The sequence below is a fragment of the Salvelinus namaycush genome, chromosome 29, assembly GCF_016432855.1.
Source record: "Salvelinus namaycush isolate Seneca chromosome 29, SaNama_1.0, whole genome shotgun sequence".
Taxonomy (NCBI): Eukaryota; Metazoa; Chordata; class Actinopteri; order Salmoniformes; family Salmonidae; genus Salvelinus; species Salvelinus namaycush.
The window spans coordinates 30,100,820-30,163,395 of record NC_052335.1 but is presented as its reverse complement, the minus strand read 5'-3'; the positions used below and the strand labels follow the sequence as shown (position 1 = coordinate 30,163,395).

Below are 62,576 nucleotides of genomic sequence, written 5' to 3'. Positions count from 1 at the left end.
CGGCCACCCTAACCTGGTGGTCCCAGCGCGCACGACCCACGTGGAGTTCCAGGTCTCCGGCAGCCTCTGGAACTGCCGATCTGCGGCCAACAAGGCAGAGTTCATCTCAGCCTATGCTTCCCTCCAGTCCCTCGACTTCTTGGCACTGACGGAAACATGGATCACCACAGATAACACTGCTACTCCTACTGCTCTCTCCTCGTCTGCTCACGTGTTCTCGCACACCCCGAGAGCTTCTGGTCAGCGGGGTGGTGGCACCGGGATCCTCATCTCTCCCAAGTGGTCTTTCTCCCTTTCTCCCCTTACCCATCTGTCTATCGCCTCCTTTGAATTCCATGCTGTCACAGTTACCAGCCCTTTCAAGCTTAACATCCTTATCATTTATCGCCCTCCAGGTTCCCTTGGAGAGTTCATCAATGAGCTTGATGCCCTGATAAGCTCCTTTCCTGAGGACGGCTCACCTCTCACAGTTCTGGGTGACTTTAACCTCCCCACGTCTACCTTTGACTCATTCCTCTCTGCCTCCTTCTTTCCACTCCTCTCCTCTTTTGACCTCACCCTCTCACCTTCCCCCCCTACTCACAAGGCAGGCAATACGCTTGACCTCATCTTTACTAGATGCTGTTCTTCCACTAACCTCATTGCAACTCCCCTCCAAGTCTCCGACCACTACCTTGTATCCTTTTCCCTCTCGCTCTCATCCAACACTTCCCACACTGCCCCTACTCGGATGGTATCGCGCCGTCCCAACCTTCGCTCTCTCTCCCCCGCTACTCTCTCCTCTTCCATCCTATCATCTCTTCCCTCTGCTCAAACCTTCTCCAACCTATCTCCTGATTCTGCCTCCTCAACCCTCCTCTCCTCCCTTTCTGCATCCTTTGACTCTCTATGTCCCCTATCCTCCAGGCCGGCTCGGTCCTCCCCTCCTGCTCCGTGGCTCGACGACTCATTGCGAGCTCACAGAACAGGGCTCCGGGCAGCCGAGCGGAAATGGAGGAAAACTCGCCTCCCTGCGGACCTGGCATCCTTTCACTCCCTCCTCTCTACATTTTCCTCTTCTGTCTCTGCTGCTAAAGCCACTTTCTACCACTCTAAATTCCAAGCATCTGCCTCTAACCCTAGGAAGCTCTTTGCCACCTTCTCCTCCCTCCTGAATCCTCCTCCCCCTCCCCCCCCCCTCCTCCCTCTCTGCAGATGACTTCGTCAACCATTTTGAAAAGAAGGTCGACGACATCCGATCCTCGTTTGCTAAGTCAAACGACACCGCTGGTTCTGCTCACACTGCCCTACCCTGTGCTCTGACCTCTTTCTCCCCTCTCTCTCCAGATGAAATCTCGCGTCTTGTGACGGCCGGCCGCCCAACAACCTGCCCGCTTGACCCTATCCCCTCCTCTCTTCTCCAGACCATTTCCGGAGACCTTCTCCCTTACCTCACCTCGCTCATCAACTCATCCTTGTCCGCTGGCTACGTCCCTTCCGTCTTCAAGAGAGCGAGAGTTGCACCCCTTCTGAAAAAACCTACACTCGATCCCTCCGATGTCAACAACTACAGACCAGTATCCCTTCTTTCTTTTCTCTCCAAAACTCTCGAACGTGCCGTCCTTGGCCAGCTCTCCCGCTATCTCTCTCAGAATGACCTTCTTGATCCAAATCAGTCAGGTTTCAAGACTAGTCATTCAACTGAGACTGCTCTTCTCTGTATCACGGAGGCGCTCCGCACTGCTAAAGCTAACTCTCTCTCCTCTGCTCTCATCCTCCTAGACCTATCGGCTGCCTTCGATACTGTGAACCATCAGATCCTCCTCTCCACCCTCTCCGAGTTGGGCATCTCCGGCGCGGCCCACGCTTGGATTGCGTCCTACCTGACAGGTCGCTCCTACCAGGTGGCGTGGCGAGAATCTGTCTCCTCACCACATGCTCTCACCACTGGTGTCCCCCAGGGCTCTGTTCTAGGCCCTCTCCTATTCTCGCTATACACCAAGTCACTTGGCTCTGTCATAACCTCACATGGTCTCTCCTATCATTGCTATGCAGACGACACACAATTAATCTTCTCCTTTCCCCCTTCTGATGACCAGGTGGCGAATCGCATCTCTGCATGTCTGGCAGACATATCAGTGTGGATGACGGACCACCACCTCAAGCTGAACCTCGGCAAGACGGAGCTGCTCTTCCTCCCGGGGAAGGACTGCCCGTTCCATGATCTCGCCATCACGGTTGACAACTCCATTGTGTCCTCCTCCCAGAGCGCTAAGAACCTTGGCGTGATCCTGGACAACACCCTGTCGTTCTCAACTAACATCAAGGCGGTGGCCCGTTCCTGTAGGTTCATGCTCTACAACATCCGCAGAGTACGACCCTGCCTCACACAGGAAGCGGCGCAGGTCCTAATCCAGGCACTTGTCATCTCCCGCCTGGATTACTGCAACTCGCTGTTGGCTGGGCTCCCTGCCTGTGCCATTAAACCCCTACAACTCATCCAGAACGCCGCAGCCCGTCTGGTGTTCAACCTTCCCAAGTTCTCTCACGTCACCCCGCTCCTCCGCTCTCTCCACTGGCTTCCAGTTGAAGCTCGCATCCGCTACAAGACCATGGTGCTTGCCTACGGAGCTGTGAGGGGAACGGCACCTCAGTACCTTCAGGCTCTGATCAGGCCCTACACCCAAACAAGGGCACTGCGTTCATCCACCTCTGGCCTGCTCGCCTCCCTACCACTGAGGAAGTACAGTTCCCGCTCAGCCCAGTCAAAACTGTTCGCTGCTCTGGCACCCCAATGGTGGAACAAACTCCCTCACGACGCCAGGACAGCGGAGTCAATCACCACCTTCCGGAGACACCTGAAACCCCACCTCTTTAAGGAATACCTAGGATAGGATAAAGTAATCCTTCTGACACCCCCCCCCCCCCCTTAAAAGATTTAGATGCACTATTGTAAAGTGGTTGTTCCACTGGATGTCATAAGGTGAATGCACCAATTTGTAAGTCGCTCTGGATAAGAGCGTCTGCTAAATGACTTAAATGTAAATGTAATGTAGCAACTGAAACATGAGTTCGAATTTCAAGTGGAAGATGAAGATAGTCCACTTGAAATACGATGTCACTACTTTTTAAGACTACACTCATGGACATCCTTTGATATACAAGACTAGAAATATAAATGGGTAAAAGTTGCATTTCACACACATGCACAAACACAGTCCTCTAGCCATTTGAGCTCAATTAAATGAATTAATGTCATTTCCCTATGGGTGAATTACGGTACATTCATTCAGGATATAAATATTTTTCTACCCAGATATCAAATATTGAACACAAACATATATTATCAGACTAAAGTTATCAGACTAAAGTTTGAAAGGCTGGTCATAGCTCACATCAACACCATTATCCCAGAAACCCTAAACCCACTCCAATTTACATACCTCCCTAAAAGATCCACAGATGATGCAATCTCTATTGCACTCCACACTGCCCTTTCCCACCTGGACAGAAGGAACACCTATGTGAGAATGCTATTCATTGACTACAGCTCAGCGTTCAACACCATAGTGCCCTCAAAGTTCATCAGATAGCTAAGGACCCTGGGACTAAACACCTCCCTCTGCAACTGGATCCTGGAATTCCTGACAGGACACTCCCAGGTGGTAAGGGTAGGTAACAACACATCCGCCACGCTGATCCTCAACACAGGGGCCCCTCAGGGGTGCGTGGTCAGTCCCCTCCTGTATTCCCTGTTCACGCATGATTGCACGGCCAGGCACAACTCTAACACCATCATTAAGTTTGCCGATGACACAACAGCGGTAGGCCTGATCACCGACAACGACGAGGCAGCCTATAGGGAGGTCAGAGATCTGGCCGTGTGGTGCCAGGACAACAACCTCTCCCTCAACGTGATCAAGACAAAGGAGATGATTGTGGACTACAGGAATAAGAGGACCGAGCACTCCCCCATTCTCATCGACGGGGCTACAGTGGAGCAGGTTGAGAGCTTCAAGTTCCTTGGTGTCCACATCACCAACAAACTAACATGGTCCAAGCCCACCAAGACAGTCGTGAAGAGGGCATGACAAAACCTATTCCCCCTCAGGAGACTGAAAAGATTTGGCATGGGTCCTCAGATCCTCAAAAGGTTCTACAGCTGCACCATCGAGAGCATCCTGACTGGTTGCACCACTTCCTGGTATGGCAACTGCTCGGCCTCCAACCGCAAGGCATTACAGAGGGTAGTGCAAACGGCCCAGTACATCACTGAGGCCAAGCTTCCTGCCATCCAGGACCTCTATACCAGGCAGTGTCAGAGGAAGGCCCTAAAACTTGTCAGACTCCAGCCACCCTAGTCAAAGACTGTTCTCTCTGCTACCGCACGGCAAGCGGTACCGGAGCACAAAGTCTAGGTCCAAGAGGCTTCTAAACAGCTTCTACCCCCAAGCCATAAGACTCCTAAACACCTAATCAAATTTCTAACCAGACTATTTGCATTGCCCCCCCCCCCCCTTTTATACCACTGCTATTCTCTGTTGTTATCATCTATGCATAGTCACTTTAATAACTCAACATTCATGTACATATTACCTCAACTAACCACTGTCCCCGCTCATTTACTCTGTATCACAACCCCCCTGTATATAGTCTCGCTATTGTTAATTTACTGCTACTCTTTAATTACTTATTAATTTAATTTCTTATTCTTATCCATATTTTTTTAAACTGAATTGTTGGTTAGGTTAGGGGCTTGTAAGTAAGCATTTCACAGTAAGGTCTACTACACCTGTTATATTCGGCGCATGTGACTAATACAATTTGATTTGATAAAGTTACATGGGTGAAACAAAAATACTTAAGCTTCAGAGTCATTAATTATAAACAACTATATTCATTTAGGCTATATTTTTTCAGCCAACTAATCGAAAGTGTTTATTCAGTAACAAACAGTACAAAATACAGCAGTCACATTTGCCATTCCACAGCACACAGACTACAGCAATGAATCACGTACAACCGTTCAAATTTAAACAATCAAGTCACTCTCACCTTACAGTGAAGTTTCAGAGTATTTTATTCCTGTAATTCTCTGAAATTGAATAGTGCAGGTCAAAAAGCACAGTTACAGTTGAAGTCGGAAGTTTACATACACTTAGGTTGGAGTCATTAAAACTCGTTTTTCAACCACTCCACAAATTTCTTGTTAACAAACTATAGTTTTGGCAAGTCGGTTAGAACATCTACTTTGTGCATGACACAAGTAATTTTTCCAACAATTGTTTACAGATTATTTCACTTATAATTCCCTGTATCACAATTCCAGTGGGTCAGATACACTAAATTGACTATCCTTTAAACAGCGTGGAAAATTCCAGAAAATGATGTCATGGCTTTAGAAGCTTCGGATAGGCTAATTGACATCATTTGAGTCAATTGGAGGTTTACCTGTGGATGTATTTCAAGGCCTACCTTCAAACTCAGTGCCTCTTTGCATGACATCATGGGAAAAATCAAAATAAATCAGCCAAGACCTCAGAAAAAAAATTGTAGACCTCCACAAGTCTGGTTCATCCTTGGGAGCAATTTCCAAATGCCTGAAGCTACCAAAGATTGTACTTTTTGGAGAAATATCCTCTGGTCTGATGAAATAAAAATAGAACTGTTTGGCCATAATGACCATCGTTATGTTTGGAGGAAAAAGGGGGATGCTTGCAAGCCAAAGAACACCATCCCAACCGTGAAGCACGGGGGTGGCAGCATCATGTTGTGGGGGTGCTTCGATGCAGGAGGGACTGGTGCACTTCAGAAAATAGATGGAATCATGAGGAAAGAAAATTATGTGGATATATTGAAGCAACATCCCAAGACATCAGACAGGAAGCTAAAGCTTGGTCGCAAATGGATCTTCCAAATGTACAATGAACCCAAGCATACTTCCAAAGTTGTGGCTTTGGAAGTATAGAGAAGTAGGGCCTCCCGGGTGGCGCAGTGGTCTAGGGCACTGCATCGCAGTGCTAGGTGCGCCACCAGAGTCTCTGGGTTTGCGCCCAGGCTGGGCTGGGTTCGCGCCCAGGCTCTGTCGCAGTCGGCCGCAACCGGGAGGTCCGTGGGGCAACGCACAATTGGCATAGCGTCGTCCGGGTTAGGGAGGGTTTGGCCGGTAGGGATATCCTTGTCTCAGTATGTAAAAAAATGTAATAAAATGTATGCACTCTAATGTAAGTCGCTCTGGATAAGAGCGTCTGCTAAATGACTAAAATGTAAATGTAAAAAATGTGGCAAAATGGCTTAAGGACAACAAAGTCAAGGTATTGGAGTGGCCATCACAAAGCCCTGACCTCAATCCTATAGAAACTTTCTTGAAAAAGCGTGTGCGAGCAAGGAGGCCTACAAACCTGACTCAGTTACACCAGCTCTATCAGGAGGAATGGTCAAAAATTCACCCAACTTATTGTGGGAAGCTTGTGGAAGTCTACCTGAAACGTTTGACCCAAGTTAAACAATTTAAAGGCAATGCTACCAAATACTAATTGAGTGTATGTAAACTTCTGACCCACTGGGAATGTGATGAAAGAAATAAGCTGAAATAAATCATTCTCTCTATTATTCTGACATTTCACATTCTTAAAATAAAGTGGTGATCCTAACTGACCTAAGACATGGCATTTTTACGAGGATTAAATGTCAGGAATTGTGAAAAACTGAGTTTAAATGTATTTGGCTAAGGTGTATGTAAACTTCTGACTTCAACTGTAGTTGTTCAGGAACAAAAGGCTCCATCGCAGGTTGTGACAACAAACATGAGTGTATGATGTCATCCTTAATCCTGATAAAGCTGGGCCCACTGTTCTCTGTTCCCAGGCAGCATGCAAACCCATGGCCTGTGAAACTGAGCTCTGTTATCCTGCATCGAGCAGCTGGAGGGGTGTACAGTAATCAGACTTGCGTTCCGCCTGTGTGTGTGTGATGTAGAATGTTGTTTGTGGTGTCAGCATGAACTTGGCAGAAGAATCGCAACAGCAGTTCACAGAAATGTACTTTTTTTCTCTCTGTATCATCGCAGTCTTTTGCGTCTGTTATGATGCTGCTCTTTGGCGTCCCAAAAGTTGAGTAAATTCCAACATGTTGCCTCCACATGAATGCAGCCGAGTTTTCCATGAATCAGAAGTTCAGTTGAGGCCACAGCTAGCTTCAGAGCTTATTACCTCCTAGACCAGGGGTCTCCAACCTTTTCTAGCACCAGCTACTTTAAAAACAAATCTAAAATGTTGCTTTCAAATAGGCACATTCTTCTCTGCTCCCAGTCCTTACTGTACATGAGATGTGTGTTCTGTCAATATACCTGTTCAAAATAATGGTGAAAAAACACCTCTAAGGGGCACCATTAAATTATTTAGTATTTTTGGGAATTCTGTTTTAATATTTTTTTACTCTTAATATTACAATTATTGATAGAGGACCAACAAAAAAAATATGTTCTGAATCCATGTCAATGCTTTTTTTATTTAACCAGGTAGGCCAGTTGAGAAACAAGTTCTCATTTACAACTGCGACCTGGCCAAGATAAAGAAAAGCAGTGCGACAAAAACACAGAGTTACACATGGGATAAACAAACGTACAGTCAAAACACAATAAAATAATCTGTATACAGTGTGTGAAAATGAAGTAAGGAGGTAAGGCAATAAATAGGCCATAGTGGCAAAGTAATTACAATTTACCAATTAACACTGGAGTGATAAATGTGCAGATGAGGATGTGCAAGTAGAAATACTGGTGTGCAAAAGACCAGAAAAACAAAAACATATGGGATGAGGTAGGTATTTGGTTGGATGGGCCATTTACAGATGGGCTGTGTACAGCTGCAGCGATCGTAAGCTGCTCTGACAGCTGATGCTTAAAGATAGTGAGGGAGATATAAGACTCCAGCTTCAGTGATTTTTGCAATTCATTCCAGTCATTGGCAGCAGAGAACTGGAAGGAAAGGCGGCCAAAGGAAGTGTTGGCTTTGGGGATGACCAGTGAAATATACCTGCTGGAGCGCGTGCTAAGGGTAGGTGCTGCTATGGTGACCAGTGAGCTGAGATAAGGCGGGGCTTTACGTAGCAGAGACTTGTAGATGACCTGGAGCCAGTGGATTTGGTGAAGAGTATGTAGCGAGGGCCGACCAACGACAGGTCGCAGTGGTGGGTAGTATATGGGGCTTTGGTGACAAAACAGATGGCACTGATAGACCGCATCCAATTTGCTGAGTAGAGTGTTGGGGGCTATTTTGTAAATGACATCGCCGAAGTCAAGGATTGGTAGGATAGTCAGTTTTACGAAGGTATGTTTGGCAGCAAAGTGAAGGAGGCTTTGTTGCGAAATAGGAAGCCAATTCTAGATTTAATTTTGGATTGAAGATGCTTAATATGAGTCTGGAAGGAGAGTTTACAGTCTAACCAGACACCTAGGTACTCATAGTTGTCCACATATTCTAAGTCAGAACTGTCCAGAGTAGTGATGCTAGTCGGGCGGGCGGGCGAAGAGCATGCATTTTGTTTTACTAGCATTTAAGAGCAGTTGGAGGCCACGGAAGGAGTGTTGCATGGCATTGAAGCTCGTCTGGCGGTTTGTTAACAGTGTCCAGAGAAGGGCCAGAAGTATACAGAATGGTGTCGTCTGCGTAGAGGTGGATCAAATTATCATCCGCAGCAAGAGCGACATCATTGATGTATACAGAGAAAAAGAGTCAGCCCGAGAATTGAACCCTGTGGCTCCCCCATAGACTGCCAGAGGTCCGTACAACAGGCCCTCCGATTTGACACACTGAACTCTATCTGAGAAGTAGTTAGTGAACCAGGTGAGGCAGTCATTAGAGAAACCAAGGCTGTTGAGTCTGCCGATAAGACTACGGTGATTGAGAGTCGAAAGTCTTGGCCAGATCGATGAAGACTGCTGCACAGTACTGTATTTTATCGATGGCGGTTATGATATCGTTTAATACCTTGAGCGTGGCTGAGATGCACCCGTGACCAGCTCGGACACCAGATTGCATAGCGGAGAAGGTACGGTGGGATTCGAAATGGTCGGTGATCTGTTAGCACACTTAGCTTTCGAAGACTTTAGAAAGGCAGGGCAGGATGGATATAGGTCTGTAACAGTTTGGGTCTAGAGTGTCTCCCCCTTTGAAGAGGGGGATGACCGCGGCCACTTTCCAATCTTTAGGAATCTCAGATGAAACGAAAGAAAGGTTGAACAGACTAGTAACAGGGATTGCAACGATGGAGGTGGATAATTTTAGGAAGAGAAGGTCCAGATTGTCTAGCCCATCTTATTTGTAGGGATCCAGATTTTGCAGCTCTTTCAGAACATCAGCTATCTGGATTTGGGTGATGGAGAAGCAGGGGGGGGGGGGGGGGGCTTGGGCCATTTGCTGCGGGGGGTGCAGAGCTGTTTGCCGGGGTAGCCAGGTGGAAGCATGGCCAGCCATAGAGAAATGCTTATTGAAATTATTGATTATCGTGGAATTATCGGTGGTGACAGTGTTTCCTAGCCTCAGTGCAGTGGGTAGCTGGGAGCAAGTGCTCTTATTTTTCATGGACTTTAGTGTCCCAAAACGTTTTGGAATTAGTGCTGCAGGATGCAAATTTCTGTTTGAAAAAGCTAGCCTTTTTGATAGGGGCATGATTAATTAAGATGGTGAGGAAAGCACTTTTAAAAGAACAGCCAGGCATCCTCTACTGACGGGATGAGGTCAATATCCCTCCAGGAACCCCGGCCAGGTCCATTAGAAAGGCCTGCTCGCTGAAGTGTTTTAGGGAGCGTTTGACAGTGATGAGGGCTCGTCGTTTGACCCATAACGGACGCAGGCAATGAGGCAGTGATCGCTGAGATCCTGGTTGAAAACAGCAGAGGTGTATTTAGAGGGCATGTTGGTCAGGATGATATCTATGAGGGTGCCCATGTTTACAGATTTGGGGTTGTACCTGGTAGGTTCCTTGATAATTTGTGTGAGATTGAGGGCATCTAGCTTAGATTGTAGGACGGCCGGGGTGTTACGCATATCCCAGTTTAGGTCACCTAACAGTACGAACTCTGACGATAGATAGGGGCAATCAATTCACATATGGTGTCCAGGGCACAGCTGGAGCTGAGAGGGGGTCTATAACAAGCAGCAACAGTGAGGGACTCATTTCTGGCGAGACGGATTTTTAAAAGTAGAAGCTCGAACTGTTTGGGCACAGACCTGGATAGTATGACAGAACTCTGCAGGCTCTCTCTACAGTAGATAGCAACGCCGCCCCCTTCAGCAGTTCTATCTTGACGGAAAATGTAATTGGGGAAGGAAATTTCAGAATTTAAAAATCACAAGAGCAATTTTGAGGTCTGAAAAAAAATTATGTGCAACTCCCCTTTAATTGCACATTCAGAAAGTGGGGAATGTGTCAGTGTAGTGATGTTTGTTAGGCTTACTGCTGCAGCACGTTATGGCAGCGTTTGCAAAAGGATGGCCACCCAATTGATAAAAATAATCATATCTTTGTCAGGTAAGCCTACTTTGCAGTTAACATTTAATTGAGTTTTTGCAGAAAGTCCGTCTACCCACAAGATGGTTATCATTACTAGCACGGCTAACTGGCAACATACTGAGTGATAGACAAATGCACATACCAAGCAGACAGACTGAGGCAAAAGGAAATATTGCCAGAAATTAATTGGCAGATTGTGTTAATTTGGGCTTTTTAAGCCAATAGTGGCTAACCAGGGGTAGGATAATGTCAATGTGGTTTTGGTTGAATAGTAGCCAAGAGCTTGTTTATGAAAGTTTGCGATGGGAACACATGAAAAACATGCATGTACTTTCAGAATTGCTTGGTGAGCTACTCATACACGTTGGCTGCGAGCTACCGGTAGCTCGCGATCTACCCGTTGGGAGAACTGTGTACCGTGTCCTAGACCTAATACTGCAGCATACCCAGCCTCCTTTTCCCCTACGAACTAACACAGTGAACACAGCTCTGTTACTGGCTCAGCAGCATTCAGAACAACTCAAAACTTAGCCATCGTGTGAGCTCTCCCTGGTGGACAATCGCAGAACTTGAGAAGTAAAGCAATGCAAGGAGAGTGAGTCAGTCTGGGCTTTGCTTTCCGCATTCTCTTCTGAGCATTAGCCGTCTTGGATTCCTTATCCTTCTTGGACCTTTTAGTCTTCTGCGCCTCGGAAGTAAGTCCTTTTTGGGTGTCCTTACCTACACCACGGTACATGAAGGCATCTGGCAAAAGAGACAAAAATTGATTAAACTACATTAGATGTCATAGGGCTAATTTTCCACTATCAGAACCGGAGGAACAAGACCTAAGGACAGCCAATAATGGTGATTCAAGGAAGTAAACATGTATTCTTAAACTAATTGTATATTTGGCCACATAGTGACAAGGCTGCCAATAAGTGAGGAAGTCTCAATTTCACACAACTGGAAGAAAGTAATACTCCACAACAACAAAAGTGTAACTGTGTAGCTTTACTTACAGCGAGGACAAAAGTGTTACTGTGTAGCTTTACTTACAGCGAGGACAAAAGTGTAACTGTGTAGCTTTACTTACAGCGAGGACAAAAGTGTTACTGTGTAGCTGTACTTACAGCGAGGACAAAAGTGTTACTGTGTAGCTTTACTTACAGCGAGGACAAAAGTGTTACTGTGTAGCTTTACTTACAGCGAGGACAAAAGTGTAACTGTGTAGCTTTACTTACAGCGAGGACAAAAGTGTTACTGTGTAGCTTTACTTACAGCGAGGACAAAAGTGTTACTATGTAGCTTTACTTACAGCGAGGACAAAAGGCTCCAAGCACAAAGCGCTTCACTTCCAGTAGCACCCCATTCACTACCAAGTCTCTCCTGGCCTGGAATGTTGTGAAGTGCATTGCTAGCCACTAGTCCTTTCTGTTCACCAACTCCTCTGCAACAATCTTCAGCCATTGTTTTGTAAAGGAAAATATCAACCAGTGGAATTACAAGTATTGAATAAGAAACAAATTATGCATAATATTACATTTTGTCAATTAGCAATGAGAAGAGATACAAGCAATGTAAGGTGACTAATTTACTTGGAATGAGAGGAACTTCAAAATCATCCTTTTGAGAGAGAAGTATGGATTCATGCAGCCATCCTTACCTGAGCCTCAGCCTCTTGACGATAGTCATCAAATGGTTCCAGACATCCAAGTTTCTCCTCCAACTGGATAAGTCCAGGAGATCCAGAACCACACCTAGAGCCTTCTGAAGATCACCCTCTCTGAAACAAATGGATTCTTCCTTTACTATGAACACCTTCAAGTGACCAACGTCAATGTGAAGTGCGCATCCACCAAACACATTCATCTTAATGTGTAAAAGCCCCTGTTTCATGCACAACATTGAAAGAATGGCCAGACCATCAAGATACACCATAAATTGGCTATTTTTCCACATTTTACACGCTACGGCACAGTGTCCTTACCTCTTAAGGATCAGTTTTTTCAATTTTCACATAAAATGACATACCCAAATCTAACTACATGTAGCTCAGGACCTGAGGCAAGGATATGCATATTCTTGATACCATTTGAAAGGAAACACTTTGAAGAAGTTTGTGGAAATGTGAAATTGATGTAGGAGAATAACACATTAGACCTGGTAAAAGATAAAAAAAAATGTTTGTATTATTTGTTCCATCATCTTTGAAATGCAAGAGAAAGGCAATAATGTATTATCGCAGCGCAGGCACAATTTAGATTTTGGCCAATAGATGGCATCAGTGTGTGCATAAAGTTGCAGATTGTTCCAGCGAAGCATTTCAATACTGGACAATATTTTGTATCAAGTCTGCCCAAATGTGCCCAATTGGTCAATTGATACATTTTCAAGTACATAATAACTATAGAGAACATACAAAAATGATATGGTAATAAACATTAAGTTTACACACTCCCAGGAATGTCATACATGATGGATCATTAGCTTATACACCAACTTTCACACATCTAGATGGCCGGGCGGAGTGGTAAAAAAGGGCCAGAGGGCGGGATGCCTTCTGAGAATTCATAGGCGATCGAATAAACCCCCACTTCCTTCCATTCTGCTAGCAAACGTGCAATCTTTGGAAAAAATCGATGACCTACGCAGAATTTTAAACTACCAACAGGACATTCAAAACTGTAATATTTTATGCTTCACGGAATCGTGGCTGAACGACGACATTATTAACATACAGCTGGCTGGCTATACGCTGTATCTGCAGGATAGAACAGCTGCGTCTGGTAAGTAAAGGGGCTGCGGAAAAAATATTTTGGTAAAAAAAAACAGCTGGTGCACGATATCTAAGGAAGTCTTGAGGTTTTGCTCGCCTGAGGTAGAGTATCTCATGATAAGCTGTAGACCACACCATGTACCTAGAGAGTTTTCAGCTGTATTTCTCAGAGCTGTCTAAATACCACCACAGACCGATGCTGGCACTAAGACCACAGTGAATGAACTACTCCGCAATAAGAAAAGAGGAAAAGCCTCACCCAGAGCATGTTAAATGTGCAACCAGAGGAGAAAAAAATGGCTCTAGACCACCTTTACTCCACACAGAGACGCATGCAAAGTTCTCCCTCCATTTGTCAAATCTGACCATAATTCTATTCTCCAGATTCCTGCTTACAAACAAATTAAAAATCAGGAAGCACCAATGACTCGATCAATAAAAAAAATGTGGTCAAATGAAACAGATGCTAAGCTACAGGACTGTTTTGCTAGCACAGACTGGAATATGTTCCCGGGATTCTTCCTATGGCATTGAGGAGTACACCACATCAGTCATTGGCTTCATCAATAAGTGCGTCAATGACGTCGTCCCCACAGTGACCGTACCTCCATACCCCAACCAGAAGCCATGGATTACAGGCAACATCCGCACTGAGCTAAAGGCTAGAGCTGCCGCTTTCAAGGAGCGGGACTCTAACAAGGAAACTTAAAGAAATCCCGCTATGCCCTCCGACGAACCATCAAACAGGCAAAGAATCAATACAGGACTAAGATGAAATTGTACTACACCGGCTCTGACGCTCGGCGGATGTGGCAGGGCATGCAAACCATTACAGACTACAAAGGGAAGAACAGTCAAGAGCTGCCCAGTGAAACGAGCCTACCAGATGAGCTAAACTACTTCTATGCTAGCTTTGAGGAAAATAACACTGAAACATGCATGAGAGCACCAGCTGTTCCGGAAGACTGTGTGATCACGCTCTCCGCAGAAGATGTGAGTAACACCTTTAAAACAGGTCAACATTCACAAGGCCACAGGGCCAGACGGATTACCAGGACGTGTACTACGAGCATGCGCTGACCAACTGGCAAGTGTCTTCCCTGACATTTTCAACCTCTCCCTGTACGAGTCTGTAATACAAACATGTTTTAAGCAGACCACCATAGTCCCTGTGCCCAACACCACAAAAGGTAACCTGCCTAAATGACTACCGACCCGTAGCACTCTTGTCTGTAGCCATGAAGTGCTTTGAAAGGCTGGTCATGGCTCACCAACACCATTATCCCAGAAACCCTAGACCCACTCCAATTTGCATACAGCACCAACAGATCCAGAGACAATGCAATCTCTATTGCACTCTACACTACCCTTTCCCACCTGGACAAAAGGAACACCTATGTGAGAATGCTATTCATTGACTACAGCTCAGCGTTCAACACCATAGTGCCCTCAAAGCACATCACTAAGCTAAGGATCCTGGGACTAAAACACATCACTCTGCAACTGGTTCCTGGACTTCATGACGGGCCACCCCCAGGTGGTAAGGGTAGGTAACAACATCCACCATGCTGATCCTCAACACGGGGACCCCTCAGGGGTGCGTGCTCAGTCCCCTCCTGTACTCCCTGTTCACTCATGACCGCACGGCCAGGCACAACTCCAACACCATGATTAAGTTTGCCGATGACAACAGTGGTAGGCCTGATCACCACCAACAACGAGACAGCATATAGGGAGGAGGTTAAAGACCTGGCCGTGTGGTGCCAGGACAACAACCTCTCCCTCAACGTGATCAAGACAAAGGAGATGATTGTGGACTACAGGAAAAAGAGGACTGAGCACTCCACCATTCTCATCAACGGGGCTGTAGTGGAGCAGGTTGAGAGCGTCAAGTTCCTTGGCGTCCACATCGCCAACAAACTAACATGGTCCAAGCACACCAAGATAGTCGTGAAGAGGGCACAACAAAACCTATTCCCCCTCAGGAGACTGAAAAGATTTGGCATGGGTCCTCAGATCTTCAAAGGTTCTACAGCTGCACCGTCGAGAGCATCCTGACTGGTTGCATCACTGCCTGGTATGGCAACTGCTTGGCCTCTGACCGCATGGCACTAGAGGGGAGTGCGAAAGGCCCAGTACATCACTGGGGCAAAGCTTCTTGCCATCCAGGACCTCTATACCAGGCAGTGTCAGTGGAAGGCCCAAAAATGGTCAAAGACTCCAGCCACCCTAGTCATAGACTGTTCTCTCTGCTTCCGCACAGCAAGCGGTACCGGAGCACCAAGTCTAGGTCCAAGAGGCTTCTAAACAGCTTCTAACCCAAAGCCATAAGACTCCTGAACACCTAATCAAATGGCCACCGAGACTATTTGCATTGCCTTGAATTGTTTTGAACAGGACAATGACCCAACACACCTCCAGGCTCTGTAAGGGCTATGTGGCCAAGAAGGAAAGGGAAGGAGTGCTGCATCAGGGAAAGGGAGGTACCTAGTCAGTTGTCCAACAATGTATTCAACTGAAATGTGTCTTCCGCATTTAACCCAACCCCTCTGAATGGGAGAGGTGCCTTAAGTCGACATCCACGTCTTCGGCGCCCGGGACAGTGGGTTAACTGCCTTGCTCAGGGACAGAACGACAGATTTTTACCTTGTCAGCTCTGGGATTCGATCCAGCAACCTTCCGGTTCCTGGCTAAACGCTCTAACCACTAGGCTACCTGCCGCCAATGACCTGGCCTCCACAATCACCCCGACCTCACCCCAATTGGGATGGTTTTGGATGAGTTGGACCGCAGAGTGAAGGAAAAGCAGCCAACAAGTGCTCAGCATGTGGGAACTCCTTCAAGACAGTTGGAAAAGCATTCCTCATGAAGCTGGTTGAGAGAATGCCAAGTGTGTGCAAAGCTTTCATCAAGGCAAAGGGTGGCTACTTTGAAGTAGCATTTCTTCATGTACCGGTAGAGGTAGACATGGGCGTTAGGGGGGGGGCAAACTGTTGTCATAGGCATAGTCATTCAGAACCTTCACAGCTCCCTCGTGATCGTTGTAGAATTCCAGCATCTGCCATTGACACATACAAGTCAAAACATTATCTCATCATAGGTAGTGTGATAAGGGAACGTAGTTCAATGAAGGGAAAAGGGGATGCCAGGGGTCGTGTTCAGTAGGGCAAATCGTAGCAAACCACTTTGAAACGCAAAATTAAAATAAGTGTTAAGTTCAAGTAGTACCATTCCCCATTCTGTTTTGAAATGTTTTCTCCTGTTTCATGCCTACTAAACACAAACTAGTACTTACGTCAATGTAACCCAGAACAAAAAGATACCAGACCCCAGTAAGCTTCATGATATCCTTCAGGTTGACAGAGGATTGGCGGAAGTAGCTGTGCATCTCTTGAATGACACCAGCATCATACTCATCTGAAATTATTATGTCAAAGTCCATGTTAAGCTAAGGCACCACAGTTTCTGGTTACTCTTTGTTTTACCATGATGTTTGAAATGCATTGGAATTATGTCCCAAAAGGCACAGTTACATCATCTGTCCAGTAGATGGTGATGTTTTTACTCTTTTTTAACTAGGCAAGTCAGTAATAACAAATTCTTATTTCACAATGACGGCCTACCCCGGCCAAACCCTCCCCTAACCCGGACAACGCTGGGCCAATTGTGCACCGCCCTACGGGACTCTCGATCACGGCCGGTAGTGATACAGCCCGGGATCGAAACAGGGTCTGTAGTGACGCCTCTAGCACTGAGATGCAGTGCCTTAGGTCTCCCGAGTGGCACAGCAGTCTAGCACAAATTAAGATTTTTTACTATCGATGTAATTGACACCAACGAATAATGGATGTTTGGGGGTTGCCAGGTATCTATCCTCTTACCGGTGTTGGAGACGGTGATCTTTTTTTCCTTCTTCCTCCCCCCCCACACCAGATGAAGCAATCCAGGAAGCCACTGTAGGACTGGATCAGCTTAATCCGCTGGGACTGATCAGCTGACTGCTTGCCGTACCTCCAGCTCTCAGCGATGGACAGCTGACGCTTGGCGTACTCAAACTGCCCGTTCACCAGGTGAAACGAGTGTTCCAGACAGATCTACTGGACAAAACACGTCCTCAATATACATTCACATACAGTAACAGTCAACGGTTTGGACACACCTACTCATTCAATTGTTTTTATTTTTACTATTTTCTACATTGTAGAATAATAGTGAAGACATCAATATTATGAAATAACACATATGGAATCATGTAGAAACCCCAAAAAGTGTTTAATCAAAATATTTTATATTTTATACTTCTTCAAAGTAGCCACCCTTTGCCTTGACAGCTTTGCACACTCTTGGCATTCTCTCACCCAGCTTTACGAGGTAGTCACCTGGAATGCATTTCGATTAACAGGTGTGCCTTTTTAAAAAGATAATTCGTGGAACTTCCTTCTTAATGCGTTTGAGCCAATCAGTTGTGTTGTGACAAGGTAGAGGTGGTATACAGAAGATGGTATTTTACCAAATAGGGCTAAATCCATATTATGGCAAGAACAGCTCAAATAAGCCAAGAGAAATGACAGTCCATCATTATTTTAAGACATGAAGGTCAGTCAATTCAGAAAATTAAGAACTTTGACAGTGCTATGATGAAACTGGCTCTCATGAGGACCGCCACAGGAAAGGAAGACCCAGAGCTACCTCTGCCCACAGAGGACAAGTTCATTAGAGTTACCAGCCTCAGAAATTGCAGCCCAAATAAATGCATCAGAGTTCAAGTAACAGACATCTCAACATCAACTGTTCAGAGGAGACTGCGTGAATCAGGCCTTCGTGGTCAAATTGCTGCAAAGAAACCACTACTAAAGGACACCAATAAGAAGGAGACTTGCGGTGGAAATCTATCCTTTGGCCTGATGAGTCCAAATAAGACATTTCTGGTTCCAACCGCCGTGTCTTTGTGAGACGCAGAGTAGGTTAACGGATGATCTTCGAATGTGTGGTTTCCACCGTAAAGCATGGAGGAGGAGGTGTGATGGTGTGAGAGTGTTCTGCTGGTGACACTGATTTATTTAGAATTCAAGGCACAGTTAACCAGCAATACGCCATCCCATCTGGTTTGCGCTTAGTCTGACTATCATTTGTTTTTCAACAGGACAAATGACCCAACACACCTCCAGGCTGTGTAAGGGCTATTTGACCAAGAAGGAGAGTGATGGAGTGCTGCATCAGATGACCTGACCTCCACAATCACCCAACCTCAACCCACTTGGGATGGTTTGGTATGAGTTGGACTGCAGAGTGAAGGAATAGCAGCCAACAAGTGCTCAGCATATGTGGATACTCCTTCAAGACTGTTGGAAAAGCATTCCAGGTGAAGCTGGTTGAGAGAATGTCAAGTGTGCAAAACTATCAAAGGAAAATGGTGGCTACATTGAAGAATCTCAAATATAAAAAAACATTTTTTTTGTGTTTAACACTTTTTTGGTCTCTACATGATTCAATGTGTTATTTCATAGTTTTGATGCCTTTATTATTCTACAATATAGAAAATAGTAAAAATAAAGAAAAACCCTTGAGTAGATGAATCCACACTTTTGACTGGTACTGTACATTTCCATGTTAAACACATTGTTACATATTCCATCCATTTGTTTGTTTTTGAAGGTGTCATACTGGCTCAAAACATAATAAAAGTATTGACTTTTTTAACCTATTGGCCTATATTGACTTTTTTTTTACCCTATATTGACTTAGGGTCCTTTAGGGAGGGTGATAGTAAAAAAAAATGAATGCAGAGGTGAAGGAAAGAAGATAAGGAACATACCTTCAGGTAATGTTTTACTCCTGAGTGTTTCACTCACGCATAGAAACTGTTGTAGTCTTGCAGCTTCGAGATGGAACTGTGGTGTAGTAACTGTGCTTGTCCTCCAAATTATCTGAAAGACTGTTTGAAGAAATCAAATTTTGCATTTCGACAGTACTTTGAGTTAATTTTGTGAGTGTTTAGTCAGAGCAGAGCAAAGATATATCTACCTCAGCGTAGCGTTGTCGTATGTCCTCCAGTGTTCGTGAGTAACTGGACATGTACTCAGCAGCTTCCTGCCATCTATAGTGTAGGAGGGCCTCCTTGATGTGCTGGAGGCAGTTCATTGTGGTCTTGTGAAAACCAGTCTCACGGTGTGTCTCTGTGATTATACAGGAGACAGACTGGTTACTAGGTCTAAGAGATCTTACACAATGATGAACACGATAATCAGGCATATAGTCGTGCGTTCTCGTGGCGCGATGGGTCCAGAGCAAGCATAAACAGCCACAGGTAGCACATTGTCAAGACAATAAACTAGCTGTTCACATATTCGTCTACAAACTGTATTTCATAAAGTACCTTTAAATATAGTTGGCTCCGAGGGAGGTTTGGCTGCTTGATTCGTTTTCTGTTGATTGATTCATCATCTGAAGAGTCATTTTCGCACAGTTCTCCTGGCAACCTCAGTTCTGAATCAAGATCATCCATGACACAGTTTGAAGTTCGACCCATTTCGTAGACAATTATGTGAAATCCCACAATATGTCATATTCTGGCAAAATATAAATGTAGTTAGTTTAGTAAAATGTGAATTTGCTCCAAACCCCATGCATGCTTTTCATTAAAACACAGTTAACCTAGTGGACGCTCTAACAATGACATTAAATCTTCAAAAATGAAGGCAAACGGAAGGAGGCAAGATCAGGTGGGACCATTCTAGCCATTGACAGGGCAGATACGCGTGTGAACAAAAAGCACAACGGTTACCACAACCACAAAGTCAGAATTGGCTGTGGAAATTTATGAAAACAAAAATGAGATTAAATTTAAGGTTAAGCATAAGGTTAGCAGTGTGGTCAAAGTTATTTTTAAATTAACATTTTAAGAAGATACATTGTAGAAATAGGCTGGTTTATGACTTTGTGACTGGTGTAACTAGTAACGACCAGGCACAACGGCGATATAAAGTGTTTTTTCTCAAAGTTGCCGGGATGTCACTTGTTCTACTTATATCAGTACACTCGTAACAGCCTAATAATTACGAAACGTCTATTCAATCAAATAAGCCACACGTAGTAAATAAGCCATTCAATGTTTTGTTAACCAAATTCGACACGCTCTCATTGACCTCCATACAAAAACTGCTCGCTTGATGAGCGGAAAGAAACGAAAAATTGCCATCTGTATAGAAGACAGATTTTGCGCCCAGCTATCGCTCTCGCTTTGCATCTTCCTCTCTGGTTCAAAACATGTCTCACTTCCGGTATACTTCCGGAAGAGCTTCCTGGCATTCTATCATTGGTGGAAAAACTTATTGAAGAGCTTTCTGGCATTCTATCATTGGTGGAAAAACGTATTCCGCTCGTTAGTAAGTAAACAAAGTCTCTAACTCTGATGTAGGGATAATTATATAAGTCAGTTAGCAATACCTTTATGAATTAGGTAGCCTTTATGTGGTTTTTAAAATGTAAAAGTGACGATAGTTGGAGATGATCTGTGTTTACCACAGACCTTATTTTCTGCGATTTATCCCAAACACCATTCTTTTTCCCCATAGGCTTGTTCAACGAACCATGGTGGTGTTAATGCCAACAAAAAGACGCCATTACTATTGCTCGCTATATGGGAAATATTGGGAACAGTTGAAATTGGAAATCTGCTCAGCTGTATTACTTATGGGAAGCAGCTTGCTTTAAGATGTGAGGTAACTGAGCTCTCTAAGAAAATTGCTAATATCACTGAGATTGAGCATCTTGATCTTAAGGCTAAATTTAAGGATTTACAGAACCAACTACACAAATTACATAAGGAAAAATGGCTTGAAAAATGCGAAATTAACAGATGCTTTTTTTATTTGGAAAAGAGAAGGGAACTCAGAACACTTCGGAAAGATAAGATTAATGGGGTAACCTCTAAGGATAGAGAGTTGATATCAGACTTTACCACTATGTTTTATGAGAATCTTTACCCCTTAGATAAGTTTCAGTGACTAAACTCTTGTTCTAAAGAGAATGTTAACTGTTAGTGAAGAATTCAATCGGACTTGCTGTCAAGATTAGTCCATTATGGATATCCAATATGGGATTGCCCCATTTTTAAAAAAGTATCCAGGCCCTGTTGGATTACCCTCTGAATTTTCCAAAACCTCTGAAGAAACAGCACAATTTTTACGTGAAACATTTAAAGGTGGCTATAAATAAAGGGATAACTACCTGCCTCTAAAGCAAGGTTATTATCCAAGGCTGAGGGACTATCTATTGACATTCCAAAATCCACTTGCTGTACCTTGGGCTATTGTACAACTTCATATGGAAAAGCAAGCCAAAATAAAAAGAGATGTTATCACCAACAGGGTGTGATGGTGGTCTAAATGTCTTAGACGTCATTTTCTTTAATTAAATATCAAAAGGCAACTGGGTTAAAAAGGTACTTACTAAAAAAAAAATCCTCCGTTTTTGGAATATTGTACCTCATTTTGGTTTTTCAGAAGCTCGGAGGGCTACTTTTTTTTTACTACAATGTCCTTATATCGTGGGTAAACTTCCTGTGAAATTGGCATCTTTTCACAAGCAGGCTTTAATGTGCTGGGCTTTGCTGTATAAACAACTTTTCACTTCAAATGTTTTATATGGAATAATAATTCTACATTACATGGAAACAAGATGTTATTTTACCGTAATTGGTTCTCAAACAACATTGTTCTAGTCAGCCAATTAGTTAGTATCAGTAGGAATCTGTATACACGGAGAGAGTTTATGGAAAGATACAACTGAGGTTTCAAGCAAGGAATATGACACTGTTATAAAAGCTATACCTAGTGGCGATAAATTCTTTACTACAGAATAATGCATATTGTGGGACATTTCCGATTGTAAGTGATATCCAGGTGAATGGCATAGGTTTACCAGATTAGAAATTCAACAATCGATTATTAAGGGATATTTTCTACAGGAAATCTATTCCTTCTGCCATATTTTGTTGTGCTTCATCGTTTGATGTGAACTGGCACTGTGCTTGGCTCACTCCTCACAAATTTATGGTGACCAACAAAGTAAAGGAGATCTCCTTTAAGATTGTCCATGGATTCTACCCCTGTAATAACTTGATTTCTAAATATATACACACCTGATGTTACCAGTGAATGCAGTTTTTGTGAACTAGAAACTGAATCTATTGAACACTTATTTTGTGGTTGTTTGCATGGTGAGGGTTTCTGGACCGATGTGACGCTATATCTTGGCAACAAAATGCATACAACCATTGAAATATCCAAGTTTGACATTTTACTACACAGATTCTATAGTTGAATGTCAGTATGTCAATCTCTTATTAGGGAACAAAGCAAAATGTCTCAGATGTATTTGTTACTTTTTGTTTATTTGTAATCACTCTGGCTGTTATATTGTTTTGTATGTTACTGTTGTTTAATCAAATAAAAAGTAAACAGTCATGCACTTTAACGCACCTATTGGTCGAAGTGAGTAGGTAATATAACCAAGTGAGAATATACTAGCAAATCATTGGAGGTTCAGTGCCTCACGTCACTGGAATAATGAAGGCAAGTAGGCATCAAATAGTGCTGGGGAAGATATTATTATTTATGGGAGTGAAATAGAGATCCATTTTAAAACAATAATGTCAATACCTAGGGGAGATATTTACTCAATGTGGAATGGAGCAGCCCAGTTAGCCAACGTCACTTTTATGGCTGTAAGAATAGGCAGAAAGAGGTTCATGTCTTTGGTACAGGCCTGTAATACGTTGCAATGCTTTTGTCATTTTCATTTGCAATGACATGTGACTTGAAACATTACCACCATTGAGGTCCCCCCCCAGATAGGAGCCCTGCCGGGCTACCCTGGACCTACTATTTTGAGAACGGGAATGCACCACGCTCTCATACAGAAAGGTAGCCATGCAGAAAGGATAGCCTAACCAACCTAAGGCTGCGAGAGATTCAGAGTCATATTCTCTCTATTTGTTTTGTTTGTTAGGGTACCCCTGGAAAAACAATGCACGTGTACAACACACACATCTTTTGTGGTGTCATAATACATCTGCTGTAGTCAGATTGGCAAATTGAATGGGGGAAAGGAAATTGCGACCACTTGCCAGTAAACGTGTGGAATGTTTGAGGTGTATCCAACAAAGACGTAATAAACCCGAATCAGAACGTATGCGATTCAAACGAATATTATATTCTGGTTCTATGGCCTTGCTCTTTATTTTTTGTCCTTGTCCGCCCATATTTTGATATTTGACTCCACGATCAACATCCTGCAAATTGCACCAGCCTTGGATTTGCTGACGTGTCGGCTTCATCTGCTCATGCTCGAGCAGAACCAGACAGCCCAACTGCCGACATGGCTGTAAATGTATCTCATGTATACGTTTTACTTTTATTTATTAATAATTTCATATCCAATGCCGCCACCGAAAGGAGATTCTCCGACTTCAAACGATGTGCCGACGAGGAATGCAGTAGTAAGTACTCCGCGTTTAGCTCACGCGAACTTTCAGGAATGATGCTTCCATCGATCGTTAAATGCACTCTCCCCACCTCATTTCAGTGTAACGTAGCAGCTAGCTAGCTAACTAATAAACCGGCGTTATCTTTGACCTGTTGCCATTTCAAAGGGATGAACTCGGCTAACCTAGATAAGAGTACTGTCGTTAGTATTCTTATCAGCACGAAATTAGTAATGTAATATTACTAAATATAGCTAGTAACCTGGCTTGCTTGGTTGTAACGTAGCCGAAGCCTGGGTTGGCTACTGCTGGCTAGTTGCCTAATTCTGGAGCTAGTTAACGTTACCTCAACTCTGTTTCTGTAGTAGCTTGTACCATGTAAACAAGCTTTCGGCCTACATATTTTATTGAAATCAAAGCCACCGAAGGCCCCAGTGCTTCATGGGCAATGTTCACCAGTGTGGACTACACAACATAGCTGGCAGTGTCCTTAGTTAGCCAACACATCTATGTTGTGTGTATGGTAGGCTTAAGTTATTGTAATCAACTAGCTCCCTAAGTTAATCAAATTTACTTATAAAGCCATTTTTACTTTATGATAATCTTTAGGGACCATTTAATTATGTGTTGGCTTTTAGGAAGCAAATAGCCACGTTCACTGTGACTAGCTCAATTGCAAGATGGTGTATAGGCTTAGCTAGCTATATATTGTTGACATAAAAAAAAAACTTGTCATTAACCCCCTCTCTGCTTGCAAGTTCTTGACTTTTTGCATTTGCCTTATCAAAAACAATAGCTGTTTCATTGAACCCTTGATACTCACTGTAAGGTGTAAACAGATAAGAAGATTAAGCAAGGTTTACCTTAGGGATGTGTATTTACACCCTGATTGTGCATGGGGCACTAAATGTGGATGCCCAAAGACTGTCCATGGCTGGGTCATTGGATGAGATGTTTGGTGTGGGTGACATTCCCACAACAACTGATCGGTGAATCCTTCCTCTCCACAGTGCTCCTGTGCCGGGGGAAAGCATCAAGTGATTTCACTGGACCAGACTGTCGGTTCCTGTCTTTTAAAAAAGGAGAGACGGTATATGTCTACTATAAACTCTCAGGCAGAAGGACAGATATATGGGCGGGGACTGTAAGTATGAGTTCATATTTAATCATGTGATAACAAAACATTCTAGACTGCAATGTTAACATTGTTTCGTTCTTTGTTTTGTTTCCATTTCTTACAATTAGGTTGGTAACCGCTTTGGTTACTTCCATAAAGACCAACTCGCAATCAATCACATATACACCGAAAAAGAATTGGAGATTCCTGCTCAGGTAATTGTTATTGCATCATTGCCAATGCATCATTAAGAAATCTGAAATGCCTGAACTACTTTCTGAAATGGGTAGTATGACTCAAACAAGTTTCTTTTTTCTTTTCAGGAAACCGACTTTGTTTGTTTCGACACCGGACACGATAAGTTTGACAGTTATGACATTGAGTCACTGTTAGTCTCCTCCTTATTGTTAACGGACCAAGACAAGTCTGTACAAGGAACCACAGAGACTTTAGACCAAAACAAAAGTGCAGAGAGCACCACAGTGGAAGTGGATGAGCCTCCACCTGAAGTGACTCTGTTAGAAAACGATGAGATTGATAGTGATGTTCCTGAGGACATTGATAAGGTTTTAGAGTTTCCAGAGGATAAAGATCCAGGCCATTTTGATCCTTTAGTGTCCTCTCTACCTCAGCCTGAAACTGTAATTGAAACTCTTGATGCAAAAGGAGTTGAATCTAACACAGTAGTTGAGCCCACAGCTGAGAGGATCAAAGATGACCTTCAGAAATATCAGCTGAGGGCCGAGGACTCTGTGCCGGACAGTGTTGTTGAACCAGAGCAAGGTGAGACTAAAGAAAGCCTTTCAGAACCTCTATCCAAAGATGATCCTGAGTTGGAGAATGCGCCAGATGGTTTTTCAGAAGGCAGACCTGTCCCTGAGTTGAAAACTACACTTGGAACAACTTTTGATGCTGTCACCTCCGATGACGAGGAAACTAGGAAGGTGACTCCATATGACGAGGAGGACGAGGGAAGTGAAGAGTTTGAATATCAGCAGGATGAGAAAAGTGATTATCATCTTAGGGAAACTCCATTGCTGGCTTTTTCTGAAGAACATTCTAATTTAGAACACGAAGACATTCCGGAATCTGATCAGACAGATGAGGAAGAGAGTCCACCAGAGACAGCTGAAAAACAGGATTCCAAGGACAAGAACCTGTGGTCTTCATTAGGTGATACAGTTTTTAACATTGTCAGTGGTGGGGAAAGAACAGCTCATGTTACAGGTTCAGAGGAAGAGGATGACGAGGATGACGAAGGTGAGATTGCACCAGAGGAGCCTCCCAAAATTGAAGAACCCAAGGAGAATATACAGCTGCTAGTCAACGACCCAAAGCAGGAGCCAGAGATAACAGAACAGCCACATGAGGTCATCTTTGAGGAACCTGTAGTTTCTAATTTCCTTGAGGAGGCTGTCAAAATGCCTGATGTGGATTCCCAGACTTTGCTGTTTGAGGATGAACCTGAAGGTGACATTGAACCTTTAATACCACCTGCTGATGAGGTGATTCCTTTTGAACATACTGAGGAGGCTTCAGCAGAGAATCTTACAGTAAATGAAAGCCCAGTCCCTAAACACATCTCACAGACAGAACTGCTCTCAGACTTTGATAGTAATACTATCGACTCAGAACAGACGCAAGCTGTTGAAGAACTCCCCATACAAAAAGAACCCAAGGAGAATATACAGCTGCTAGCCAACGACCCAAAGCAGGAGCCAGAGGTAACAGAACAGCCACATGAGGTCATCTTTGAGGAACCTATAGACTCTGATTTCCATGAGGCTGTCAAAATGCCTGATGTGGATTCCCAGACTTTGCAGTTGGAGGATGAACCTGAAGAAGGTGACATTGAACCTTCAATACCGCCTGCTGATGAGGTGATTCCTTTTGAACATACTGAGGAGGCTTTAGCAGAGAATCTTACAGTAAATGAAAGCACAGTCCCTAAACACGTCTCACAGACAGAACTGCTCTCAGACTTTGATAGTAAAACTAACGTATCAGAGCAGAAGCAAGCTATTGAACTCCCTATACAAAAAGAGTCAAGAGATTTCTCACAAGTAGAGAATAAATTGAAACCGGGTGGTAGAGAGCTTTTCAGACGATTTAGAGGACCTAACATCCCAGATCCAACTAAAAACACAATGGTTAAAGAGAGGCATGAAGAATTCCCTGTAGACAAGGAGGATTTGATAGACCCAGAGAACCTGGAGATTGAAGAAGAATTGCTAGAGGATGAAAATGCAGCATTGTCTTCTTCATCCAAAACCGAGCACACTGATAAGGACAAAGAAAGTAGATCGGAATTTGGGTCAGAGCAATCCAATAATGCTACAGAAACCGAGGTTGTATCTAGTGATGAGTTGGATGTTGTCCAAATTGAGGAGGCTATTGACATAGAACCTGAGGAGCATGACATAGAAGATTCAGAAAGTGCAGGCTTGGATCAAACACATACACCCTCACTTGAAGACAAAGTTCCGGATCCCATTTCAGGCCAAGAGCCAGAATACAGTGATAATGTGTTGAGGCTGACGCTACTGCGCTACCACTTCAAGAAAGAGGATATGGAGCGCTTCCAGAAGATTCTGGGTCTTCAGAACCTCTTCAGGGTGGAGTTATTGTTCTCTGACCTGGAGCAGGAGCTGAATGCTGCTCTGATGTCACAGACAAACACCAGTGAGGACATTGAAAAGGTGCTGGAGGCCATTTTGGAGGCCTCTGAGACCCCAATCCTGGATGAGATTGAGAGGATGCTGGATGCCTGGGAGAATGCTGACGGACAGCAGGAGACTGGTGAGTTTGATGAGGAAGCCACCATCTTGGACAACTTCCAAGAGTTGGCGTTCACCCTGCATCAGAAGTACTCAACGACCAGCGACAGTGCTCCCTTGGAAGAGGGCAGTCAACTACACCCTGACACCGGTAAGATTGCTTATTTACTTCAGTTAATGTCAGATTATGGGAGGATTAAAACCTTTAATTAATTTATATGGAAAATGTCATGCGTTGCAAATGACATGATGATAATAATGCCTGGTGATTGGGTTTGCATGAGAAGCTGTATTTAAAGCTGGAATCCTTAATGGTAAAACGGCCATGTCCATTTGCGATATTACAACAACAAAGTTAATGCAAACAACAAACTTTATTTTTCTCTCCGACATCATTGTACGCACGATAGAGCAAAATATGTACTGCAATTTTTTTGCCATGCTGTACGATAGTCCTCAGCTCGGCAACAATAACAACGGTCGTGGGGTGGCCAGTGGCACTGTTTCCCCCTATTGCGGATTCCATCTTTAAGAAAGGCCAGTGAAATACCACAAAGTAAATAGTCTATTGACATAGCACAAAACCACACCCTGACAATGCCAGTTAGATTGCAATGCATGAAAATGTACTTACTGTTTGAACCGCTATAAATATTTGAGAAGATGGGGACGTGTCTGATGCAGAGGAAGAAAAGACGTTCCCGCACTCTGTGGGGGACATAAACGAGGACAACCTCACTGTGACGGAGACGGGTGAAGAGACTAAGGCACCTGAGGAGAAGCCTGACCATGATGGCCACAACAGACCAGATCTGGATATGGGTCTTGAGGAGGATGTGGGGCATTTTAACAGAAACCAAGACAATCAGCCAGAAGAAATCCAGAGGGGCCCTCAAGCTATTTTGGAAAATACCTTGGACATGGGACTTGTTGACATGGAGCACCCTTCCTCAGGTATGTGCTCTTTCAACTTCTACTTTTGAGATTGCTGTGAGGGATAAACTGTGTAGACATTAACCTAATTTGCTTGTCCTTTTTTGCCAGGCTCTTTGGAGTCGCCTCCTGTTTCTGATTTCCAGGAAGAGGAGCAGAATGGTTCATCATTCGTATCGGTGTTAATTTTCTCTGGTAGTCTAGTCACCCTGGTTTATGAGTACCTTGGAATATATGCTGTTATGGTAAGTTACTTCATGTACTTCTGTCTATGAATGAGTGTGTCTTCCTATTAATTGACTAACCTTTCAGACTGTCAATTTAATGCTTAGGCCTCAAGTGTGGTATGCATCAGGGTTTCCATTAGGAAAACATTAATTTACGAGTAACGAACAGCAAAATCACTAGCCTAAAACAATACTATCCTGATAGAATAGATAAACATTTCTACTATTGGTCAGCTATTCGAGAAAGAAATAGTCTATTCCAAATGGACTCTCGGACAGTTGTGGGAAGATGGATCCAAAATTCATTCAACCAGTAGGCCTAGGCGTAAAAATAAAATCAAAAAGCAATGAGTGATGCTATAGATAAGAACATTTCGCCAATGTTGATAAACTATTATTTCTAAACATAAGGGCAAATGTTCGTTCCATAATGCAGTTAGAGGGAAAACACCATTGTCAAAAGGGCACCGCACATGCGAGCGGTTTCATGCAACAGAGATTAAAATATCTGTTAGAAATTTAGAGAGATCTAATAGGCTACTTTTGAAGCAAGGTAAGATGTACCTCCATGTCTTAAAATGTTCAAACAATTTAAGTATATGTTTTCAAAATGCATAGCCTACTACCTCCAGCTCATTGCAAAGTGGTATGTGATGCACTGATGAAGCCTGTCTTCCGTTGCTGTTTGAGATGCTGGTGCTCTCGCGCTGTCTGACAGATTTTCCGCCCAAAGACTATCTGTATGTGTGTGATGAGATGCATAACAAATATTATGTAGCCTACACATTATGCAAATTAACTTATAGACCGATAAGCATGACCAGTCAAATGTATTTCCATCGACTGGTGTTTCCATCAATGAATAGCTAAAAAGCATTATTTCACAATGGGATTGTTTTTTTTTTCTTTTCCCAGACAATTGGCCGGGCGCCAATTTTATTGCTCAACTTTTCTATTTATTTCGTAGCCGGTAAGCCAGCTTTTAGCCTAACGGAAACCCTGGTATGCATATGCATTTTATCTCGCCTAATTATTGATGCGACACTGCATGGTTTTCAAATGTTTAATTCTTTTTTTTTTAGCTTTTTTTTTGTAACATTGGTTTTGCATAGAGCAACATTTTTCCCACTTGCTCGATGTGATGTCATTAGGTCAAAGGTTCTGCAGGGCCACGTTCAATTGCAAAACGTTCTCAAACGTTGCAGATAGAAATCCATTAATCGAGCAGAAATTATTCCTTATTCAACATGTCTGAGGCATGTTTGTTCTACAGAACCTTTTTCTATCTGAACTTTGCTTCCTGCTGTCATCTTTAGTTCAAACAATTTTGCAACTAAACGAGAGTTTCTATTGGACAAATTCAGTTAGGTCCCGCCTCGTTTATTTCGGTTTCCTTTAAGAAACGTTTTGCCAAAGACAGTACAGTAGGTTATGAAACTGGGATTTTGCAACAGAATCGACCGAATGAATACATCCCAGGTTTGATCCTTCCTCTTTTTTGTTGACGTGTTCTAAGGAAGTGTAGTCTGAAGTTCAGTGACCACTACAGCTGGTTTATTGGTATTGAGTAGGGCATACATTACACCGCTGCTCGTAGTACAAGCCTTCTTTCTACTTGTGCATTTGTCGTGGAAAGTAATCGCGTTCAAATCTCTAAAAGGAAGCTAAATGCATAGCTAGCTACGCGTCGCTAGTAGACAGGTTGCTGGCGAATCAGTCAACAAGCTAACGTTAGCTAGTAAGCCTATTAGTTCACCAAGCTAGATGGGCACAGCTTGTCCTCTTCGGTGTCGTCAAAGACAACCACGATGAAGGAGCCTCAAGTATTCTACGTTGATAGGTTTGTGAAACGAGGAATTTCGGATTTCCGCAAGCCAGTTGCATTGCATATTAGCCTAGCTAGGTAGCTCAGCTATCAAACAGTACTACTTTAAGTAGCAATGGATTCGGAAGAAACAACCCCTTTGCCCATGATGACAGAATCTGATCAACTGTCCGTCTTCTACGCCTTATTTCTAACGGAACTTCAATATGTAAGTAGTTGGCTAATGTTAGTGTTGACACTGCGCATTTATGGAGGCTATAACTATTTCAGCTAGCTGGCTAGCCAAGTCTTAGTCTACCATATGGATGGCTTGCTATAACTAAATTGCAACTCAATTTTGTTGGCAGCTTCAAAGTCTTGTGGAATGGTTTAGTTGTCGTCCAATACATATTACATTTCTCCAATAGTTTCAGCCAAGAAGGGATCACTTGATTGCTCGTTTGTTTTAATGTTGTCAAAGTGAAAGTTGACTGTCCTCTTCCTCATAAAAAGAAATTGGCCACTTACCAGACTTTAGCAGTAACCATTATTCCTGTAAATGTAGGGCTCAGATCGAGGGGTTTCTCTTAGCTGTTGAATTTTGCTTTGTTGCTTTGACCTCTTCCCTTTTATAATTAAGCAATAAGGCCCGAGGGGGGTGTGGTATATGGCCATACCATGGCTAAGGGCTGTTCTTATGTACAATGCAAAGTGGAGTGCCTGGATACAGCCCTTAGCCGTGGTATTTTGGCAGTATACCACAAAAAACAGAGAGGTACCTTGTTGCTATTATAAACTGGTTACCAATGTAATTAGAGCAGTAAAAATAATTTTGTCATACCCATGGTATATGGTCTGATATACCAAGGCTTTCAGCCAATCAGCATTCAGGGCTCGAACCACCCAGTTTATAATTAATTATATGCTAGGCCTTATGTTAAGTAGTTGTTTGTTTATTGCCTGCCTTTAACAGGGTGAAAGGGCACATAAGGCACTCTAAATCCACATAGGCCTTAGTTTGTTAGATCCACTCCAACAGTGTGGTGTTTTAATTTAGCTTGTTTGATCTAATCCAAGATTTCCACTGAGCGACTGAGATGTATGGTCTGTATGCCACGTTCATAGTGCAAAGGTCTCTGGTTAGACAGTGGCAGGGCCCCAAGTCAATCCCCATTTGACTTGGGGATTAGATAAGCTTAAGGCAGGTTTTCCCTCTTTATTGATTTTGATCAACAACTGGGTTATAGGCTAGGACTATTTCAGAACCCACCTTGATTTGATCTGAAGAAGTGTCTGTTGGCATTGACTGAGATGGTGCTCAGTTTGAACAACACAGTAATGCCTGATTGTTTAGTAAAATTATTTTCCTCTGTCCTTCATCAGCCCAACTATTGCCCAACTTATTTGCTAGACCTGAAATATGAGCTGTAGGAAGGAACACTGTGTGATTGGGCCTGTGTCTCTCCCCAGATGGTCACCTGCCTGCCAGAGGAATGGAAGCCAGGTCCGGACTTTTACGGCGTGTCCTGGGAACCCGTCCTGGCCACTGCAGGCGCCGGGGTCATCGGCTTCCTCTTCCTCTTTTGGAAGAGCGTTCTATCTGTAAGTCATTTTTGCTCGGTCACTGCTTTCAGAATTTCATATGGTGTCCAAGACACACGTGATTCTTCATGTTCTGAATAATTCAGTGGGGGTTTTCTCTAACATAACATTATCTTTGATTTTGTGAACTAATACATCTGATAATAAGTACCAAGCTCTGTTGACAGAGCAGTGCCGCCTCTCACATTGACTTGAGGATTTTACATGGATTTTACATCTTCTGCAACGTAGTTTCCGCGGGTCGCAAAATTAACTTGGCACTAGCTGAATGAAATGTAAAAAGATTGGCGTACGCTCAGTGCTCCATTGACATTTCAGAGATACGCTTGTTTTTCAGAGAAATCTTCGAAAAATAACAGGAATTTCCAGTAATATGAAAAGCATACAGTAAAATAAATAAAATATTACATGTCATGTCTCAACATCAATATCTATCTTACCTCTTCTATATTGTTTCATGTCCTCCGGATTCGAGAAGAAAAATGACAAGTTCAACGATGTCAGTTAGTCTTAATTCTCACACAGCATCCAGCCTACAGTACCATACAGTGCCTTTTTTCCAGATTTTTGACCACTTTTTTTCTCTGGCCTCCATTGATTTAGTCACCTTAATCTTGACCATCCTACAAGGGTAAAAACTCCAATAACATTTGAATGGATTATGGTAGAGGTTTGGCCCATTGGTCAAAATAAGCATTTTTGATTGGACACCCTACATTTCATCATTTTTGTTTTTATTGTTTTATGTTATTCTATGATGTATTGCATGCTGCTTTTGAAGAGACTTTGCCTCAATGTATTGACGTATTTCCTTTTCCATCTCACAGGTCAAAAGGAAGTCCTATCTAAGTAGGTTCATCTACTTCTTTTTGGCAATTTATGGTGCATAGTGAATCCTCATTCATATTGCCTACTGGCATGTGTTGTCACATGGCTTACACGTCTCATTTCATACTCTTAACATATATTTTTGATTAGCTACTGAAAAAGAGATGGCAGACAGGATGAAAGCATTTGAACAAGAGAAGGAGGAGATACTCCTAAAGGTTGCTGAACTGAAACAACAGGTATGTTGCTGAGACTTCACTGACCAAGATCCAGACTTTGGGTTCACTGTGAATTAAGAGGTGTAAGAATGTTTTGATCACATATTTCTACTGGGTTCCCCTCAGGGTGAAGAACTCAAAGAAAAGAAAAAGCTGTCTGAGAAATCTGCCACCTCATCTCTGGAAAAGATCCAAGAATTAAAAGTGAGCCTCAGGGAAATATTCTCATGATCACACGTCATTGTCAGGCTGACTATTGTGTACTTGTTTGTTTTTGTTTTCCATTGTTTTATTTGTTTGTCTCACCCTTTTCTTTCAATATCTATCCAGAATCTTGTGCAAGAGATGGAGAGACAAAATGAGTGCCTGGATGAGGAAAAGAACTTGCTCGCCAGATCCTTTGACGAAGAGCGGACAAAGACGGCGAAACATCAAGATATGGTGAGTCATGCTGAGCAATAAGCCGAAATGTCGGGCGAGGTTTTCTTCTGGGTTTTTTTTAACAACCAATTGATCAACGTTGTTCCTTCGAAGTATCTCTACCTGACAATACATCTAATAGATGGTATTCAACAGTCTTAAAATTATGCCTTTATCTAGTTTGAAGAACTAGTAATATTGTGATTTTGTCAGACCACATAGTCTGCTACTACTAGCCAGCTTATAGCCTAAATAGAACAACTTGTTGGGGAGCACAGAGAAACATAGTAGTCATTATGCTCATTATCTTTACTTATAGATGTCAGAAATGGACAAAACTATTGAGAAGTTGAAGCGGAGCAGAAAGAAGACTCAGGAGGCTCTCTCAAAGGTACATATCAAAGATGTAAACATCAACATTGCAACACTCAAATATAAATGGCATATGGCCGTTTTTAATATATAGCACAGTATAGAGCACAAATTGTTGATTCTGCAGGCTACCGTTCTGATGGAAGAAGCCAAGCTCCGCGAAGATGCACGGAACGTCCAGCACCAGGTTCTGGAGAAGGATATTGCCACCCTGAGAGAGGAGAACATCTCGGTGAGTACCAACACGGAACAACAATTTACACTTTAAGCCTCGTGACATATGGTGCAGCAGTCTTTATGTCCTAATATCCTCCTTCCAGCTGCACCACGCTGCCAATTCGTGGGAGGAGAAGCACAGGGAGTTGAGCGAGCAGATCAAAGTCTACCAGAAGTCCCAGAAAGACCTGGAGGACTCCCTTGCTCAGAAGGACCACAACGTTGAGGTGAGTTTTTTTTTTATTATATTAAAAAAAAAAAAAAAACATGTAATGTTACGATTTTGTATTTGTTCTAAAATTGTTGTCCAGAATAATTTTTTGTTGACTGATCCAAGGGGAGAAGTGTAGTGTATAATTGGTGGTTCTCTCCCCCTCTGGCAGGTTTTGTCTGACCTCCTGAGAGACCTCGAGGCCTGCGACGACCTGAAAGGAGTGGCTAACGGGGAAGCCGCTAACGGTAATTCACCTGACACCTTGTCATAAATTACTTGATAACTTGCTAATTAACATGCCAAATATGTAAGTGTTGTCCCACTAAGGCTTTGTTTAGACAGGTAGCCAAATATTTTGACCGATCAGCTCTGAAAAAGAGCTGATGTGATTGGTCAAAAGACCAATTAGTGGGAAAAAGATCCGAATTTGTCTGCCTGACGCAGTTAAGACTGAGCGCATAATTAGGCCTATATGGCGGCATCTGCAAGCCCCCAGTGTGTATCTGGATAAACTGGATTTAGAATCATGTTTGGTCTGTTTCAGACAAGCAGACCGTCATCCGAAACCGCATTAAGCAAATGATGGATGTCACTCGGGTAAGACGGAGTCCATTCTTGAACAAACCCACATTTTTGTGTATCTGAAAGCCAAAATATTGATATTCAGAACTAAGAAGTGAGTCAACTCTTACTAACTCTTGGCATACAATACTTTATACAGGTCCAGACCACTCTGTCTGTCGTGGAGGAAGAGCGCGATCGCTTCATGACCAAGCTGCTGAACGAAGAGAAAGCCAGGAAAGAGCTGGAAGGTATGTCAAGCACTATATCCCAGCAGCTAGAATTTGATATGCATCACTCCCTTTTCTCTCTCTCAACACGATCAACTTATCACCACAGAACAATACCAGAAGCTGGAGCATGACATCTTGTTGGTGAAAAGTGATAAGAACCACCTGGAGAACCAGTACAAGACCCTGCAGCAGAAGAACGAGATCATCACAGAGATGTACCAGCAGAAGGAGAACGCCTTGCAGCAGTAAGTAGAACTAGACTCTGTTCAGTTCATGCATTAATACCATTGTAGGGTTTGTTCTCAGTGGTACCACGGCATGTAAAAAGAACATTGACTTTTTCCTCAATGTGCTTCTTCAAAACGTATTCTATTGTTTTGCTGTAAAGTATATTGAGATTATTGAATGCACTTTAAATAAAGCTTCATTTGATTTGTGTTTGTCGCCTCACAGGAAGCTAACCAAGGAGGAGTTTGAGCGTCGCAACAACGAGGACAGGCTGACTGAGGTCGACGGCAAGGCCCTAGAGGCCGAGGAGGAGGTCAAGGTGTGCAGGCAGCGTATCAAGGAGATCCAGGATGAGCTGAAACAGACTGAAAAGTCCTACAAAGCCCAGATCATTGAGCAGGAGCAGAAATCCCATGAGAACTGGGTATGTACAACTTATTTGTTACAACGTTAATGTGTCTCCTACTCATTTCTCAACTCCCCCACTGATGGCACACATGTAGAACGACAAGGACATTTAAAAAAAAAAATATATATATATATATAAGTGCTGTTTGACCAATATTTCGCAAGGTAAATTTAAAGTCCCAAACATGAGATTTTAAATATCTCTTCCTTCTCTCTAGGTTATTGCACGCGCCGCAGAGCGAGCTCTGTTGGACGAGAAAAAGGAATCAACTAACCTCCGTATCAAGTGAGTGCTACAACAAACTCAATTGGGCAATACCAATGGGGTTAGCTATACCCGTCTAGATTTCTTTCTCTTTTTCACCTTAGACTGACGGAGATGTCCAGCAAGCTGAATGAGCTCCGTAGGCCTCTATTCAAACCCACCCCTGGGATGGCTCCCATGCCTCTCCGACGAGGTAAGAACAAATCCACACAGAGTTCCCAATGTTATTAGATGCTGGCAACTGGCACATCTGGGGTGCATTCAGTAAGGCAAAATGTTGAACGTGCAGTGAGCTCAAAGTGTTGGGACAGCAGCAATTTTGTTGTTTTGGCTCTGTACTCTAGCACTTTGGATTTGAAATTATACTTGACTACGATGTTAAATTGCAGGCTGTCAGCGTTCATTTGAGGGGATTTTCATCCATATTGGGTGAACCGTTAGAAATTACAGCACCATTTTAGGAGACCAAAGTTATTGGGATAAATTAACTTTTATTTGGTCCCATATTTCTAGCACACAATGATTACATCAAGGTTTTAACTCTACAAAGTTGTTGGATGCATTTGCTGTTTCTTTTGTTTTTTTCAGATTATTTTGTGCCCAATAGAAATTAATGGTAAATAATGTATTGTGTAATTTTTATTGTACATTTTAATAGAATGTTTCTAAACACTTATTCATTCATGTGGTTACGGATAGCTACCATGGTTACGGATAGTCCTGAATGAATCATGAATAATGAATGCGAACGTTAGAGAGACAAAGACATACTAACCTCTCACCATTACAATAACAGGGGAGGTTAGCATTTTTGAGTTGGTATGATATTTATGCCCAACTTTCTCATTCATTATTCACTATTCATTCAGGATTTTACGTAATCATAGTAGCATCCACATTCATGTAGAAGTGTTTTTAGAAACATATTCTATTCTTATTTACAATGAAATTTACTCCAAAATGACACATTATTTACCATTCGTTTCTATTGGGCACAAAATAATCTCAAACGCAACCAAAACAAACAGAAAATGCATTCAACATATTTGTAGTCATTGCATGCAATGAATATGGGACCAAATACTTAACTTTACTGCTTTAATACACAAGTGTATTTGTCTCAATACTTTTGGTCCCATAAAGTGGGAGGATTATGTACAAAAAGTGCTGTAATTTCTAAACTGTTCAACCGATTATGGATGAAAATAATGTCAAAGTAAAGCTGACAGTCTGCACCTCATAGTCATTAGCTGTGTTTGAATACTCATACTAACTGTACTATTTGTGACAAATTGAGTATGTAGTATGCTTATTGGTCATAGTATGGATATACTGTAGTTAGTATGCCAAAGGTTCCCGGATGTCATACTACATTGCTTGTATACTTCGTATTTTGGCGAGTGGACACTCTTTCTGTGTTTTTAGGGCCCATAATGCAATTCTTCAGAAAATGGCCCTGGCTTCACAACATAAGTTTTGACGAAAATGGCGGAAAATATGCAGCCATAGTCCGACGAGAGCGGCTACAAATTCATTCAAATGTTGAGCAATGTAATGACTTTTCAAATAAGTTACGTTACATGTTATGTTGGCTGACAAGTTGTTAGCTACGCTAGCCTTACGAACCGCATAACATGTCATTAAATCACATTTATTTATAAAGCCCTTTTTACTTCAGGAATTGTCACAGTGCTATTACAGCAGTTGCTTGTATGTACTGGTATGTTAGCCACCTAACTTTAGTTGGCTACTAATACATCAAACTTTCCAGTATATTAACTATACGCTATCTAACTACCCATTTGTGTATTGACTTGATTGTTCACGTCATTCTTAGCATAGCTAAGTGGTATAGTTGTTGTGTGTTCTCAATGCACATTGTTAATGACGTCGTAAGATGTCTAGCTAGTAATTTGTTATGCTAGCATGAAGTTGCCTAGCAATAGCATCTACTTGCGTTAGTACACTCAACTGAAAGGATACCGTTTGTTTACAGTATACTAAGATGAACTAATAGTATGTAGTATACAGTATGTTCGTTTGGGTATTCAAACACAGCTATTGTATCATTTCAAATCCAAAGTTCTGGAGTACAGTGCCAAAACAACCCAAAATGTGTCACTGTCCCAATACTTTTGAAGCTCATTGTATTTTGCAGATAGAACTGAAATGACTCCCTATTCTTGAGGACAGAGATGGATACATGCTCTATATCATATGTTTATATCTGAATATTCTGTCATGTTGCACCTTCCTGAACAGACCCCTGTGTTCTTTGAGTCCCCGTTGGTTTAGCTCTATTCTATTGTTGGTTGGATAATAGCTGTGATTGCGTTTCAGATGAGTTCTTGGACTTTGTTTTTGACTATTGGATAGCCCATCTGCTCTTGGAGCTATACCATCGGAAATATGTGGAGTTGTGTTGTTGATTTGACGCCTATTCCTTGAAGCTGGACCAATGTGGAGAGACTGACCACAATATTTGGCTGTGTGCTGTTGGTTGGGTGTTCATCATTTTAAATGATGTTAATTGGTTTGGTTTAAACAGGTGACTCGTACGGGCCCTCGCCCGTGAGCGGAGGTGCCCCGTCCCCCCCTCTCATGATGGAGGGTCCTGGGCGACCCCCCTCTGCCCCTGTGGGGAGAAGGAACGAGCCCTACGGTGAGTCTCCAGAACCCTTCCCCGGACAGCCTCGGCCCTGATGATTGGCCAAGCAGTACCGTCCCTCAGCCAATGAAACCCCTTCTATCTTTTTCACCTTCCTTTATATCCCCTGTTTTGTTTCAATCATGTCCCTTTTTTCTTCCTACTGCTCTCATCCTGTACCTAGTTGGTTCCCACGTCTGATCACTTATTCCTCTTATCTTCTGATTACTTCCTGTTTACGTTTAGATTTTCTTGTGACATGCTTTCCTCTCTCTCACTGCCATCTTTTCTCCTCATACCTACCGCCGTACCCATCTTTTCTCCCCATACCTACCGCCGTACCCATCTTTTTCAACCAGGTTTGCGTGTACAGGCGGTCCAGAATGTCCCCTTGCCTCTGCTATCTTTCACCGTCCTTCTCATGCATTCCTCCCGCTCTTTGTGTCTTGGTGGTGCTCAGCGGCTGTGAGGTCATATGTGAGGGGCATGTCCTTGGGATAGTCAGGTTACAGAAGCCTTAGCCATTGTGATCCCTTGTGGAACTCTGTTCAATCCAGTTGTTCTTCAGCCATGTGATATTAATACTGATTCACAAGTGTTCTAGTTGTGGAATAATCCTACCAGTATATGGCCAAACATTTTCTGACGACTGCAAATAGACCATACACTGCTATAAATAGCTGGTAGCATAAAGCAGTAACGTGAACCACAGTGGTGTAGAGTCAGGTGCCTAATGACAGCCAGGAGAGCCGAGAAGAGGTCAGAGAATATGGCAGTGTTAACATTAGCCTTGGAAGTAAAATGATGTATGACCGTGTATTTTGTGTTCAACAGGACCGCGACCTCCATCTGACCCTCACGGTCGTTACCCCCCTGACCACAAACACCCAGTGGCTGCTAGACCTGGTAGGGATGATATATTTGTCAGTGAAGGTTGATTCAGTATTATTCCCTATGATCCAATATCCAGACCTGCCAACATGCACGCATTTTGCATACCAACTACGCAAGTCTCTATCCATGTACGCAGGTTCGAGAGCCGAGTTAAAAGTAGGTAGAAATTATTAGGGCCAGATTTTTTTTTATATATTTGATTTTTAAAAAGAAAATGATCCACTGAGTAAATTTAACATCTTGGTTCTCGAGCTGCAACACAGACATGTGCGGAGTTTGTGTCAGACATAAAGATTAATACATCATTATTGGACGTAGCTAACCCGTGTCTGCCCCTCCTGTTTGTTGTGATGCTGAGTTTGCCGACTGTCAGCTGTACCTAAACACATGGACAAATCCCTTTTCCACTCCGTGTGTTGTGGAAAGGTGAACACTAATTGTTTCAAGCTAACGTTAGCAAACATAAGATGGACATTCAGTGGGCTTTAAAGTGCCAGCAGTTCACTCGCATTTGCTAGTGAAAGAAATTATTGTGGATAAGACATTTGTAGATTTTGTACCGAAACAAATAACTTATTATTTGTTCAATAAAATAAAAAAACTCCAAGAATAAAGGCCCTTTGTGTTCTTTCTCATTAGATCTTTTTAGTGACTTTTACCATATGTATAAATAGAATGCTGTCAAGAAAGAAAATATTCCAACCTTTTATAGACTTGATTTGGTACAATTCTATAATTGCGATCAGACTCAAACAGCACGAGCGTGCGGGGGGAAAGAACCTCAATTCGGCGCGCAAGATGAATCTCCACTTTGCCGTGAGTGTCTGATACTCTAAAACATTGGACAGGGTTGGCAGGTGTGAATGTCTCTGTCCTAGCTGTATTTCCTTTAATCATTCTGCTCTTTGCATCACCTTTAGACACCATTGCACCACGTACATCCTCTCCAAGCAGTCTGGACAGCTCGGTAAGTTTTCAGTCAATTTGTGACAATGTCCACAACTTCTTTCCTTATTACGTTACAAAGTCAGGAAGGGAAAAGGGACATGGAACTAGCAAAGAAAAGTTTCATTGAGGCACCTCGAGTCCTTAGTCTTATGTGCATCGCTTCCCCCCCCCCCCCCTGATACTCCATCCAACATGTGGGTGTGTTTGCTCTAAAGCAGACCGCTCCACCACAGGCTGAGGCCCAGGCCTCCACAGAGAACCCAGAGGCAGTGAGTATTATGTAGGAGGCTGAGGCACGGTGGCAGGGATGTGGATGTGTGGGCATGCTTACCTCAGCCATGGATCAGTGACAGGCAGTGGCTAGTGGCCTCACAAGGTTGTCAGACTTAACAGTAACTGTCCAGTGAAAATCATTCTGTTAACTCATACCCAAATTATGTTGTCTCATGTTTGTGGCCAAAGTATAAATTGGAGAGGAAAAACACATTTGTATCTCAAACAGACCATTTAAAAAATGTGTGCTATTTCCTCAGAGGATGATGTCATCCTCATGAGGCGGATGAGCTGGCCAATCAGCGGTCTACTCGCAATAATATTTTTTATTAACGGTATACGCCCACACCATTCCACACAGAAAACCGTATATTTAACATGCTTAATGACAATTTGTTTGGAAGGGGAAACTATTTCACTCATATTGTAATTAATTATAGGTCATTTCATTGAAATCTGGAGACACTGAACAGTTACTTGAATGTTGCTGGCTGGATTTTCACATGCGTGGTTACTTGCCTTATCAGTCCTTTACATTACAACACCACCCCCACTGAATGAAATGTAGTGACACTGTTCTACAAAGCCATAACTAAAGCACAACTGCATGATGTCAATTGTGTTATCGTTAAAAGCTGTGTGTGTTTTGAGGTTAATGCTTTGTGGAAAGGTCCTAATTCCCGAAATCACGGTGATTGGAACTTTGTCTTGTGATTTTTGTTGTTGGGGTGAACTGCATAACTTACCTTACTATTGTGGGATATTGAAGTTGTTTCTGACATGTGCATGATTGTGTTTTGTTCTAACGAAACTGTTTTGAAAGGAGCTCACTGGTGGTGCCAGCAACAGGGCTACAGGCACCACCAACCTACATCTCCTCTTTAAGACTTCTAGGTTTGTAATGGTGTTTATTGGTGGTTCCTCCAGAACTCAGGACCTCGGGGCCCTGGCTCCCTCCTGGTCTCTCCTATCAGCTCCCCCCCCGACTCAGGCCCCGGCCCCCTCAGACCAGTTATCAGCCATCCCTCCGGACTCTGCTACCGTCCTCCTCCTGGGCCCCACCACATCCCTCCTCCCCCACCCTTCATGCCTCCCATGTACCGACCAGCCAACGGACCTAACGGACAGCCAGGCATGATGCCTCCCGGACCCCCACCACCTAATGGACACCCACCTGGTCCCATGATGACACCCGGACAGCGGCCTCCACCTCCTGGTGCCTACGGCCCCCCACACCACCGGGGCCCTCCTCCACCTCACTATGGACCAGTGCCTCCCCCATTCGGTAGGTGGTGAATTCGGCGCCCCAATTGTTTTAATTTTTAACCTCAAGTTGACTTTCTTTGTTATTTCAGTTGTGGGAAGTAACATAGTTATATTGTTATTTTTGTACTAGGATATTATATTATTGCTTTTCACTTTTTCATGTTTGATCTCGCTCTCCCCAGGTGTTCGCGGCGGCCCCCCTATGGCCCGACCCATGGGACCACCACGTCCCTACATGCACTACGGACCACGTGATCACTCCATCCCACCCCAGCACCTGCCCCCAGGAGCGGCCCCATACCCTCCTCACGGCGGCCCTAGAGACTTCCCCGGGCAGCCCCCCATGCAGCAGGCCCCCCGTGGGCATGACTCTTCTGTGGGTCCTCAGGGGCAAGACTACAGCTCCCAGCAGGCAGCAGCTACCACCCAGCCCCAGGACTCAGTCAGCTCCTCCATGGCAGAGCCTTAGACACCCACCAACTATGTCAGAGGGCTTGGATACCACCTGCTACCATTAACAAACCCAGCTATGTCTAATCAACCACGATTTCTCTTTATTTTTCCCTTTTCCTTTAGATTTAATTTGGATAGATATATATTAGTGCCAGTCAAAAGTTTGGTCACCTACTCATTCAAGGGTTTCTTTATTTTTACTATTTTCTACATTGTAGAATAGTAAATGCATCAAAACAATGAAATATCACATATGGAATCAAGTAGTAACCAACAAAGTGTAAAACAAATCAAAATATATTTTAGATTCTTCAAAGTAGACACCCGTTGCCTTGATGACAGCTTTGCACACTCTTGGCATTCTCTCAACCAACTTCATGAGGAATGCTTTTCCAACAGTCTTGAAGGAGTTCCCACATGCTGAGCACTTGTTGGCTGCTTTTCCTTCACTCTGCGGTCCAACTCATCCAAAACCATCCCAATTGGGTTGAGGTCAGGTGATTGTGGAGGCCAGGTCATCTGATGCAGCACTCCATCACTCTCCTTCTTGGTCAAATAGCCCTTACACAGCCTGGAGGTGTGTTTTGGGTCATTGTCCTGTTGAAAAACAAATGATAGTCCCACTAAGCCCAAACCAGATGGGATGGCATATCGCTGCAGAATGCTGTGGTAGCCATGCTGGTTAAGTGTGCCTTGAATTCTAAATAAATCGGACGGTGTCACCAGCAAAGCAACCCCACACCAACACCTCCATGCCTCACAGTGGAAACCATGCATGCAGTGATCATCCATTCACTTACTCTGCGTCTCAAAGACAGTGGTTGGAAACAAAAATCTAAAATTTGGACTCATCAGACCAAAGGACAGAGTTCCACCGGTCTAATGTCCATTGCACGTATTTCTTGGCTCAAACAAGTCTCGTCTTATTGGTGTCCTTTAGTAGTGGTTTCTTTGCAGCAATTCAACCATGAAGGCCTAATTCATGCTGTCTCCACTGAACAGTTGTTGTTGAGCTGTGTCTGTTACTTGAACTCTGAAGCATTTATTTGGGCTGCAATTTCTGAGGCTGGCAACTCTAATGAACTTATCCTCTGCAGCAGAGGTAACTCTGGGTCTTCCTTTCTTGTGGCAGTCTTCATGAGAGCCAGTTTCATCATAGCGGTTGAGGGTTTTTGCGACTGCACTTGAAGACACTTTCAAAGTTCTTGAAATGTTCCGCATTGACTGACCTTCATGTCTTAAAGTAATGGACTGTCGTTTCTCTTTGCTTATTTGTGCTGTTTTTGCCATAATATGGTCTTGGTCTTTTACCAAATAGGGCTATCTTCTGTATACCACCTCTACCTTGTCACATCACAACTGATTGGCTCAAACGCATTAAGAAGGAAATGCCACAAATTAACTTAACAAGGCGCACCTGTTTATTGAAAGGCATTCCAGGTAACTACCACATGAAGCTGGTTGAGAGAATGCCAAGAATGTGCAAAGCTATCAAGGCAACGGGTGGCTAATTTGAAGAATATAAAATATACATGATTCCATATGTTATTTCACAGTTTTGATGTCTTCACTATTATTCTACAATGTAAAAAATATAATTCCCTGGAATGAGTAGGTGTGTCCACACTTTTGAGTATTAAAGTGTACCAAGTTATTTCATATCCCATTACTACATGACCAAAAGTATGTGGGGACACCTGCTCGTCAAACATTTCATTTCTAAATCATTGGCATCGCCCTTCGCTGCTATAACAGCCTCCACTCTTCTGGGAAGGCTTTCCACTAGATGTTGGAACATTGCTGCAGGGACTTGCTTCCATTCAGCCACGAGCATTAGTGAGGTCGGGCACTGATGTTGGGCGATTATGCCAGGCTCGCAGTCGGCGGTCCAATTCATCCCAAAGGTGTTCGAAGGGGCTGAGGTCAGGGCTCTGTGCCGGCCAGTCAGGTTCTTCCACACCGATCTTGACAAACCATTTCTTTATGGACCTCGCTTTGTGCATGGGGGCATTGTCATGCTGAAACAGGAAAGGGCCTTCCCCAAACTGTTGCCACAGAATTGTCTAGAATGTCATTGTATGCTGTAGCGTTAAGATTTCCCTTCACTGGCACTAGCCCCAACCATTATTCCTCCTCCACCAAACTTTACAGTTGAGACTGCATTCGTGCAGGAAGCGTTCTCCTGGCATCCGCCAAACCCAGATTTGTCTGTCGAACTGCCAGATGGTGAAGCGGCATTCATTACTCCAGAGAACGCATTTCCACTGCAGGCAAGCTTTACACCACTCCAGCTGACGCTTGGCATTGCACATGGTGATCTTAGGCTTGGGTGCGGCTGCTCGGCAATGGAAACCCATTTTCATGAAGCTCCCGACGAATAGGTATTGTGCTGACGTTGTTTCCAGAGGCAGTTTGGAACTCTGTAGTGAGTGTTGCAACCGAGGGCAGAATTTTTACGCGCTTCAGCACCCGGGTGGTATCGTTCTGTGAGCTTGTGTGGCCTACCACTTTGCGGCTGAGCCTTAGTTGCTCCTAGACGTTTCCACTTCACAATAACAACACCTACAGTTGACCGGGGCAGCTCTACCAGGGCAAAAATTTGATTTGTTGGAAAGGTGGCATCAAACTCAGCAAAAAAAGAAACGTCCTCTCACTGTCAACTGCATTTATTTTCAGCAAAATAAATTCAGTGTAAATATTTGTATGAATATAAGATTCAACAACTGAGACATAAACTGAACAAGTTCCACAGACGTGACTAACAAATTGAATGTGTCCCTGAACAAAGGGGGGTCAAAATCAAAAGTAACAGTCAGTATCTGGTGTGGCCACCAGCTGCATTAAGTACTGCAGTGCATCTCCTCATGGACTGCACCAGATTTGCCAGTTCTTGCTGTGAGATGTTACTCCACTCGCACCTGCAAGTTCCTGGACATTTCTGGGGGGAATGGCCCTAGCCTTCACCCTCTGATCCAACAGGTCTCAGATGTGCTCAATGGGATTGAGATCCGGGCTCTTTGCTGGCCATGGCAGAACACTGACATTCTTGTCTTGCAGGAAATAACGCACAGGACGAGCAGTATGGCTGGTGGCATTGTCATGCTGGAGGGTCATGTCAGGATGAGCCTGCAGGAAGGGTACCACATGAGGGAGGAGGATGTCTTCCCTGTAACGCACAGCGTTGAGATTGCCTGAAATGACAACAAGCTCAGTCTGATGTTGCTGTGACACATTGCCCCAGACCATGATGGACCGTCCACCTCCAAATCGATCCCGCTCCAGAATACAGGCCTCGGTGTAACGCTCATTCCTTCGACGATGAATGCAAATCCGACCATCACCCCTGGTGAGACAAAACCACAACTCGTCAGTGAAGAGCACTTTTTGCCAGTCCTGTCTGGTCCAACGACAGTGGGTTTGTGCCCATAGGCGGTGCCGGTGATGTCTGGTGAGGACCTGCCTTACAACAGGCCTACAAGCCCTCAGTCCAGCCTATTGCGGACAGTCTGAGCACTGATGGAGGGATTGTGCGTTCCTGGTGTAACTCGGGCAGTTGTTGTTGACATCCAGTACCGCATGTGTGATGTTCGGACGTACCGATCCTGTGCAGGTGTTACACGTGGTCTGCCACTGAGGACGATCAGCTGTCCGTCCTGTCTCCCTGTAGCGCTGTCTTAGGCGTCTCACAGTACGGACATTGCAATTTATTGCCCTGGCCACATCTGCAGTCCTCATGCCTCCTTGCAGCATGCCTAAGGCACGTTCACGCAGATGAGCAGGGACCCTGGGCATCTTTCGTTTTGTGTTTTTCAGAGTCAGCAGAAAGGCCTCTTCAGTGTCCTAAGTTTTCATAACTGTGACCTTAATTGCCTACCGTCTGTAAGCTGTTAGTGTCTTAACGACTGTTCCACAGGTGCATTAATTGTTTATGGTTCATTGAACAAGCATGGGAAACGGTGTTTAAACCCTTTACATTGAAGATCTGTGAAGTTATTTAGATTTTTACGACTTATTTTTGAAAGACAGGGTCATGAAAAAGGCACGTTTCTTTTTTTGCTGAGTTTATATCCTATGACGGTGCCACGTTGAGTCACTGAGCTCTTCAGTAAGGCCATTCTACTGCCAATGTTTGGCTATGGAGATTGCATGGCTGTGTGCTCGATTGTATACACCTGTCAGCAACGGGTGTGACTGAAATCCACAAATTTTAAAGGGGTGTCCACATACTTTTGTGTGTGTAATATATATATATATATATATAGTGTATATATTTGCAAATGGAAGCATCTAAAAAGCTAGTTTTCCTATTAAAGCATCTTAAAGCGTCTTATGTTCCGTGTCTGAAATGTAAATGACTGTCTGCCACCATGCAAGAAGGCTTATTGTGCAATAACATTTCTATTGTATGCCTGAAAATTACGTTTTTATTTTGTAAGGTAAAAAAAAAGGTTATTACATTGATTTTGTATTAATTTCACAATGTTATGGTTTCCTGTGGAAATGATTTAAAATAAAGGGGCGGGCTTAACAAGTCTTTGTTGCTTGATTGATCATTTCAGAAGTAAAGTATTATTTTACCACTCCCTAAAGCTGTCGCTTAAAAATGAACTGGGAAGGAAAGTTTTTAAAATTGACCTTTCGCTAAACCCCGCCCCGTTTTGGGCAACTAATCGCCGCGCTCCACATCGGACAAGCTCGCGTCACGTTTAAATCGCATAAAAGCCAGTGAGGGCTATTGCAAAAACTGAGTTTTCTTAAGCTAAATATTTGCACAGGGCACCAGGACTACTTGCTACTGTGATTCCTGAAATTCTCTAATTATACATTTTTACATTGTTTGCTAGCTCAGCTGGTTAGCTAGCGCTGTCTCATTGACCAGCAATTGTTGGGATTTTAAGAAACATTTTAGAAATAATGAGGTTTAGCCATAATTATGACTTTGGCTGTGGTAACTAGTGATGACCATTTAATAAGTTATTTTCTCAATGAATGTTGGAATTGAGCTTCCCTGGAAAATGTCTGAGGTTGCAACAGTAACCAAGGGGGGTGAGGCTTAGTGAAGGGTCAATTGAAGGTCAGATGTATAACTTATGTTAGGATATTTTATGAATAAAGCTGGTCAAATCGACTACAGTTATGTAATCCATTGTTCATATGAAACATGACTCTTGAAACCCATTATAGTTTAAGCACTGTCAAACATTTCCTTTCAATGTATGTGTTGTATGGCTAGCTATATCCTGTGTAAAGCCATGTAGATCTAACACCTTCATATTACCTTTCACATTTGTAATTTTCACATTTCAGGGATACTTTACATTTCTTTTAAATTAAAACAACCAATTTTTTTTGTACATGATTAAAGACAATGCAAATACTATCTTGTATGCTGGGGTGAAAAGTTGTATGCTGTAGGTTAAAGAGCATTGCTCTTTGTACCCACAGCCAAGATTTACTGCAATCAAAACACTTGACTGATTGTTGATTTAATTGCATATCTAGAATGTTATGAGGTATGTTGTCAAGGCTGTCAAATCTATATATAGTATGAGAGACTGCTCTTCCTGTAAATAACCTACTGTATACACTGACAGTGGTTCTGAGTGAATGACACAAGAAGTACGAGCATAGGAAAGTTTGAGTCTGCTCTAGTCCAGTGGTTCCCAAACTATGGATATGTTCTGATTATTGTGTACTCAAACCAAAAACTGGTTTTGTGTGCATCTCTACATTGGGTACATCAATAAGTAGCCTGCATTGTGATGGTTCACAGATCAGAATTTACCTCAAGGGCACTGGCTGCACAGAAAAAGGAAATTCTTTAACTGTTCAGAGAAAAACACAATGAATGAGTAAAGCAGGTGATTGACACATTCCTCTTAGTATAAGTACTGGGTTCCAGTTTCTTCAGACCTTCTGATTTTCCTGGGACTGTGCACTAGAAGAGCAAAGGAAGATGGAAAATACTGAAATATTTGTGGCCTGCTGGAGGTCATTTTGCAGGGCTCTGGCAGTGCACATCCTTGCACAAAGGCGGAGGTAACGGTCCTGCTGCTGGGTTGTTGCCCTCCTACGGCCTCCTCCACGTCTCCTGATGTACTGGCCTGTCTCCTGGTAGCGCCTCCATGCTCTGGACACTACGCTGACAGACACAGCAAACCTTTTTGCCACAGCTCGCATTGATGTGCCATCCTGGATGAACTGCACTACCTGAGCCACTTGTGTGGGTTATAGACTCCGTCTCATGCTACCACTAGAGTGAAAGCACCGCCAGCATTCAAAAGTGACCAAAACATCAGCCAGGAAGCATAGGAACTGAGAAGTGGTCTGTGGTCAGCACCTGCAGAACCATTCCTTTATTGGGGGTGTCTTGCTAATTGCCTATAATTTCCACCTTTTGTCTATTCCATTTGCACAACAGCATGTGAAATTTATTGTCAATCAGTGTTGCTTCCTAAGTGGACAGTTTGATTTCACAGAAGTGTGATTGACTTGGAGTTACATTGTGTTGTTTAAGTGTTCCCTTTATTTTTTTGAGCAGTGTATATATACTACATTACCAAAGGTATGTGGACACCTGCTGAACATCTCATTCCAAAATCATGGGCATTAATATGGAGTTGCTCCCCACTTTGCTGTTATAACAGCCATAACAGCCACCATTCTTCTGGGAAGGCTTTCCACTAGATGTTGGAACATTGCTGCAGGGACTTGCTTCCATTCAGCCACAAGAGCATTAGTGAGGTCGGGCACTGATGTTGGGCGACTAGGCCTGGCTCTCAATCTGCATTCCAATGCATCCCAAAGGTGTTCAATGGGGTTGAGGTCAGGGCACTGTGCAGGCCAGTCAAGTTCTTTCACACCGTTCTCGACAAACCATTTCTGTATGGACCTCGCTTTGTACATGGGGGCATTGTCATGCTGAAACAGGAAAGCACCTTCCCCAAACTGCTGCCATAAAGTTGGAAGCACAGAATCATCTAGTATGTCATTGTATGCTGTAGCATTAAGATTTCCCTACACTGGGACTAAGGGGCCTAGCCTGAACCATGAAAAACAGCCCCAGACCATTATTACTCCTCCACCAACCTTTACAGTTGGCACTATGCATTGGGGCAGGTAGAGTTCTCCTGGCATCCGCCAAACCCAGATTAGTCCGTCGGACTGCCAGATGGTGAAGCGTGATTCATCACTCCAGAGAACGCGTTTCCACTGCTCCAGAGGCCAATTGCGACGAGCTTTACACTACTCCAGTCGATGCTTGGCATCGCACATGGTGATCATAGGCTTGTGTGCGGCTGCTACCAGAGGCAGTTTGGAACTCGGTAGTGAGTGTTGCAACGAAGACATACGCGCTTCAGAACTCGGCGGTCCCATTCTGTGAGCTTGTGTAGCCTACCACTTCGCCGCTTAGCCTTTGCTGCTCCTAGATGTTTCTACTTCACAATAACAGCACTTACAGTTGACCGGGGAAGCTCTAGCAGGGCAGAAATTTGACAAACTGACAATGATGGTGCCAAGTTGAAAGTCATTGAGCTCTTCAGTAAGGCCATTCTACTGCCAATGTGTGTCTATACAGATTGCACGGCTGTGTGCTCAATTTTATACACCTGTCAGCAACAGGTGTATAAAAGGGGTGTTCACATACTTTTGTATATCTTGTGTATATAGGGTTATATGGCGGTGCAATTAACCCCTTTTTTTGTTAACAAATGTGCAATGCACTTTCTAAACTGTTAAACACAGCAATACGCAATATTGCGTCTAGTCTGCCAGAAATCCACACAAAGTAGTAGAAGGCAGGTCGGTATTGTGGAACTTGCTCAGCTAGCTACATGTAATATGTTGAGAAATTGATCAAATAGAAAGCTCAAATTCTTCTACAGCTGAAGAGGATGAATCTGCGAAGAACGAGGAATACAGAGGTAACATTAGAAGTTAGCCGTGTATCAAAGAGACTGGTTGAATGTACATTTTAGTTAGCTGCCTTGTATTGTCATACTTGAGTAAAAGTAAAGATACCTAATAGAAATGACTAAAGTAAAATTGAAAATCACCCAGTAAAGTTGCTTTTACATGAGACATTCTATCATTACTTTTACTGAAGTATGACAATTGGGTACTTTTTCCACCACTGATATCACCATTTAGAAAAATACTACCTAGCATCTTGAGTGAAAGTCTAAAGTTAGCTATCTGGTTTTAAATGTACTTAAAGGGACAGTCTGCAGTTCCTACATACATTTTTGGACTTTGAATAATAATTATATTGTGGCGAAAGGACAAAATGGGAAGGAAATCCTTTTGGTGTGATCAATAGGGTGTTTGCCTTTCACTCCAGAGACCTGGGTTCGCATCCCTGCCCCGCCGTTCGCTACATTGGTGTCAGAAGTGGGATGGCCGCTGTGAGACCATCGGAACGCACGGCTCAGACTTGTGAGACGGCTGAGAAGTCGAAGCACAGGGATGTGTCTTCCTGTTTGGAGGGGGCAGTATATCAATCCTTATATGAGCCACATTACAATTCCCACCAAGTTGGTTAACCCTATTGGCGCAATATGTAGGGTGTTTGCCATTTCACGCTAGCGACCCGGGTTCTTTTCCTGCCCCGCCGTTCGCTACTATATGTACTCATTGATTCTTGAAGAATGCAACTTATGCCTCCATAAGCTTTTTTTATGGTCTTAATTTAAGGTTCGGGTTATGAACAAGGTTAGCAGTGTCGTTGGAGATGTGTGGATACTGATAGGATCGAAAGAAAGGCAGCGCTGCTCTCTGTGCTTTTCTGTACTGGCAATAGAAAGAATAGAGTTCAGCATACCACCACCCCGCATATATATGGTCATAACTCAAGAAGTCCCAGAGATCCAACTCTAACTTTGTGCCAGTAAAACAGTCCTATTTGTGATATTCATTTTCATACTTTGTAATGCACATTTCTTAAATGATTTTAAAAATCTTGCATAATGAAATATATTACTCATGTTAGAGCACACAGCTAGTTTCAAATTACATCAAGATTACTTTTGTGTCACATCTAGATCAACAGTTATGGTATCTTGCAATGCTCCTGTGTAGGGCCAAAATGTAATAAATATGGCAACTTTAATTATTTCTCAAATATGATTTGAGTGTACAAACACTGCTCATTACATTTTACATTATAGTCATTTAGCAGATGCTCTTATCCAGAGCGACTTACAGGAGCAATTAGGGTTAAGTGCCATAACATAGACTGACCAGGCAAATCCAGGTGAAAGCTATGATCTAGGTCTGAGCGAAATATCGAATTAATTCAAATGTATGTTTTTTGTGCGATATTCCAAATGCTTGTATCGTTTTTAAGCGTTTATGTCCGCTTGTTCTCATGTTGTAATTTTGGTTTTGTCTCCTCTCTTTCGCTCCTTCTGTGCTGTGTACACCTCCCCATTTACACCAGAGAGCTGTATATAATGAAGAGATGCACTTCTCTGCCCTAACAATGGGAGTCATTCATGGCGCCAGATAGATGCCAAAAGGTTGAACGTACATATTGTTACGATCGTTAGAAAATCCATACGTAAATTGTTAAGATCCTAAGAAAAGCCATGCGTTAAACATGAAACGTAACCGTTAAATTAGATCTGTAAACGTGCAAACCCTATGTTATGACTATGAGTGAACATTTACACGTTCAATTCTTACTTTACATACGAACATAGCTAGTTGAAGTTAGCTAGTCAAGCAAGCAACTCAAGCCCAGTCGTTAGTTGCTTTGCAGCTTCCAGTTTCATTTCCAAAATAAAAGTCTAGAGCTTGTGTGCGCCGCCCTATGGAACTCCCAATCACAACGGGATGTGATACAGCCTGGATTCGAACCAGGGACTATAGTGACGCCTCTTGCACTGAGATGCAGTGCCTTAGACCACTGCGCCACTCGGGAGCCCCAAATAATGACGTTATACCAGTAGATGGCGTAGTATAGACTTGGGCTAAATTACTTGTGTGTGAATGATAAAGACACAGAAGAGCCTTGTCTAGAATAACCACATGAGCTGCAAAATAGAAAGTAAATATGATTTAGGCCTATTCCGCTCTCTAAATATGCCATGCTGTTGTGTTATTTTATGGCCATATAATTGCATAATTTATTTGTTATAGCTGTGTGGGGCTACTGTGGTGATCATGTAACCTAATGAATCACACATTTTCCAGTATTTGGGAGCATGGACTGTTGGCCTTATATTAGGCATTTTGACTGTTGCATTTGCGAATTCCACTCTGTATGTAGGCTTGTTATAACCAGCTGCATTGCACAACCCCATCATGCGGAGGCTATATCCATATCAATAAATGAGACAAAACAATAAATATATTAAGTCTTGGCTATAACCTGTCCTGAGCCAAATAACCAAGGGGTCCCAAATGGTCAAGACTAGCTATAGTCTATTCTTACTGCCAGATCTGTTTCCCTACCAGCCACTGCATGTGCCTGTTCAACTATTTTGTTTAAAATGTATTTAGGGGCCTGTGAGCTAGGGTCTCTTTTTTTAAGGGGCCTATAATAAAAACAGTTATAAAACACAAATAGAGTTATATAATTTTTCCGCAAGACACCTGCACCCAAAATGATAGCCTGAATTGCAATGCCTACAAGTTGAAGGCCTATTTTATTTTTTTATTTTTTGGATAGGCCTACATTAAACATTGAATTATTAAAGTGATAGGCTAAAGAACTTTGGAGAATTTATATAATTTTGATACACACATGGATTTCAATAAACAAATGGATAAGACTGTTTTATTCTCTTTGATTTAGTTCCTATTGGAACTCAGACAAATGACAGAATGGATGACATACTAACTGACTGAACTGAATGAAGGATGAATTAAATGTTCAAATATGTTGGAATGTTGAGTTGCACGCATCATGCATGCTCTGCACTTTATTTGGCTAATATGCAAATAGTCCTACATTAGTGTATAATGACTCTGTCTGCAGGCCTCCAGAAGGGCATCTTCTGAGGCTGAGGGGTGCTTTTCTGAAGGCGCGTGCTGCTGTGGTGTTGCATGGAGATCACAAGCTCTTCAACTGGGCAGCAGTGTTGCGATGGAGGGAATAGCCTATACAGAGACTACCGAAGACCACTGTAACAGAGTTATTGTAAAGTGTGGGAATAAGCTTATGCCAGACTTAGCCTACATTTAACCTCTTCCTTGTTCATTTCAATGTTCATGACCCGATTCATATAAATCATGTCAAATTATTTTACATTCATATTAACCCCTCCTACAGAATATGTTTTGGCAAGCTTTTCAGTGATTAAAATAAATGTCAAAATATTCTATAAAAAAGTATTTTGAGTGGCTTAGACTCCAGTGGTCATACATAATTCATAGATTCACCAAACATCTATTATTATACGTTTCATTATTCCTGGTATATACTACTGGTTATGATTGCAGACAAAGCCCAGAGAATGGGATGGTGCAATACTGAATTAGTCATATTTTGATAAGGTGCATGCATGGGGATGTCCACATGCTGTAGAGATACACCTAGCGGACTGAAACTTCACTGTTGAAGGAATAATACAGCTAGTGAGATATAGACTTGCGCTGGCAAACAAATCCATTACATTAGCTACCTAAATGGGAAGTAAACTCAATTGAGTAATAGAGAATGGAGACTTTTAACTTGAAAACGTGCAGGATACCACTTTCTGGTTTCCCTGACTTCTGTTGTTTTTATACTGTGTTGTGCTTGTTCTGTAGCACTGCTCACAGACCGTTTGGTATAGTTGTTGTTGGTGAGACGAAATTGCCAAAACTCTGAAAGGTATTATTGTATGTCAGAATTGCAACACAAGATTTGTTCAAGCCTAAAAGGTTGTATGTGTTTGTATGTTCACAGATTAAATGTTATGTTTCATGTTTCATGCATGGCTTTTCTTACAATCCTAACGATACGTACCTTTTGGCAGCTATCTGGCTCCATAGTCGTTGTCCCAAAAGCGGGAATGCAAGCTTAGGTCCAAAATAAACCCATAGAAATGCATTTTAGTGAAAGTGAAACCTCTTGCTTCGCCTCTTCCTTTATGGTTTACACACAAGCCCCTTCCTGCCTTTCACGCCAACAAAATTGAGAGATCACATGTTCCTCTCTGACAAGTGGTTTCAACTCGCTATTTGAGGTTTGATCCAACACAATGGGTCATATGGACACTGAAACACATTGAGACATTATTACCGTTGACTGTAATAGAGGAGAAGTTGACTTTTCTATCAATACCCTTTTTATGTCTCAACGACTCACACCAGAGAATACTCATTGAGAGTATCAATGAACATTGATTCTACTCAGTTAGTCGCAAGCAGCATTGGGCTACAGCTAGCAGCATTTTAGCCAAAGACTGTGATGCAAGTCTAATCTGTGTTTTATAAACGTACAATAAGCATAAAACAAATTTATGCAAGGAATTGGCAACTCGTTCTCATTCTGAGAAATAAGGTAGACCACTTGATTTCAAGCCTCTGAACAAAGTGGACAGGCCAACATGCTTTTTGAACAGTTGAAGACAGACAAAATGGTGTGTTCATAACAATTCAACTGTTCTCCTTGTTAGCTAGCAAATAGATCCAAGTTGGCTAAACATGAAATATAAAGATTAGCTGGCAAATCACTAGCACATGGGCCTGATTTAGGTTTGGATTTCTGATCTTTAACTATTATTAATCATTAGTTATATTATTAATCATTAGTTATAATAGAGACATGAGGGGTGCCATAAGTAAGCTTGGGAGGGGCTAATTGCAGGGAAAACGGTCACATGTGGCAGTACTGATAAGGGAAGGAACCGTGTATTGCCCTTATCACTTAGCTTCCTGCTTAGCAATAACATGCCATGTTTAGTGACGAGGAGTCTCCACCCAAAGTGGGGTATGTATACTACTACGGGTGAAACCATATTTTGGTCTGTTCAGCTGTTCGATCCTTTTGGAAGAAAAAACTTGGTTTGAGCTTTCATAGTGTCCGTTGAGTTCTTACTATGATAATTAGAACATAACAGGCCTAAGAGATTGTTGATGAGACCTGTGTTAATTTTTTATAGGCTAATGCCTGCTACAATAAGTTTGTCATTATTAGTGAATGTGTATTATGCATGGTTCTAGTTAAATTTGTTACAAAAAAGGGTATTTTCATAGACCGACTTGAAAGCCAGAGCAGTGATTATTGCAAAAAAAAGCAGGTTAAACTATTTTGATGAATTAATTAAATGATTAGTGGGTACTATGTTTTTCGAAGGCTTATATTCAGCCTAGGTATAATTTCACAAGCCCTGAATTCATTTGATTACCTCTGACTGTTTGAAATGCAGTGTAATTGACCTTTTAATTGTACAACAACGCTTATTTAGAGAAAACATACATTTATTTATATATAGTGTGTGTGTGTATATATATATATATATATATATATATATATATATATATATATATATATATATATATATTATATATATATACACACACTACCGTTCAAAAGTTTGGGGTCACGTAGAAATGTTCTTGTTTTTGAAAGAAAAGCAAATTTTTTGGTCCATTAAAATTACATAAAATTGATCAGAAATACAATGTAGACATTGGTAATGTTGTAAATTACTATTGTAACTGGAAACGCCAGATTTTTTATGGAATATCTACATAGGCGTACAAAGGCCAGCATCCCGGAGTCGCCTCTTCACTGTTGACGTTGAGACAGGTGTTTTGCAGGTACTATTTAATGAAGCTGCCAGTGGAGGACTTGATGCGTCTGTTTCTCAAACCAGACACTCTAAAGTACTTGTCCTCTTGCTCAGTTGTGCACCGGGGCCTCCCACTCCTCTTTCTATTCTGGTTAGAGCCAGTTTGCGCTGTTCTGTGAGGGAGTAGTATACAGCGCTGTACGAGATCTTCAGTTTCTTGGCAATTTCTCGCATGGAATAGGTTTCATTTCTAAGAACAAGAATAGACTGACAAGTTTCAGAAGAGTTGAGTTGATAAATTCTTATGTATATTTTCAATGAAGCTTGGATCATCATTATTTAGACCGTATAGGTTAATAAGCCATATCTGTTTATTGTCCAATAACATATTAAAAATAATCCATCTACCTTGATGATCTGTTTGGATAATTTGCATATTTAGATCAAAATTACTGTAAATTAATATCGTCACCCCTTTTGAATTTCTTTGCCCATGGGAGAAATATATTTCGCCCCCCCCCCCCCCCCCCCCGTCCATTTTCCATAAAACTTCATCTAAAATTGTTGAATGAGTTTCCTGTAAACAATAGATATTATATTCCTTCTCTTTTAGCCAGGTAAATACTGATTGTGTTTTCTTATTATCTGCTAAGCCTGGCTATACTTATTTCACCAATTACCATAATGAGATACAAGTTTCAATTCTATTAATCATAATATATGTTTGTAAACGAACCATTAAAAAGTAACATGATGATTAAGTGTCTATATAGCTGTACCATGATATTTGCATTGCTACTAAGCAAACCTCCAATTGGTCCCCACTATTCCACCCGCTAAAACCCCTCATCCCGAGTTAGGTTGTCATCCCAATGCCCAGAAGACCCCCCCCCCCCCCCCCCCCCCCGGATCCCATGGCCCCGGAAAGACCGGGACCCATCCTTCGATAAGAGCACACAGTGCCACCCACAGAACAGAAGCAGATCAACAGCCAAATGCATTTCCATCACCCTCACCTCGATTTGTATTATACATAGCCATTAAAAATACATATATTTAAAAAATCATGTTTATCTTATTTTCCATAATTAGCTATTAATATTTGTAGTAATGTAGGCAGTTTATGCAAAGGATTTTTACCTCTCACCAGTCTCGCCATTGTCAAAATTACATTATGGCAAGCAATTATTATTTTGGAAAACAATTATAGTGATTCATCATATATTGTCCCTAACATCTTTTACTCCTTTGCAACAGTTGTGGGATACACACACAACCCCTTTCCCTCACAACAACCATAGACTCAGATTCTCAACTGTTAACAGTTGCACCATCCCAGAGCCCAACTCAAGAAAGGTCTTGATTTACGAATGCATATACAGTTGCAGCTGTATGAGAAGGCCTGCAAAACTGAGCAAAAAAATGGGCAGAATTGATTAACCATTGTCACGTCCTAGGTGATGGAGGTCAGATATACCCCCTTCTCCTGAGACCCTGAAACACCCACACATGGTCCCCCGTAGTGACCATATTCACAAGCATCTCCGTGCAGTCAGACCTTTGATTTTGTGCCACCATGACCACAATAATATTCCCCCTCTCTGAATGTCCGAGTGTGACCCCCTCCCCATGGGTTACTGCAGCTAGTGTTGCCAGCACTGCCACTGCCTGGGTGGGGGCACCCCACCGGAACCCACACCGGCTAGGTACAAGGTCGTAAAGGTTCTCAATAGCAGCTTTGAGAATTTCCTTCCTTTGTGTTCCAATTAGTTATATTTTCATATTTTTTTGTTGTATTATTACAATCCATAACAGGGCTAGAATTGTGTTTTTCATTATTTGCGTCCTCTATGAGAACTTACACATTTTTAGAATCGCCATGGAGTAGTCATTGTGTCTCTGAACAACAGGTTATCAATATACAGTTTCAGCCACAAGAGCTACGGGTTTCCCTTTTGTTAATGGGATTTATCTGTTCATTGAATGATTAGAATATTCCACCCTGAAACATATAATTGTATGGAATTGATCAGAATGTATAAAATCATAATCAATAAATGTGTAGTCCTAGTCAGAATTAGGGTAAAACAATATAGCTCATGTTTGTCTTTATGGTATTTTAAACACAGACTGTCTGAGCAAAATTCGGTGCCGACCTGACTAGAGATTTGGGAGAGAATGGGGAGTACGTCTCAAGGTCAAGGTCTCCCTAATCTCTGTCGGCTGGGTAGTGAGACAGTATGTGCGTAGGATACCTTCTGTTTGTGTGTATGTATGTGCGTAGGATATCTCTTTGTGTGTATGTATGTGCGTAGGATATCTGTTTGTGTGGAAGTATGTGCGCAGCTATAAAATGGATGTCTTTGTGTTCTTGACTTTAGAACGTTCTCTGAATAAACTGTACTAACCTTTTGCATAAGCTGAGTCTGACTAATTATTATTATACGCATGGTCTTACAAACCTCGGAAATTGGTCAGAGCTAGTGATTGATTGTTATTATCATTGGGATTGGAAATTCTCGTGACACCTTTCAACCTATTTTTCTTGACAATTGGATACAGAACTTTGCGCCATTCTGCAATTTCCTTCGGGAACTGGTCATTCATTCCTATTTTCATGCCAGCAAGTATTTTACCCAGGCTTTTAACCAATATTTTATCTTTAAAGAAAGCAAATTAGGCAACGATTGGGCGTTCATACCTCTGCCTGAAGCTGTGTACACGTTCGAGTTAGATTTTGTCAATAGCTTCGCGTGGGATCTGAAGCGCTGTAAAGAGGAACTCTCTAACTACACATTAAGGAACGTCTTTCTCTTGGATACCTGTAAGTAACTGAAGCAAAGACAGTTGAAGTTGGATATTCAACGGATATTCGCGCTTTCAAACCTCAATAGCGTTCAAACCACTTGAGCCACAGACTCCAAATAAGTGTCACGATGTTGGAAAAAGTGGTCTTATGTGTAGGACCAATGAGTGGACATTCTGAACCTTGTTTGTAGTCAGTAGGTCACATGACCAAGGAGCTATTGAAATTTTAAATTTTGAAAAATTCATGTAAAATCGAGTGAGATGAAAATGGACAAACTAAAGGGTGTGCAATGTGTAGGCCCACAGTGGAATTCTGAACCTTGTTTTGAAGTCAGTTGGTCACATGACCAATGAGCTATTGAAATTCAAAAATGTAAATACATAATTGAAAATAGTGCAAGATGTAAATCGACAAATAAAAGTGTGTGTCTATGCCATCGGGTTAGCTACAACCAGTTTTGAAAGTTTTAGGAGTAATGGTTAAAGAGCTATTGAAATTTGAAAAATGTGTCACTTTGTTGACATCCCTAACTGCTGTTGGTGGACGCAAGGAAAACTACAGGCGAATATCCAACCTGAAACTGTCTTTACCTCGGTCTGTAAGTACCAGCTTTTCTCTCATGGGTCTAGTCTATATGTCAAGTAAGGCTTCTCTCAGAACGATGTTCTCTCTTTTAAGTTAATTAACTTCAGTTTCAATCTTATTGTCCCTTATTATCCCTTTTAGCTTGTTTGTGTCTTTCTCCAATGTCGCAGGTGTTTCGTCACTCGTCTTGAAACTTGCCTTCAACTCTTTTATATCCTTACTGACTAGTTCAAGTATGCCCAGTTTGTCATTTATTGATTTGAACAGATCGGGTTCGACCATTTGCCATTCACGGTGGTGAAAATATTAAATCGTCTGTGTCTGTAGAAGAGTCACTTTTTCGTTTTGAAATAGGTTCTTACTCTCCGTTATGTTTGGGTGTTGCTTGTTTTCGTAATATTTGTCGATACATTTCTCTAGTGTTATGATTTGTTTTGTGTTATCCAGATTGAAGGTTATTACCCACCAGATTGTGTAGCGCTAATATTTAGTCTAATTTACCGATATTTAATATTTCGTTTTTATCATGAGGTGGTCTACATAATTGTGTTCAGTCCGCCATCTTGAAGTGTTGGCTAAAGCATAAACGTCAACCTGCATTTGGAACATTAAATAAATGTGCACCGAAGCTAATAGCCAAAATATTTACATATCTTTCTTGCTTTTTCTCTGTTTTCCAGGTTAGTCCTTGTCTGTCCATGCCAGCCCAGCTGAGATTGTATCTATGGATTCCAAAGGTAATTAACCAGAATTGTTCAAATGTTCAACCCTTATACAGGCCATAACTGTAGAATAAGCTACTAACGTTAGTTATATAACGTTGTGTTATACAGAGGACAGGACTACTGGTTAAAATGGAATCAAGTCTGGAATTTGTTATGCTCCTATATATATGCATCTATTTTCCCTGTCTGACTCCTCTCTCAGAACGTTTATTTTTTAAGGAGGCTGGCCCTGCAAAGAGGCCAGATCTCTCCATACCTACACAAGGAACTTCTTTCCAGTCCACCAACACTGCTCAGGATGGCAGCAATGTCATATCGCCCATGATCTCTGGCAGCCAAATAAGAGACATTAATTATTACATCAGTGTGGCCTCGAAGGGTGGTGGTAAGTTACCTTAAACTTCTGACTCATTAAATTGAATACATAAAGTACTACTTACTATCTGGGTTTGGGAGATTTTACACACGTCCCAGATCTTTTTGTCGCTCTCTCCCTTCCTCTCTCTCTCGCTTTTTCTCGTTCCAGATGAAGAGACGTCTCCTCATTCTGAAGGTAATAACACCCTTTACAGACCATCTAAGTTTTTATTTTTTTTATACAGTAATTACTTTTAACTTTACATGCAAATCAGACACTAAGTGTGTGAATCTTTATATATTTTTGGTGGATGTCACAGCCCTTTGAATAAAAGGGCACGCACAAGCTACTGAGCATAGATTTCTGTTGACAATCAAATCTATCGTCTTCATGTTTTGATGTATTTTTCTGTCATTTTGTTTCTTTCAGATATACATGTTGAAGACCACTGTCAAAAACTAAAAGACTATCTGAAGATTAACAGAAAGATCAGTACTATTCAGGAGGGTTTAGCTCAGCATGGAAACTCCAAACTGCTTAATGACATCTACACAGCGGTTTACATAACAGAGGGGGAAAGTGGAGAGGTCAATAATGAGCATGAGGTAAGACCGTTTGAAAAAACAGCTTTACAAGAAACTCCAATCCTATCCAACGACATCTTCAGATCCATAGTTGGGAAAGACAAACCTATCAGAACTGTGCTGACAAAAGGAATCGCAGGCATCGGAAAGTCGGTCTCTTTGCAAAAGTTTGTTTTGGACTGGGTTGAAGGAAAAGCAAATCAGGATATAAAATTCATCTTTCCACTTCATTTTCGGGATCTAAATTTGATGAGGGAGAATAAAAGTTTGATGGACATTCTTCATCCTTTTCTTCAGACAAAAGAAGCAGGAATCCTCAACAACAATGAACACAAAGTGTTATTTATCTTCGATGGTCTAGATGAGTGTCGACTTCCTCTAGACTTCCAGAGCAACAAGATCTTGAGTGACATCACAGAGTCAACTTCATTGCATGTGCTGCTGACAAACCTCATCAAGGGGAATCTGCTCCCATCTGCTCGCATCTGGATAACCTCCCAATCAGCCACAGCCAATCGCATCCCCCCTGAGTTTGTTGACAGAGTGACAGAGGTACGAGGGTTCAATGACCCACAGAAGGAAGAGTTTTTCAGAAGGAGATTCGGTGATCAGAAACTGGCCAACAGAATCATCAAACACATTAAGTCAATACGGAGCCTCCACATCATGTGTCACATACCTTTGTTCTGCTGGATTTTAGCCACTGTCCTGGAGAGAATGAGCAAAACAGAGAGTGGAGAGATCCCCAAAACCCTGACCCAAATGTACACACACTTCCTGAACATCCAGAGAATGCTAAGGAAACGAAAGTACCCTGGAGAAAATGAGCGAGATCCACTCTGGTATAAAGCGAGCATCATGTCACTGGGAAAACTGGCCTATCAGCAACTGGAAAAAGGCCATCGGACCTTCTTTGAAGAGGATCTGACAGAGTGGGGCATTGATGTCAGAGAGGGGTCCATTTTTTCAAGGGTTTGTTCAGAGATGTTCAATACAGAGTTTGGATTGTACGAGAGCAAGACGTACCAATTTGTGCATCTGAGCATCCAGGAGTTTCTTGCTGCTGTGTATGTTTTCATCTCATTCAAAACCAGCAATGAAAATCCAATGCTAGAAGAACAACACTGCTCCAAAGGCAAAGACATCTAC

General features: G+C 42.5%; 2 protein-coding genes and 1 long non-coding RNA gene across 9 annotated transcripts in view; 2 read left to right on the top strand and 1 right to left on the bottom strand.

Moving 5' to 3' along the window:
- Positions 1-10,043: 10,043 nt before the first annotated feature.
- On the bottom strand, positions 10,044-31,232 carry LOC120024384. Of its 3 annotated transcripts, none has more exons than XR_005472825.1 (9): positions 31,125-31,232; positions 24,602-24,808; positions 19,629-19,821; positions 19,277-19,428; positions 19,068-19,187; positions 17,134-17,349; positions 12,140-12,259; positions 11,792-11,933; positions 10,044-11,238 (listed from the first exon to the last, which is right to left on the bottom strand). It is a non-coding gene; the product is annotated as an uncharacterized LOC120024384 (long non-coding RNA). The 3 variants fall into 3 exon arrangements; XR_005472823.1 differs by having other exon boundaries at positions 17,134-17,346; XR_005472824.1 differs by having other exon boundaries at positions 17,134-17,346; positions 24,602-24,753; positions 31,125-31,226.
- LOC120024383 (transport and Golgi organization protein 1 homolog) lies at positions 23,612-42,889 on the top strand. Its single transcript, XM_038968618.1, has 26 exons — positions 23,612-23,753; positions 24,749-24,882; positions 24,984-25,070; positions 25,179-27,783; positions 28,296-28,586; positions 28,677-28,810; positions 32,067-32,198; positions 33,026-33,047; positions 33,177-33,265; positions 33,371-33,448; positions 33,575-33,685; positions 33,984-34,055; positions 34,164-34,268; positions 34,357-34,479; positions 34,636-34,711; positions 35,011-35,063; positions 35,188-35,278; positions 35,367-35,505; positions 35,714-35,912; positions 36,115-36,182; positions 36,266-36,354; positions 38,710-38,823; positions 39,643-39,714; positions 40,623-40,669; positions 41,851-42,208; positions 42,372-42,889. Exons 1-26 carry the CDS (start codon positions 23,633-23,635, stop codon positions 42,656-42,658), a joined length of 5,697 nt encoding a protein of 1,898 aa, XP_038824546.1. The 5' UTR covers positions 23,612-23,632; the 3' UTR covers positions 42,659-42,889.
- A 12,653-nt stretch (positions 42,890-55,542) lies between these two features.
- The window catches only part of LOC120024035 (NACHT, LRR and PYD domains-containing protein 3-like), a 14,606-nt gene continuing 7,572 nt past the window's right edge, over positions 55,543-62,576 (top strand). Inside the window, exons 1-6 of one of the 5 annotated variants that reach the window (XM_038968133.1) lie at positions 59,512-59,773; positions 60,441-60,497; positions 60,688-60,870; positions 61,012-61,038; positions 61,273-61,448; positions 61,725-62,576. The exon at positions 61,725-62,576 is cut by the window's right edge and continues 446 nt beyond it. In XM_038968133.1, coding sequence (XP_038824061.1) covers positions 60,485-60,497; positions 60,688-60,870; positions 61,012-61,038; positions 61,273-61,448; positions 61,725-62,576 — 1,251 coding nt within the window. In that variant the 5' untranslated portion in view covers positions 59,512-59,773; positions 60,441-60,484. The other 4 variants (XM_038968132.1, XM_038968129.1, XM_038968128.1 and 1 more) reach the window with 4 other exon arrangements.

Excerpts from the sequence above, each read along its gene's own strand:
- LOC120024383 (XM_038968618.1), top strand. The coding sequence starts at position 23,633 with ATGGCTGTAAATGTATCTCATGTATACGTTTTACTTTTATTTATTAAT. Across the intron at positions 28,587-28,676 it reads CATGGAGCACCCTTCCTCAG|GCTCTTTGGAGTCGCCTCCT; the intron begins GTATGTGCTCTT and ends CTTTTTTGCCAG. Across the intron at positions 33,048-33,176 it reads CAAAAGGAAGTCCTATCTAA|CTACTGAAAAAGAGATGGCA; the intron begins GTAGGTTCATCT and ends ATTTTTGATTAG.